The sequence below is a fragment of the Thermobia domestica genome, chromosome 11 (assembly GCF_964235325.1).
Source record: "Thermobia domestica chromosome 11, izTheDome1.hap1.1, whole genome shotgun sequence".
NCBI classification, from domain to species: domain Eukaryota; kingdom Metazoa; phylum Arthropoda; class Insecta; order Zygentoma; family Lepismatidae; genus Thermobia; species Thermobia domestica.
The window spans coordinates 157,720,201-157,792,289 of NC_137464.1; positions in this window are offsets into that span (position 1 = coordinate 157,720,201).

The following is a 72,089-nucleotide window of genomic DNA, read 5'->3' on the forward strand; positions in this document are numbered from 1 at the left end:
AAATGATTTATTATTATTATTATTTGCAATTTCACCGAAGTTAAACATATTTTATTCTGTAACAAAAGTTATTGTTTTCTTCTCTTATCGTACAAACATTGCCTTCTTATGTATAAAACAATGAGGAAACCGAAAAACAATAATTTTCGTCGATATCTCTTGTCTTCAAGCCACAACCTTAAAATGGCTCTTTATAGCTTTTGGAGGCAATTCTGTGGACGTAGTACGAGACACAAACATAACTGTAAGAAAGTGGGCGTGTATAAGTGTTGGTATGTTTCTATTTCTTGTGGTCAAATTGCATGTCAGAAATATTTGATTAATGTTTCAGGACGTCTCCATTAGCTTTGAATGCCTCAACTTGCTGCGGCATCGAATTTACCAAATTTTCAAATAGCTTGCAACCATTTTTGTATCCCGCCAATTCTTCTACCAGTAGCTGTTCCAGCTCTTTTGTTGTAGACGCAGAATATTTCCTCACTTTTCTGTCTAGAAGACTGTCCATCCTGTATCGAATTTATGTCAGGGGAATGAGAAGGCCATTTTTCAATAAAATCACTCCATGGTTTTCTTTGAAATGTGACAAGGGTGTTGTCTTGTTGATATAGCCACTCTTTACGAGTCATGGATGGAAGCATGGAGTTGTTCATGTAATGGAGGTATTTATCAGAGTTTATTGTTTCGTTAACGAAAGCAAACTCTCCTTGAACCTGTAGATGACATGTAGCCCCGAAACCATTACGAAGCCGACACCTATCTGGACACGGACGAGGTATTCGGGTGTAAAGATTTCTGCTGGTCGTCTCCGAACTCTCACAACTAACTGTTAGGACAACTCATCTGAAAATAAACACTACTTCATTTTTCTTTGGTCTAGAAACCATTGTCTATTTGTAGCGAGTCTATCTGTTCCGCTTTGTTAGTAAAGGTTTTGGCACTGTGATGCAAGATGACAGTCCAGCGTCCTTCAATCTTCTGGATAATATTTTTTGAGACAAAGTAGAATCAAATTTCGCACGTAAATTTTATTTGCTGTAGCTTATCGATTCTGTCTACACAACGCCATTATCCGTGGATCAATTCTTGCATCGGTTAAATGCCGTCCTCTTCCACATTAAATCGGGTTAACTTTGCTGGTAACAACAAATTGCTTGATCGTTAGAGGTACACAACTTTTGTTCCCTTTTATTTTACCGGTAATCTCCCTTTCAGTGAATGTACCCTTATGCAGCTCAATAATCTCCCATTTCACCACATCAGCCACTACAGGCCTTACTATCTTTGTGCCGGCATGTATTACTAGTGAGGACAGCTTCCAGGCAGCCAGTAGTTGACCAAGTCAATTAAAAATAGTTGGGAACAACTGGTTTAAGGAATAAAGATTGTTATATTTGGTGGCCTCGCTCAGCTTGGGTTGTATGTGTTACTAAATTTCTCGGTAATTACTACCTGCAAATTATTTGGATCTGAAGCAAATTTGGTTGGCAAATTATTCATCATCTAAGAAATAAAAGATTGGCATATTTGGAGGACGAGCTCGGACAGGGACAGGCTCGGCTCGACTCCACTTGTGAAAACAGGAAATTACAATGATACAAATCCAATTCTATCCCAGGCTTACATACTCTGGATAGGCCTGAGGCCCGTATTACCAGTCCCAAGATTTTTCGAGCCATGTCTCTCTTTCTTACACAGAATAGTTCACTCTAAGAAATCAACGAGTTTTACCATAACAGAATTCTTCCTCTCGAATTACAGCAGATGCAAGTGTGGTTCGAAGTCCACGTAAAAAAAAAAAAAAAAAAAAAGATTCTTCTTTAGAGCCTGGGTGTTGCACAAGAACTAATATAGCAAAATCAATAAATCAGCAGCCGTTTGGAGGAACAGTATCCTGCTAATGATTCTGTGCCTAGACTAATATCTATGAACGACGTTTTAAGAATAAAGAAAATATAAAATTACCTTCTATTGCTTTTAAATATAGGGAATTTTTATGACTCCCTAATGACAAAACTAAAAAATAGCATCCTTGCATGTTATTAAAATATTTCTTTTGAATTTAAATTTGGTTAGTAACATTTAGGTGTGTCATTTAAAGGGGAGAGAATTGACAACTTGAGTTTGAAATTTATACATTTTAATGAATAACGTGAAACTTTACTTGCCCCCTTCCCCTCAGGCAAAAACCTGCAATTACGTCAGTGGCTAAACCTGAAATAACCCTACGGTTTTTTTTTTTTTACTAAAATCAATTTAAAAACTGGTAATAAATAATGAAATTTCTAATGTATGTGTGATTTTCTTACATTTATAAAAATTACTGAACAAAACAAAATTGGGTTGTCTAGATGTTTCTCATTGTTGAACAATTTGCCGTCTAAATTCATGAAGATATAACTTATTTTAATACTATTTATCAACAATCGGAAATACCTGGTAAGCATTGATTATTTATCTGAAATAGTTGGATAAGATGGTGAATGGTAATTTTAAGTTTTATTTTAATTGTTATCTATGGTAGTACTTTCGGTATTTAAAAACACTATCAAATAGCATAACTCGTTTTTGCTACAAACTAGGCTGAATTCATTTTCGAAAGCTTTTAATCTACTCTAGCTTTCTCATAACACCGCCCTTGATTCGAATTTCAGTTTAATATTAGGTTATGTTTTGATGAAATTGCCACAAAACATAATCCTTTACAAATTTAATGGAAAAATGAAATACAATATACCGTATGCTAAAGGAGACGGTGAAATGAAACTGAAGTTAATGAAACTGAGTGATTATGAAATAAATTGATGGAATGAGAATGTGAAAGGGAACGGGAAAACCTGTGTTGTCCCCCATACGATGTTGTCCACCATAAAGACACGTAAGCAGATCAAACGAGGGACTTCTCGCACCAGTGCGCTCTCCCACTGACCACTGTATCCTTTACAAATTCATAACTGAAATGAAAACATACATTAGCAAAATACATCTAACAAGAATTTCTACCTAAAATATTGAATGATTTTTAATTTCATAAACGAGGCATTCAGTAGTGTCGTTTCAGGTTTTTCCAGGAGAGGCAAGATGCTCCACCGACAAAGAGTTCCATGCTTTTTATTACTAACATTATATGAATATACAATCGATTAAAAAGTATGAACTTATCAAACTCAGGAGGACAACTACCCCTCCTGCCCTCCAGAACTGACGGAACCATTGTCCAAGATAGCTCTTAAAGTATTAGTCACTAATTTCTCAGCAAAGCCTAGTGCTTTCTCACACATTCCGAGTTACGTAACAGTTGTAGGACTAAAATAAAGGAACTAAGTAAAGATTTTTTTTTTTAATACAAGAAATAAGGAAAATACCTTCTCTTCTTCTTATTTTCACGTTGGCTGGAAAATTGTCTTCATTCCTGTGATAAAGATTAAAATATACACATAATACCGTAGTAGGTTTGCATATACATTGATGATTCAAATACTAATATTTGCTTCTCTTCCCACAGAGAATGAAAGAATATTATTACAAAACACATGTAAGGAGGAAATGTTGGCAGAAACTTGATTTTGAGGAAACATAAATTATTACGGTTTTATTTTGATACATAGAACATTGGCTTCTTAAATATATATTTTATTGTTATTAAATTTTCCGGTGTTATCTTACATAATTATAAAACGCTTGTTAAATTTCTTAAATAATAGTGCATTGTTAGCAACAATAATGTGAGTTTCACACAGTGTAAATTCACTCAGTGTAGCTTTATAGTGCGTAATTTTAAGTCGAGCAACATGGATTGAGGCTAACAGTCGTACTAATTTAATTGCAATTGTCTTTCTTTTTTTTTCTTTTGAACCTACGTCCTAAATATTTTCACTGATTGTCCTGGATATTTTCTTACACTAATCACACACACATACGCACATCATCACACCCACAAAGTCATTAGATGAATATATTTTGGGTAAGGATATGAAGACCACAGGGAAGAAAATAACATTTTAAATTTTGAAATCACAGCAACTAGCAACAACAAAAACAACTATTGACTGTAGATACTCATAAGTAGGTATGCACTATATTAGAACAGGAGATTTTACTCCTCAAGGAGTAAACACTGATACCCGTAAATCAATTTCAACCAAAAATGCATTTCGTTTTTCTTCCTTGTGGTCTGTGGTATGTTATTAATTTAAGAAAACAAAAGATTATGAAAAGTAACTAACACCAAAATTAAAAATCACTTAAGTAAGAGTGTTACAAGTAGACTTGCCAGATTTTTGAAACTGGGACATTAGTAATGCCAATATTTTACCAAAAATTATCGTGATAAATTTTCAACTTAATACAATGAAAATATGCACATTTTTCAAAATTGTAATATAAGATTTATTTTTACACACCATTCAGAATTCAAACAAACCTATAGCACATAAATATTAGTAGCAGAAAGACAGTATTTTGATTTGCAGTATAATAATAATAATAATAATAATAATAATAATAATAATAATAATAATAATAATAATAATAATAATAATAATAATAATAATAATAATGCAGAAATCTGTCTGAGGTATTTTAGTCTCAAAATTTGCTGTTCAGTAGGTCAAATTAGGTGTTCTAATTTCGCAAGCAGTTCATTTTCTCTCAAGACTCGTTTCTGCTTTTATATATATTTTAGACAAAATTTAAGAACTAGCTAGTTTAACATCCAACTAGTTAAGGTTGCCAGATCGTAAATCTAAAATATCATCACTAGACCCCACAATGGAGAAAAGGGGTAGTTGTCAAATAACTTTGAATACAAACTAAATTTCTATATTGTCCTAGACAAAACCGGCCAGGACGTCGGGAAGAACCCTCAAAACCGGGACGTCTGGTAAGCCTAGTTATAAGGAACACTGTAAGATTAATTATTCTTAATATTTTGTTTCTCACACAGAAAGCAAATAAGATACAATTAACGTATACATATTACTAAGCAAAGATTAAAAAATGGGCAATCTTGGGCAATCTTCAATGGGCAATCTTCTAGATACAACTAACGCTTCCAATCTACATTGGCAGAACTAACAATTGAACAACAATAGAAAAGTAATATTCGTGGAAGGAAGTCGACCAAAATTTGTTAAAAAGATACCACTCCGGCATTCTTCTGGTGGAATTGAAGAAAAACCGTGGATGTCTCAGTCACAATGTCAGTCACCAGATTCAATTCCGCGAAAGACAAAATTTCTGAAGATACTACATCTTAAGAAGACATACAGCATTAAACTTCTTAGCTCAATTCACCTACAGTATTCTCCCATCCATTTTTCGTCTATTACAAGAGTAAGTCATAAATTTTGCAATATTCTGATACACAACATACTTGTGTTTATTACAGTATAATGAAAAGAGGTTAACATTTAAAGTAAAGCTACAGGTTTGGACTGTTTGCAGTCGCCCTTCCAAGGGCGGATCCAGGACGGACTTCTGGGGAGCGGTAGGTTGTAATACTGCTACTTAGAGCTACTTTTAAGAGCTCCAAACTCTGGGATGGGTTTTATTTATTTATATAAAATAAGAAAGCTTCCTCTTCTGAGGTGGACGATCGCCCCGATAGCCCCCCCCCCCATGGATCCGCTTCTGTCAGTTCCTTGACCCTATGTCGATACAATGTTTTGTCCTGACAAGGGTTATCACCAAAGTGTCCGGCATAGATTTCAATGAATTCTTTTTTTTTTCTGATAGAGAGCATGTATGCATTATTTCAGACAGAAATTTTTACCATGGTGCATGTTTTCTATTTTTTTAAAATAATTTTTAAGAATTGTGATGTGGTTATTAGAGATTACTGCAAAAGCCCCTTACTACCCTTTATAAACGGAGTGTTAATAAAAAAGTGAAGAACAACCATGTGGATACATATAAGGCCTAAGAGGAAGTCGTATGGCAGGTATGACCTTGACGGCAGCCATATTGAAACCCGCCATTTTGGATTAAAGTGAAGTTTGGAAAAATGAAAACCATAGTATGTGACACCTCATTTTAATAGCAAATCTTCCCAAAAGTCCAATGGTATGCTTACTTTTGTTTTATAGTTAACCAGAATGAATTTACGGCTTCTTCTAATGTGCATCAAATGTCTATTATTCGATCTTTCAAATTGGCAACACTCCTAATTTTCACCGCATGTTTTAAGATTCAAACTGGCACTTGGCAATTGTTGCCATGGCTCATGTTTTCTAAATCTATTACATTTTTTAAGAGTTGCGAGGAGAGTTTGCTATTAAAATAAGGTGTCGCGTGCTATGTTTTTCATTTTTCAAAACTTTCATTCAAAATGGCGAATTTCAAGATGGCTGCCGTCAAGGTCATTCCTACCATACGACTTCCCCCTAGCCTTATATATATATATATATATATATATATATATATATATATATATATATATATATATATATATATATATATATATATATATATATATATATATATATGGTTTAATATACTACATATATAAATTAAAAAGTCCATCCAAAATATAAGCAAGTTTACAGCCGGGTACAAATTAATAGTGACTCTGTTGGAAACATATATAAGAACATCTCATAAAAATTTACAAATCTGACCCAAAGTTTTTATATAGTAAAAAGTTATGGTGGTCAGGTACCTGGTCTTACAGATACTGATCCCACGTTCTCTGAAGATTTTGTAGATGGGTGGAAAGCTTGCCAGAATTGGCCAAAAGCCGTGTCACCACATCCCACACGTACTCGATAGAACTTAGATCCGGAGAACAAGATGAATATCGAGTGGAACATGAGTAGAGTTCCTGGCGTTATGCGGACGCGCGTTGTCCTGCTGCAAAATGGATACCACACAGTGTCGGACAATAGGATTAATAGCGTCACTAATGTACGACAGGTGAGATTGGGATGTATACCTTATTCTTTCCTATTCGAGGATGCCAGATGTGGGTTCTATACAGCGAATGGGAACATGCTGGATATTGCAGCTTAACTGTTCGTTTACAACACACTCTCAAATGTCACTGTGTAAGAGAGAGAAACGACTGAATACTACCATCGTGCATTTTCTCGCCACAGTAATCTCTCCTACATCTGAGAATCACAGTATCATAGTATTTTTTGACGAGCTTCGTCTTAGTTTTAGTGTCAGGTGGGAATACTTTGAATATATTATTTCAAATCTTTTACAATCTATTCGACAATTTTATTATATTTAACGGAAACATTTTTAAAAAATGAGACATATACCAATCGATAGATCTTACTAAGCTAAATCAAATGATATTCGAGAGATTAAAAGTTCATGCGCAGCTTTCAAGAAAATTTAGAAAACTAATTTCTTTGTTAACATAAAAAAAAAATGTCATACGAGAACTACGCCATTTATTGAGGTGAAACTGATGTTGAAATGCATCTTCTTCAAACTCTTCATTATGATACTACCAAGATACCAATACATAGTACCTATGGTTTAATGATATACATTACCAATAACTCTTAAATTTTAATTTGTTTGACTAAAATAATTTTGAAAAATAAGACATCTCAATCAATATATCACATCGAGCTGAACAGAATAACATTTGGATGAGTAAATTCTTATGAGTAGTTTTCGAGAGAATCGGAAAACGAACTTTTGCGGCGCTATGTAGTTCTTACCCAATAATAATTGAGAGCGAATTTAAAAGAATGTGTGAGACCCATTCTTCGAAATTTTCTACTTTCCACTAAATACTGATAGAATTGCATTGAATCCCTCTGTCTAACGAGATTCTTGCTTTAGACTAATAATCTTCGTGCTTTCTTCATAGTATGGCTTTTTGAGTTCCAGGTACTATTTTATAATGTGAAAACGATTTCTGAATATCAACAAGGATGAAGAGAGCATATTTCACCTTCACAGAGAACTCCATTATCTATTATCTAGTGTATCATTCAGATAAACTTTATATATATATATATATATATATATTTATATATAATGCTTCCTTTCGGAGTTATAGGCTTTCGAAAACATGAAAAAATGAACTGTAAAGGACTATAGCTCCAAAAGTATGAGACCTACCGTAGTCGGGTCAAGACTTCACGGAGGAACTAATATGTACCCTATCCAAAAATCCATGTTTCAAAATCCTAAGGTACTCACGCAACAATTTTTATAGAGGAAGTTGGACTAAGGGCATATAATTTGAAGTACTTACCAACTACCTCTGTAGAAACTGTTGCGGAAGTACCGCAGGATTCTGAAACATGGATATTTAGATAGGGCACCCCGACTACGGTAGGACCCATAGTATTGGAGCTATGGACCTTTAAGGTTCATTTTTTCATGTTTTCGGCAACATATAACTTCGAAAGGAAGCATTTGTGCACCCAGGTTGGTAAAATTCAAGTTTTTATTTATTAATAATTTAGTGTTGATTGCCTTGATTTAATTTTCAAGCTGTGTAATCCTCTTGTACTCATTTTTGAATATTAGCCTTGTTAAGTACAGTCATATTTTTCTGGTATTGTGTTAATTTGTGTAATAATATATTATTTTTTTCCCAAAGTAATTTGAGTGTGATTTGTAAATGATTTCTCCGAACTCAAGAAGAAAAGTTCTGTACGACATGGCAAATTATACGTAGTACTAAAAGTTGAAATTGCACGCAATTGAATTCTGTTGGGAAGAAAATATAACTGGAAATATTTTTTTTGTGTTCATAAATGATTTCTTGATGAACAATGTTAATTATATGCATGTATTTCATATGCATATTTATGCATTCAATATAATACATGGATACGTATGTACTATTTACATATGCAAATACATTTGTTTTCTTCTGTTTCAGTAATTTTCACTCAACTAAGATTTCCAAAATAAACAGTTGGTACAGCTTTGACTTGTGGTTACCACGCTACCAGAAGCATGACCTCTGGAACTAAATAGATAATTGTTTTCTCTTCGGAAATGCATTTTCAATTTGTCGCTGAACCAACACAAAATCTGAAACTTAAGGGCAAGGGAAAACAAATGCTAATAATACGTTCTTTTGTTTTTTCAATTATGTGGAACCGTCAAAAGGAAAAATATACTAAGGATATTAAAAATTATATAATTTGGACTTCCGTTTCATAAAAATTCTACCACCAATTTAAGCTAATGAGTTGATGGAAGTGTTTGTTACTTTTAACTGCATAAAGAAAATAATGAACTGACAGAAATACGACGGATTTTCACTTTCATGATATGTGAAAGTGTTTTCTTTCTTTTTTTTAAATAAAAGTTTAATAATTATAGCTTGTTAATGTAATTGACATCTACATATATTTGTGAATACTACGACAAAGGAACTATTATGTTCATCATCTGTTTAAACTCACTGCATCGTGGAGTGTGCATAACATATATATACTCATACGGATGGCCTTAAGTTCGGATCGTATTGTACATTAAGTCTTGGAACAAAAACATCATATATCAAATCATGTGTCAAATTTAAGTTGGTATTTTGAACACTCAAAACATACCTGAAGTTGTTTTGTCTAATTTGGACATCGACATTTTTTAAATGATAGTCTAAATGTCAATTTTTGATTCAAATTTGGAATGCACATAATAAAATAAGAAACCTTTAGTTTCAAACATTTTCTTCTAAAATTTTTCCATTGCTATACAATAACGTAAAATCAACATTAAAAAATTAATAAATAAAAATGACAAACTACTTGATATATAGGACATTGCTCATTTATTCCTAAAGTTGGGGGTTTATTTTATTTCGTTTCTTTTTGCTTTAAATATTAAGTTAAATTTCAGTTCTCTTTCAGCACTACATAAAACTTGGATCTCCAGTTGAAGGACGGATCCGAAGAACCACCGTAATGCATCCAATGCTCTCCCACCGGAAGTCGAATCTAGGACTACATGCACTGAAGTTGCACGCAGTAGCCACTAGACCAACATAGGGGCGAACGAAGAGATAAACATGTGAACGGTCATCCAGAAATAACTTTTTTTTTTTTTAACGGAATGTCGGAACAATTAACAGTGTGAAAACGTTAATTTGATCTTTTCTCACGATCACAAGATTTTCTTGGCTTTGCTCATCGCACGAAAGTAATAAAATGATAAAGCGTCAAATAGATAAGTGACTTGAAGAGGATGTGAATTCATTAGCTTGTACCTGTGGAGGGATCACTTTCAATTAAGTCATGCATACTGAGCGTATGGCATATTTTGGTATTCGTAAACGCATGCAAGTAACTCAAAATCAGTGGTTTCGTCTGGTATAGTTACTGAAGCACATGTATTATAATATATTAAAAAATTTCCGAATTATTCCGAAAAACTACGCTATGCGAAGGTATAGGAAATCTTATAGACGGATACTTCCGTCTGTCCATCTGCCTGTTAACAGGTATAAGAGTTTTCTGGAGTCGAACCCGGGTCCCGACATTAGATTCAGGACTTGTTTCTGCTAAACAAGAAGCAAATCACAAACTGATAATAAAGGAAAATTAATTCATAAAAATGTCACCTACTCTTCTCCAATAACTATCAATTCAAACCAGAAGTGCTAGAAATCAACCATTTCCGGTTTTAACGTTTATCAGCATAGACAAGAAACGTTAATAGATACCGATAAGCAGTTTGTAGGAATCGATTCAGCATCCTCTACTAAAACTAGAAGTGTAAGAAATTTAACTGCTTCTGGTTTCAACATTGGTCATCATAGAGTGAAAACTGTAATACATAGCAAGAAAATGGCATATTGATATAGATTCAGCATCCCAAGAATAAGTTTTGTCTTGGCCTTTATCTCTCAATTCAATCTGGAAGTGGTAAAAATTTAAGATTTTCATTTACAACACTGACCGTCATGAAAAAACGGTAATAGCAGACGAGATTTATTTTTCTACATGGATTCAGTACCGCAAGAACAATTTCCATCTTCGACTTTATTTTTCTATTGCAAACGAAAGTGGTAGAAAATTACTACCACTTCTGGTTTCAATATTCATCTCCTTTGAGCATTAACAATAAGAGACAGCGAAAAGCGATTTTTTTTTCTTTTTTAATACGGATTCATCGCCCATATCTGATCTTATCCCTTTGTTGGAACCGGAAGTTTTAAATCTATTACATCCAGCCTCAGTATTCAATTCGTAAAGTCATTAAGTATTATGCGAAACTCTCAGTTATTTATTATGTTAGAGATGTCATAATATTCGTAGTACCTATATTTTATTCTATCAAGTAATTGTCTAATCAGTTCCATTTACCGTAAATAATAATTTATCTATTAAATTGATCTGCTTCGGTTTTATTTTTTTCTTTTACAAATGTGTACTGTATGTGTAGGCTCAAGTCCAAGACGGAAAATTTCCAGGGACAGATTTTTTTTTCTTTAATTGAGATTGCAAAATGATATGCAGAAACAAGTGACAATCCACGAGATGGAATTTAAGGAGATCTATATTGTAAACCATGTTGGTACTACAGAACGATTGACTTTTTTCGCTACGACGTTTTCTGCAGACCAATACTTAGTTTCAGTGATTTTTGCGTTTATTTTGTATCCTATAAACACTATAATGTTTTTTCCTTTATCAATATGTTCTTATGCTTATACATAATACAAACAAATTTGGAGATGGGGATGTGACGCAAAATTTTTCTCCGGCCCAAGGGCGTAAATAATCTATTCATGGGCCTTTACGCTACATGATTTTCAACACGTGAACATAACGTATAGTATTCTGCCTGATTATTATTATTATTATTATTATTATTATTATTTTTTTTACCTATTGTGAGATTAGTGGATTGTAATACGCTGAGTTCACAACAGCACTTTGAACGTAAACGAGAACAAACACTTTGTTGTTTACTAACTTGTATGGTGATACACGTAAGAAAATATTAAATTTCTATTGTAAGCTGAAATTCCTATGCTACGTAAAACGTATTTATTTAACAAAATTTTATATATAACCTGCGATGCCATTTTACATACATATATACAGTATATAGATATATATAACATTCTCAATTAACAAAAATTAGAGCAATTGGATTAGACATGAAGGAATTGGTCAATGCACTACCCCATACTTGCTTTAGTGAACTGAAGGAACCCTGAAAGAAATACAGCAATAAGTCCCGATAATCAAATTCAAACTCAGGTTCTCTCGATCGTACAGCAAGAACACTAGCTACTTATCTACGCCCTACATAATATGTATTCGTCACCAACGGTGCCGACTTTCCAAAATTTATGTGAGTGCATATCAATGGCAGGACGTGTTATATGTTTTCAGAGGAGTCTCGATATTTTTCGATGAATTTCGTTTTAGTTAAAATATTTCATGAACACTGTCATAAAGGGCTATGCTCGATTCTATTCACAATATACTGTAGTACCATTTCTTATTATTATTGTGTGGACTCTTTGACTAGAAGAGAGGCAGGCAAGGAAGAGGAAGTGTGTTGCTTCGCTGCCTTTGCATACATTTGAAACAATTAAGTTTTAGAGATTAGAAATGTTAACTTCCATCTCAATGTTTTAATTGTTTATTACATTTGATAATGGCAAATGAGAAATATTTTATTTTGTTTCTATCAAAGTAAAAAATCTTTTGGGTGCGATGCACCCACAAGATTATTTCTGTGGGTGCTGGAACTCCGGAGCACCCACGTAGTCGGTGCGCATGTTTGTCACGTTATTTTATCTAATAGCCGGCTGGTATTAGATGATTTCGTTTACTCTTTCACAATTTCTCCCAACACGTAAATCTCTCAGCCAATTATCATTGGTCACCTGTATCTATCAAGTAATTGTGGCATATTCTGTAAGGCGTCTAATCTAGTAACTGGACGAATAGAGCAGAGGCTGATCCAGGATGGACTTCTGGGGGGGGGGGGTTGTAATACTGCTACTTAGAGCTACTTTTAAGAGCTCTAAACTCTGGGATAGGTTTTATTTATATATAAAATAAGAACATACACTTTTCTGAGGGGGGGGTGACGATCAGCCCGATTGTACGCCCCTGGATCCGCCCCTGGGATAGAGTTTGTTCTGTGGTGGGTATGGAAGTTATTTTATCGTTGCGATGCGACTCAGGAGTTTCACCAGACTGTAAAAGGTCTGGAGGTAAATGCAACTGGAGCGTGGTTCTGGCTACACCTTTTATAAGTGCCGGATTAAAGGAAGTGTGAAGCCTTGCCTTCACAAAATCCTTGGGCTTCCTACGGCATATGGGAGCACCATGTACCTACACTCGTATACCTGTTTATCACTCTGAAACATTGTTTCCTAAACTTGTCGAGATTATTCCATGCCTCTCCAAAGAAAGACGTTAATGGCTAATCTGTACTAAATTTCCAATAGTTAGTATGTCGGACAAGTAAGCAAGTCACAGTGCTCCAGTGTGTTCCGGCACAGAACATGAGAATAATTTAATTTAAAATTCAACAACATTACTTGCGTTCAACGGAGAAAAAAAAATGGAGAGATTATTGAGCTAAACAAAATGATGTGTGAATGTGTAGAAGCCTATGCCTAGTTTTAGAGAAAATAGAAAAAAATAATAATTTGTAAACCTAAAAATTGATGCTGAGCGGAAACCACGCCACCAATTAAGGTAAGACTGATATTAAAGGTGTATGTGATATTTATTGATCTGGAAAAGGAACACCACATGAACGGGAATTGCTTTTGGAAGTTCTAAACAAAGTTAGGTTGGAATGGAAAGATCGAAAACTCATATAAACTTATATATGAACCAACAAGTAAGTGCTAAAATAGGGGAGGAAATGACAGAGAAGAGGGGAGTTCGACAGGGATGCTGTCTCTCGGATACATTATTTAATATCTATCTAGAAGAGATAGTTAAAAAGAGCCTCCACAATAAAGACGACATTTCAGTATGAGGTACAATGTTTAGGTGTATACGATTTACAAGGTGAAATGGCGCTTGTTGCAGAATCTGAAGAGAAAATCAGTAAGGTATTAGAAAACTTGAGAAAGGGCTATGAAGAGTATTTGATAAAAATAAATTTTAGAAAGACAAAAGCCGTTATGATTGGAACAAAGGGGTCGGTGTCAAATATAGAAGTAGGAGGGGAAAAATAGAACAGGTGAATAGTTTTCAATATTTGGGTAGTCGTATTAGTAATGATATGAAGTGTGAACGTCAGTGGTCGAAGTGAGGCGGTATGCGGTGGTATGCCATACCGTCTCTGGTTTTTCAGTGATGAAGGCATACCGCCTCTGGTTTTTCAATGATCAAGACATACCGTTACTGGAATACCTTTAAGAAATCCATTTTTATACACAGTAATTGACGAATAGCTTAGCACTTGAAAAGATGTTATTTCTTATGTAGAAATAATTTCTAAGTTGACAACACGGACATTTTTATCTTTTTCCTACCTTTGTTTTTAAAATGAGATGTATTCAAAGGAATTCACCTACTTTATATTTTGATGTGTCATATCGAATTGTTTCCTTCTTGTATGTGTGTGTGTCTTCTTGCCTTAATGCATATAAATGTCGTGTTTTGAGCATGGGCGGATTTAGGGATTGTCTGTTGTGTGGGAAATGGATCTTATGGGGGTTTGGAATACTCCTCAATAGAGTGGGGATCCCTGAGTTTCCCTGCAGGAAATTGTTAATATAAAAACCCTGTTTTTGAGGGTTTTCGTGTATAATTCTCTATAACACAATGCCCCTATCTTTTATTTTTTTTTTCAAAAAGTTGTTGGCAGAGAATCAAACCGCCCCCGTAACTACAAAGAAGCTCTGGAATGATTTTAGTCATTATGTAAATAGAAACGCTATCTTTTAAGCAACATACTCTCACTGTATTTCAATATTTAGATAGCCGGTATGTCGAGTCAAAATCGTAATGAAACATACCGCCTCTGCTTTTTTTCCACTTCGAACACTGGTGAACGTGAAATTAAAGCCAGGATAGGAATGGCGAAAAGAGCCTTTAGGAGAAAGAAAATACTATTTTGTGGAATCTTGTATAAAGCGTTGAGAAAAAGATTCATAAAATGCTTCGTGTGAAGTATTATACTGTATGGGTCAGAAACATGGACATTACACAAAAATGATTAAAAACGACTGGCAGCTTCTGAAATGTGGATGTAGAAAAGAATGGAAAGAATTAGCTGGGTCGAGCTGAAAACGAATGAGACGGTATTAGAAATAGTGGGGGGAAATAACAATTAGTGATGAGCGCAAGAGTCTTGGTCTTGCAGTTTTTGCAAGAGTTTTGCATGCAAGACCAAGAACAAGACCAGGAATCTCGATGCAAGACCAAGATCAAGACCAAGGAGTGCAAGGCCCAGACGAAGACCAAGACCAAGACCATACCTGCAAGACCAAGACCAAGACCAAGACTCTTGCGCAAGATTCTTGCATAAGTACCGGTACTACTTGAATTTTCTTATACCTAGGAAGAATGTAAAAAAGAAGGGGGAAAATCATTACATCTTTCACTTGAATTTCTTGGCTTCAGTAAAAAAGCCGCTGCAATGAATGTGTTCTCAGAAGTTTATGCAATTCGTGTGACTCGATCTGCCCTTGTAGCATATAGATATAGCATGTCGTTTTCTGAATTGGTTGTTCACGTTTTCTGTAGACATTACTCGTTTTCAAGCCACACATGTGTCATCTTACGCCATGTGAGCTTTTCGGTGAGCAAACACCGTGTGCATGAGTTTTATCGGGATTTTTCCGTTTCCTCCTACTTTCTTCATTCCACCATTTTAGTCATCTCTCATCATCACCGTCTCCCTTAGCCTTGGTGCATAATCGTGGGACGTCATTTCATTTCAAAGCATAGACTATTAGTGGTGTTCTTCTCAAACTAAAGAGACATGTACTATCGAAATCCGTAATTCCGTACACCATAGGTGCCGACTACATCGGTATGGCCTTGGCTCCGAGACTCAAGCATCCGTTTCATTTCTTTTCGAAATAACATTTTTATGACATTGACAAAAACTTAGTGCATGTGACCGCAAGTTTAATTTCATGGGCGGATTCTTATACGTTGAATAATTGTTTATCAATATAACTTTTAGCCTCCTTAGGTATACGACACATCGAGGATTGAGCAATATAACGTTATACTACAATAAATCCATATTACAAAATTGAAAGTGACTATGTTTGTGACTCCTAATCTCTTGAGCCACCTGACTGATCTCTATCAAATTTTAAACATAGATGAGGTTTGGGCCTTGGAGTGTTTTCATCATTTCACTTTGACAGTAAAACTTAGTGGGGAGGAGGGGAGTTATAAAATAACAAATAAAACTTAATAACTCTTCAACCAAATGACCAATCTCGATCACATTTTTAACATAGATGAGGTTTAAGCCTGGAATGTTATTTGCCAGTTCACTTTGACGGAGCAACGTATGGGAGGAGAAGGGGAGATATACAAAATCAATATATATATAAAAAATAAATATGAGAGTTTGTGATTTAATAACTCTTGAATCACCAACCGATCTCAATCAAATTTTTTAACATGTATGAGGTTCGGAACTGGATTTTTTTTTATAGTTTCACTTTGATGGTAAAACCTAGGAGAGGAGGAGGGGAGGGGGTGATATGTATATGAAAACAAATAAAACTTAATAACTCTTGAAACACCCGACCGACCTCGATCAAATTTTCAACTTAGATGAAGCTCAGGCCTCTAACAATTTTTATCATTTTACTTTGACGGTGCAACATAGGGGAGGGGGAGAAGGGAGATATATATGTAAAAAATAAAGATCTAAGTGACTGTTTTTGTGGCTACATCACTCTTGAACCAGCCAATTGATCTTAATCAAATTTTCAACATAGATGAGGTTTGGACTTGGGGTGGCTTTTATCACATCACTTTGACGGTATAACTTAGGGGAGGGGAAAATGTACAAAAATAAATAAAACTTAATAACTCTTGAACCACCCAACCGATCTCGATAACATTTTTAACATATATGAGGTTCGGATCTGAGATGGTTTCTGTCATATCACTTTGACGGTGCAGCTTAGGGGAGGGGGAGAGGAGAGATATTTAAAAATGATCGAAGATGGTCGATATTAGAGTGGAATCTATAGCTTTGGGGGTCGCTAAGATAAACAGTGATAGTTCCGATGCTGTTTAAATCCAAATTCAGCCCCGTAGCTTGGAGGAGGGACGAATATTACTGTCGAATCCATAGTTTTAGAGGTCGCTGAGTTGAATACTGGCACTTCCGATACCGTTTACAACCAAATTCAGCCATATAATTTGGGGGAGAAGGCGATACATAAAAATGATCAAAAATATCCAATAGTGTTGAATCCATAGTTATCGGGGTTGCTAAGGTGAGCAGTGATGCTTCCGATCCCGTTTAAATGCAAATTCAGCACCGTAACTTGGAGGAGGAGGAAGAAGGAAATATATAAAATTATCGAAAATGACCATTAGCAATGTCGAATTCAATATTTTCGAAGTCATTGAGATGAACAGTGACACTTTCGATGACGTGCCTCGGATCATGGGGGAGGAGGAGATATATATAAATTTATTGAAAACGACCGATATTAGTGCCGAATCCGTAGTCTTCCGGATCTGAGATGAACAGTGACACTTCTGATGCTATTTACATCCAAATTCAGCCCTGCAACTTGGGGAGGAAGAGAGGAGAGAGATAAAAATAATGGAAAATGATCGATATCAGCGTTTTAGTAACAGTAAAAAATGACTGGCTAACGAAACATATTATTATTATTATTATTATTATTATTATTATTATTATTATTATTATTATTATTATTATTATTATTATTATTTTAATTTAAACCAACGAAGTGGGAATTGATGCTAGTAATCCATATTCACAAGTGAGACTGACTTTGTAAAGTTATTTCAAGTAACTTGGAGTTTGATGCTGTTATTTTGTATTTCTAATATAGGTCAAAAGTATTTATATAAATTAAGTTTACACAAAAGACGTAGACAGTTGAGTCTTTTTCAGTTTTCACTCAAATTATTCTAAAATATTAAGAGGTTTGATTATAGCAATTATTATTTTAATTATTTTCTCTCTCTGTTTTGGTCAATATATCTAAATATATCATCATCATCATCATCCTCATAGCTATTCTGTCATTATTGGCAGGTTACTTACTGCAACTGAGAAGCTTCGACGTACGGTGGTCCTCAGCTAGTCTCTTCGTCTTGGCGCAGCAATTTTCTGCATTAATACCTTCCTTCAAGTCTCCTTCGTTCCCTTCCTCTTTATCCTTCCACCATACCCTCTAGCACGTCCCTCATAATACAGTTCCTCCTCAGCCAATATCCAAACCAGTTTCTCTTCCTCCTCTTAACAATATCTAAAATTCTTCTTTTCCCCCACAATTTCTAACATCCTTTCATTCGTTTTCCGTTCAACACAGTTAATTCTCTCTTTTTTTTCCTCCATGCCCACGTTTTGAAAGCCTGCAATTTTTTCATCGCTTTTGCGTAATGTCCATGTTCCTGCACCATAGAGTACATATTGGAATCACTAAAACAAAATCTCAATATTTAATTGGAAGTTTGTTTAATATAAGAATTAGCTAATCGTGGTTGAAGAGAAAAATCTGACGCCTTTAGAGTGTAAAAATAATTTTGCAATTTATGACATTTCAATAATCTGTGCTGTCTTGATTTCCTTCCATGCGTCTCAGGGGTAGTCTCCCCAGTTTGTGAACCAATGGAGTGTGGATCTGTTAAAAAATATATATATATATATATATATATAAAAATATTTCGAAACGTTGTGATTTACCTTATAAGTAGTGAAGCGTGGGTACCTATTTAAAAAAAAAAAAAAAAAAGATCACCACCTATGTTGTATATTATCATCATACTTACATGAAGATAAACTATATTGTATTTAGAAACATACACTGCATTTTCGTTACTATTGGCGCATTGTAGAATGTATTATCCCTTATATCCAGAGTAAAATTTTCTTATGAAAAGCATAAGATTTCTTAATAGCAAGACTTGCTAGACTCTTGCAAGCAAGACCAAGACCAAGACCAAGGATTCCAGTGCAAGACCATGACCAAGACTGGATGTGCAAGACCAAGACCACCCCGGTCTTCTTGGTCTTGGTCTTGCATTTGCTCATCACTAATAACAATTTTAATATTATTAAAAAGAGGAAAAAAACTGGTTGGGAAATTGGCTAGAGTACGTTTGTTTTTACTTGACACGCTTCCCGCCTAAAAGATGTATCTGTCTGCAGCACGTCGTTGCCACGCCACGGTTAAGTTGAGAGTTACAATACGCTAGGAAACAGCAAAACGCCACACCAGTCACAAATCATTGTAACACACTTGTTGACGTGTGGTAACTAAGCACTTTAAATACCCGCTAAACAGCAATTACCTCATTTGATGGCTGACTGACAACTAACGTCACCTACACGACAAAGCCAATAAGACGTCTATTGGACTAAAACGTTCGCGTGAGTGCTAGCAGAAAATACTTTAAAGGCCAACCAAGTGCACTCTAAGAAGGAACTGCATCATGAGGGACGTGCTAGAGGGTATGGTGGCAGGAAAGAGACGGAGGGAGCGAAGAATATAATTAATGGACGATATCGAAACAGAAAAATCGTACGTAAAGACGAAGAGGTTCAGCAGTTGCAGCAAGTGACCTACCAATAATGGCATCCCATGATGATGATGATGATGATATTGAACTGTACCCTCATTAAAGTCTTCGTTATGACATCTTAACACAATTGTTAGCAAGAGTAGCAATTGTGTTTTGTAATAATGTTAATGGTTATTTCAGGAGTTTGGCCAGAAAACAATTCAGCAGAATGGAGATCGTCCATTGATTTGTATAAGATAAATCAGAATGAGTGCTGTTTTATATTGCTAATGCTTATCCATCTGTCCCAGTGGCGTATGTTGTTTACACAAAAGAAACATACGAGGTAATGCATGACTTAATACAATACATTCAATATAATACATTTAAGTAGAGAATATGTGGGGGTCTTAAAGTTTTTGGAATTCTTACAGCATGCAACAAAAGTATTCCAAGTTTTATTGCTTTCTGTGTAAATGGGACAGCCGGGACAATATGTGTGGTAAACTTGACCATCACAACAGGAATATGTTCCAGGAATCAAGAACACATCATTTCAACAGCTCGTGATCCCTGGAGATTTTTTCTTTCCCCATTACACATCAAACTAGGTTTGATGAAAATCTTCGTCAAACTATTAAATTCTAATGGAGCAGCTTTCAATCACCCTGAAGACAAAATTCCTAAGCCTAAGTGACGCAAAGATAAACGAAGGCGTGTTCACTGGGCCACAAATAACAATTGTCATGCAGAATAGTAAGTTTGAATGTACACTATCGGACATAGAAAGGGCACTATGGCAAATATTCAAATTAACTATTCTAATTTTCTTGATAGTACTAAAGCAGTAAATTATTAAACTATTGTTAGTGATATGGTACATTACTTTTAAACCATGGGATGACACATGTTTCTGAAATTACATTTTTTAAACTCACATTTGGACTTCTCTCTACGAAATTTAGGGACTGTTAGTGATGAACATGGAAAACAGTTTCATCAGAACATTGCAACATTTGAAAGGTGGTTTAGTGGACGATAAAACAGCAATATGTTTGCTGAATATTGCTGGTCAGTAAGTAAGAACAATAAAACAAAAATTAAACTTTCTTGTCCATTTAGCAAAATTTTATTTTACTAATTCTAATTTTCGTATTTATAATTCTTTTCCTATGAAATTTACCACAAATATACATTTCCCGATTATACATATAATATCAGTATTAAAAGTACCTGCAAAATCATTATCAAATTATATTCTTAAAAGAAGACAGTTATAAATATGCGACAATCATTTTGAACATGAGTGTACAAGAGAAAAAGATCGCACTTGTCATTTCAGTAGAAATTTATGTAGACTTTTGTTTGTATACGTAAACTGCCTGTCCTATGGCTGTATAACAAAATGCCATGTGACTGTTCAATAAAAATAGTACATATTAGAAGAAAACGAACTTGACATATCGATTTAGTACCTCTAATTTAGTTACAATCAGCTGTTTTTAACAAACGGACAGACCATAACCTCAAATTTGTTGTTCAGTGTAATTAGACACGTGCTTTACCGTTTTTTTTAAATATTTTCCCTAGAAGGGAAAAAAAGAAGAAAGAATAAAGTATGGGGCTACCTATGTTAAACTATGCTGCTCTTATCTAAAAATCTCTTAACGTTAGAGACATGAAATTTAGCATTTAGACTTTCGATTTAAAATCACTAAATACGTATTTCAGCATTCTTCGATATTTCCTCTTCTAGGAAAATAAAAATAGTCGGGGTTGAAACTATTAAAATAAGATGGCTGTATCTCGAAATCTCTTAAGACCTCTTAATATCTCAACCAAAAACTGGGAAAGATTTAACTAAGGTAACTAATTGGCGTCCTTTAACCATCTCCTCTTTATTGTGTAAAGCTTTCACAAGTATAATCGATACTAGTCTTAGCAGTGTTGTTAAACTTCATAATGCTCAAAAAGATTTTAAACCTGGTAACTCAACTCTTGTAAATTGTTTCATGCTGGACACTATATTGAAGTTGGGTAAAACTATCAAACCTGTTTACGGTTGTTTGACATCTCTAAAGCATTCGATACAGTTCCACATGAAGCTATAATTGAGGCCTTGAGATGTAGAGATATTCCAGTAAATTATGTAAATACAGTTACCAACTTGTATAAAAATAATCAAACGAAATTTAGTACTGCTAATATTAACATTCAGATTAAACGTGGCATCAGACAGGGCGACCCGCTTAGTCCGTTGTTATTTAATTTGGTACTTGATAATGTGATAAGGCAGCTGGATGTAAAACAGATGGGTTTTAGCTTTGAGAATGTTCGGATCACCCTACTTGTTTACGCCGACGATGTATTATTGGTTGCTAATTCGCTGCCGGAACAACTGGAGCAAATGTTAGAATTAGTATATGAACTGGTAAAAGAATTAGATGTGAAAATAGCTCTGGACAAATGTTTATCGTTTGGTGTTAAGCCACACAGAAAATCATGGGTTATTGATGATTGTAATCTCAAGTTAGGTGATAGTAGTATAAGAAATTTAGAAGTAGACGAAGCCTTCGAATATCTTGGCTGCAAATATACTTTATTCATGGGTATTGAAAACAAGTAGCATTTAGATGAGCTAGCTAAAATATCGAGCGCAGTTGATAAACTTTTCTTAAAGCCGCTGCAAAAAATTAACTTGATGCAAACATATCTTCTCCCCAAGTTTTTCTAGATTTGGATCGCGAATTTTAGTGAACAGCCATTTTTAAACTCCATTGATGAACTATTAAGAAGGTTTTTGAAAAAAAAAAATGGTTGCATTTGGTGAATTATACTGTGGACTTTTTTTCTATTATTCAAAGAAAAGATATGGTGGATTAGGATTTCCTAATGTTATATTGCTTACCCAGGTGAAATTTATCTATACATTGGGGTCTTGGAAAATGATAAGTTTTTAAAAGAAATAGTGATGGTATCCAAGCTCAATAAAATAGAAGACAAGATAGTAAATAAACTAAATATTGAAAGACCTTATAATTTAGTGGTGCTTAACCAAATGAAGTCTCAGTTAAAGGATAAGTGTTTTGATATGTGGAAGGGTAAAATAAGTCAGGGCAAAGGTATTCTGTACTTTCATAATAATCCCATTTCTAATTGTTTTCTTTTTGATGACAGTGATCTCCCAGATATCAGGTTTACTGACGCTCTAAAGATGCGTACGAATACTTATGGTGTGAGGGTAGCTCCTACTAGAGCCCAGCCAAACTTATATGTTGAATGTAAAATCTATAAGAAACCATGCGAAAAAATTGCCCACGTAGTTGGCAACAGAGTTGGCGTGGGTCAATGAAAACTAGATCCACGACCCACTGACTCACCACCCATCGTGACGCACCACCCACTGACCGACGACCCACCATAACCCACTACTCACCACGACCCACTCTGACCCACCACCCACTGTGACTCACTCTGATCCACCATGACTCACCACCCACCGTGACCCACTGTGAACCACCATGAACCACTTTCATCCACTGTGACCTACTCTGACTCACCAAAATCCATCGTCATCAACTCTGACATATGATCCATGGCCTTTTCTCTACTGACTAAAGAGTTTACACTTGTAATAAAACAAGACTGTGAAATTGTCAGTAATCGGAGTTTGAATTTCTATGGTCAATCGCTCAAGCACCACTCTGTTAACGGTGGATCTGACCTTTACGATGTAAAATGGTAAAGTGTTTGTCAGTGAGGAAATTGAAGCACTTCGAAGTGGGGGGACATAAGTGTGTGCCTAAAATATATTTGTACTAAGAAAGTATTCTTGCAAGTGTTAATTTCTTAACGCATTCCAAAATAAACTTCTATTCGCAGGAAGATACCCTTGTATATACAATATGGAAAACGTTATGGTTTCTCAGTTCACAGTATTTTTCTACAAAAGATTCGAAAAATCAGTTTTTCATAGCGTATCAAGGAGCTCGGGTACCCTCTGTGAGAGCAAAAAAAGAAGTGAAATCTTTAAGTTTTACGTCCCACGCTTATGCCGGTTAAGCTAAAGGAGAAGGTGATGATGAGAGATAAGTGAAATAGTGGAATGAAGAAAGTGGGAGGAAATGGGAGAATCCCTAGAAAACCCACGAGTTGAATTGAGTTGATTTAGTTTAGCGCCCCTTTCAGCAGCGAGGCTATATTAGACGTGGACCTACTGATTAACGTGGAATCCGAACCACATAAGCTCCCACCGGAAATCGAACCCGGGTCTCCTATACGAGAAAACACGAGCACGGTGTTTGTCCACCAGAAAGTCCACACGGCGCAAGCTGGGATCGAACCAGGGACTCCAAACACCGGACGTGAACGTTCTACCACTGAGCCACCGCTCCCCCCTCTCTGTGAGAGCATCTTCATAAAGTATGCTCATAATTGTAATTTGTGTAATCACTAAAACACCACGTTAATAAAAAGCAAAGAAAAGACTTATTAAAAATTAGATACAAAGTTGAAGAACACAAATAAGCCATCAGAAAAACAAGTATACATTTTCCATAAGTCGTAATTTGCCATCTTAAAACAAATCTGAAATCGGGTTTCTTTACTGTTGGCCTCCAGAACTTTTTCGTGGTATATCATCCACAGCGGAATGATGTCCATCCTTCATCCAAGAAATAACTAGCTCGACTACTTTGAGCTTGTCTAGCGGTGGACCATTAACATTGATGAACAACAAGTTAGACAATGTTTGAGCACTTAGTCTATTTCTAATAGTCTTAGTCTTATTAGGGACTAGTCTATTAGGGAATAGACTAGTTTTAAATAGTCTTAGTCTTAGCACTATTTTTAATATCAGTCATCTGTAAATTCATAAAGGGAAATCCCCGTTTGCACTCTGTCGTGGAAATTGCTAATACTTCTACCCAATTTCTGCAACTCCTCATCGACAATCTGCTTGTTAGACTTAAGTCTGATAACGATTTTTCTTCGTCAGTTTTGAAATACTCAGCAAGAAGTATCACCTCTCTTTCACCATACGTCTTTTCCATATCGACAATGTCAGTTGGCAATGTCAGCTCATGGAGAACAGAAACTTATCTACCACACCTTCGATAGGGGATCCTTTGCATAAATTATCAATTAAAGCCTGATAAACTGATGATTTCTTATTTGTTTATAAATTTAATTTTTGTAATTACACTTGAAGGTTTGATGTCATTACCAAGTTCCCTCCACCCCTAGAAAGCTAAATCGAACGAAGTTCCGGGGAAGTGCTCACAAGTCAGAGGTAGATGGGAATTTCCCTCCTTCTTCCCCTTCAATCATCTTAGATGCTACAATTAGATTTGAAGACAGCAATATGTAGGAAATTGCATCAGAAGAATAAAATAACAAGTATGAAGTTTTAAAAGATAAATTTAACGATAATAAAAAATGGGAAATATTACAAATTGTTATTGTTTCTAGGGGAGCGATTACCAAAAGCGCCAAAAAAATCCTTAAGAAACTTAATGTGCCTAATTTTATTGTAAAACGTATTGCTGTAATAGCGCTAAGATCAAGTATAGAAATTTTAAATGCACATTTAGATTATACTAACTAGTTTTATGTATTTATGAAAGTGAACATTTAAAGTAATTTTATCATACTAGCTGGTATTATGAGAATGTTAATAAGAGTGAATTATTTTAATTTGTTTTGGCACTTTTAATTAATTTATTATTGTACTTTAATGTATGTCGTTCATTTTGATATGTGTTATCCCAAGTATCGGAATTCCAATTAGGTTTTATTATTATTATTATTATTATTATTATTATTATTTTGTAGCTTAGTTGTTCTTCAAGTAAAATGTGTTTTATCTTCTTAATTATCCTGTTATTGTAATTTAATACCTATTTATTCTTGTTGTTGGAAATTTTTTAGATTCACTTTGATGTTCTTGTCAGATCTTTTGTAGTAGTCTATGTCTTGGGTTATTTTGTGGATGCAAGGATGATTGTTCAGTTGATTATTCATACTATAAAAGAATTAAGAACATTAAATATCTAAAACGTAATATGCGCGGAGGCCTTTAGAATGTTAAATTTATAGTGAGTTATGTTTATTTAAATTTTAACTTTTAAAATATTAACTTTGTCAGAGACAATGTAATTGAGTTAAAAATCTGGTTTAGTTAGTAATTTTTAAATATTTTTTATTTTATTTTTGTATACAATGTTAGTTCTGGGATCCACAAAATATCCTTTTGAACATACATATATCACAGAACACGATTGTATTTTTATTCTTGTAATGATATATCGTGTATTATTGTACTTATTATGTGAATTAGTGTTAGTGTATGCATTGGTTTTCAAAAATTCATAAATGTAAGAGCCAGTTAGAGGGTCAAGGTAGCTCCTCAGATTATTAAACTTGTACCAGGATTGGTAAAGCCCATTTGGGCTTTAATAAATTAGAGACAGAGAAATTGGTATTTACGTTTTTAATTTAAAATAATTAAAGACGCATTTCAGCTTACTTATGTTTTTTCCTTACAAGGGGGTGAAGTGAAGGTTATAATACGATGACCGTATCTCGAACTTCTTTAAGATTAGAGACACGTTAAAGATATAAGAGGTCCAAGGCCTAGGCCGATCAAATGCGAGATCTGGGGGCAAAATCCTTACGTAGCCGAAGGCTAGTATGCTATAAAATAAATTCAGGAATGGTTTACTTACTGATTAGGTGAGTTTCCTTCGAACGAATAGTTTCGAAAACGTCTAACAATTTTGTTGATCTATATATATAAAAGAGAACGTACAAAATCCTTTGTCCGCTCATCACGCTAATACGGCTGAACCAATTTCTTTCATTTTTGGGGGGTTATTAGGATTTGGACCCTAGATGGTTTTTATCATATCACTTTAATTTTTAATTACCAGTGTCTTGAGATAATTGACCATTCAGGTGTCCACAAATCCTTTGTTAGTTCATCATAGGTAAAAATAAACGTATTTATATGCAACCCGCATGACCGTGTCACTCGGCGGGTTAACATAAATGACAGGCGATATACAGCGGAAAATAGCTTGAATCTTCTGTTTAAAATTTTTTAATTGATTTGCTTATTTTTACAGACACTTTTACAATATGCCAGCACCGGGATGACCGCAGCGAAGCGGGGCGGGTTAACATAAATGACAGGCGATATAATGTTAAGATTTACTGCAATCTTCTATGGTTTTTATCATATCACTTGAAAGCGAAAAAGTAAAAATTATCTAAGTAACAAAGTTTATTGCGTTCCGGGGTGACCGCAGCGAAGCGGGGTGAACGCTGCTAGTATTTCATAAACAAATTTTCCAGTAGTAATTCTACAATAGTTGATTTATGATTCAGTTAACAGAGTGAAAGTGTAATGCGATTCGTTATTTCTGTTAATACGTATAGGTTTTACTTCATATTATTTTTATGAGATGACTCGCCCATGAGATTTTTTTGTAACTCGCCCACGTTTTTGAAAAGAGAAAGCATTTTTACGAAACGAGACAAGAAAACACAGTCTCATCTCATCTATTCTTGTGGGCAACAATAACGTTTTCAACCTATTTCCTGGTAAAGATATAGGAATTGATGTCTGGAGGCTAGTAAACAAAATAAACTAGTTTTGAAATATCAGCGGAGAGCTAATCAACATAATCTTATGAGTACAGCTAAATGTATCATAGATTTAGCTACCAACGAAGGTAAATTAGTGATAACAGTACTAGTATTTACAAACGACATTTTACTATTGTTCTACTAGGTCTACCCTGTTTCATAATATTTTTCTGCTATTGAAAAAAAAAAAAAAACACTGGTTTGAGAACCCCATTGCATATCGATTTGCGTCAAAGCAAAGGAAAATTTGTGTTTTAGTTTACAACTGTTTGCTACATCTTTTGCGTTGTTTTGTTATCTGCAAATATTTTACTAAGGTTTTACATGATCAGGACCTCGATCACTTCGGAGAAATATGGCGGGAAATTATATTTTTTTTAAGTAATAAGATGCATAGCAAAATGAATTACCGGCAAGAGAATGAGGGTTCTTTTCCTCTCAATCTCATTTTGATCCCCCTCAAAGAAAAAATTGAAGCATCCCTATCGGGAATCACGGGCATCGTTTGGGGAGGGCAGGAGTAATTGCCCTCTACCTGAATTTAGGACATATGAAACTCTCTCTCTATATATATATCGAGGAGTCTTGTCCCCCCAAGCAAAATCTAAAATAACGTTACTGCTGGGGATGTTGGTTCCCTCCAACAACACTATTTGCTTTTAATTATACTCACAGCTACCACAATATACCTATTCTACTCCCCTTTTTCATCTAGAATAGTTTAAATATTTTATTGTGCCTATAGTTATTACTTACAATAATATTCTTGTACTCTTTAAGTTCATTGTCGGAGGTGAATTTGAACTACAACATTATACTGACCACTTATAACAGAATTATGCATAGATCTACCAACAACTTACACATCAAATCCTACATTTAAGCAAACTCGGAAAGTTTATGTGTAGGTAACTAACGTAATACATAGTTATGTTAACTATATTTGTTATGGGGCCGCGGTGGTTCAGTGGTACAACCGGTGGGTGTAGCCGAGCGGTCTGAGGCGTTAGACTGATGATTGTGAGGTGAAGCCCATTCGGGGTTTGAGTCCTTCTGTAGTAGCAAGGGTGGAATTTTAAATTTCCTCGATGTTTCTGTGTTCGTGTCCCTGTCGTGTCTAGTAGTCCTGGAAAGTGGTTGAAGTAGGAAATAAGTCAGGAAGTTTAAAAAAAGTGGTAGAGCGTTTATCTCTGGTGCATGGGGTCCTTGGTTCGATCTCAGCTTGTGCCAAGTGAGCTTTGTGGTAGACAAACACCGTGTGCGTGGGTTTTCTCGTGGTTCTCCCGTTTTTGTCCCTCTTTCTTCATTACACCATTTCATTCATTTCTCATCATAACCGTCTCCTTTAGCCTAGCCGGCATAGCCGTAAAACTTAAATATTTCATTTCATTTTTATACTTGTTATGTTTATTGATTTAAAATTTCTTGCTTATTACTATTGTCAGATAATACTATTGTCATATTTATGTGGAGAGGGGAGGAGATGGCGTCATTGCCTCATTTTAAATTATTGCATCTTCAGACTTCTGTATCTTGTTGGAGTTGGACCTCATTTTATCCCTCCTTTCCCTTTATCACTAACCTAATTCGGCACACTTATGCATAGCAAATATTAATATAGTTTCTTTCTTTTCTTTATCCACCAAACCAAAGTATGTCTTATATCCTTGTAATTTTTCGAATATTTCTCCTCATAGAATTCTGAAATTTACGAACTTCTCCGTTTTCACTCTCTGTATCTTTGTTGTTACTCTAATGAGCACAGTGAACATTTTTCTTTCGCTTGTGCCTACACCAAACATTGCTGCCATCTATTATTGAAGAGAGAAACCTGCAAGCAACAAAAGACTCAACGAAAATAACATACATGCTACTTGCTGCCATCTTGTGACGAATGTCGTTATTATTAGAAATATTATACTGTAGATTACAGGCTACTCAGGAAAGAAGTAGCCGTAATGATTTTTTTCGACTTCTAAGCCAGGAGCCCACTCACGAAGAGTGGGGAGTCCACTGGGTCCGAAACCCCCAAAACTTCCTAACTTTACATACATTTGTTCACTTTCTTAATAAAACTATACTTGTTTAACAGGGAAATGATTGATGTAGCATAAACATTTGATTTTATACATTTGTACTCTTTCCCTTATATACAATCTCAATCTAGTTTTCATTTTTTCCCTGAAAATATAGATGGAAGTATTTTACAATTACTTATCGGATACAGAATAATACCCGTTCAAGACTACATAGACGTAATGGCTTATAGTATTGAACCCCCAACAAAAATTTCTGGGTGCACTTGTAGTTTGTAAATCACGATTTGTTTCCTCTTTTCCTTGTTACTGAAAGCATGCCACCTGTCGCCCATAATAACATCCCAATAGTCAGTGGCGGATCTAGCAGGGAAAAACTGAAGGGAAAGAACCCAGATTATGATAGGTATATAATGAATTTACAATTTCTCATGGGTCCTGCAAAAGTTGCCAAATTAACTCTCTCCTGATGGATATTATAGCTAGGTTGGTCGTTGTCATTGTGGACCTTAAGTATAGTTTTATATATTACATAACAGAAAAACTGCAACTCAAACTATATCTAATGTTTCAAAAATTTCCCAATAAAGAATAAAAGGCAACTTTCAAAAATATATAAATAATAGTTTCAATTATTTTGTCACTCAGAAAACTGGCGGCCTAGGTCCCCCGGCCCCGGACTACCGCTCGCCACTGCCAATAGTACACATAAACTCCACGCGTTTCACGACGTAACCATAGTTTAATCTTGCATTCACTGCACTGATGGCAGAACTTATTTGCTTTATTGTTACTTGTATATTCTCATTTCCCTTGCTTCATTTTAAGTTTTATCTCTGTTTCCTTTTACTTTTATCTGAATCGAAGCAATCACGTTATTCTTATCCCTGAATTGGCGTCGCTATGTGCAACAAAATGCAGCATTTTCTTTCTATCGCAATTGTCGCTTATGAAGTTGTCCCAATAATACTCATAGCTGCAGCAGCTGAATTTAATATGTCAATATTTGTCTGTGTTGGAAAATATCTTTCTTTAAAAAAAAAAAAAAAAAAAAGTATGTTGATGTAAGAATTGACTTTGCAAACAACTCATGCTAAGAAAACAAGTTTTCATTGAGGGTTAATGTATTATTAAAACTACCAGCTTAAAGAATGACCGACTTCCATCTAAAGTGTAGTTTTTAAAAATACATATTATGATCGTTTAGCCTTTGAAAACATTGAGAGGTAAAATATGAGAAATTATTCTTTTAAAAATACTGTAATAATTTTAAATTCAAAGGTTTGTGGAGGGTAAGGGTTATTGTACGAATTTTTCTGCGTGTGTCGACGCCGAGGTCTTTCGCAATCACACACAATGAGGACTTAAAATGGAAACCAATTTAACCAGGGATAAAAGTGGATCTGAAAAGGTAGGGGTACGCATGGCATCACGCCGTACCTCTTGTTTATCCTTGCCCATTGGAACTTCTGGAAAGCGGGGGGACACCACAAATATTTTGTGGAAGTGGGGACGGCATCCTCCCACGTTTCCCCTCACTTTTACTCCTGAATTCAACACAAAATTAACAATAATGAAACTAGAAATAAGTTAATTAAAATACAAGAAAAAACATAACACGCACGAGTTAATAGTGAAACAATGGAATGTAGCTATTCTAGAAAGGAAAATGGGGCTACAGGGTGGAAGAAACTCAAGTTAGAAGCAGATGCTGAAACATCTATTTCTTTTAAAAACCCGAAACGAAAAGCTCGAGATAACCGGTATTCGATGTAACTCAACCTGTCACATTGAATTACGAAAGTGGATCAACTTCAAATTTTACAGAACTTAAGTCAAGGGGTAAAAGTGTATCTGAAAAGGTAGGGGGACGGTACGTAGTGGCACGACATCACGCCGTCCCCCCTGCCTATCTTTGCCCATTGTAAGTTTTCAGGAACTAGGGACACGCAGTATATATTTTCTGGAGGTGAGGGAACGACATTCCCCCGCGTTCCCCTGCACTTTTACCCCTGAGATGAACCACACACAAGTAGTGACATCGAGTATAGTGACAAGCAGGAAGCTACCGATTTGGAGCTTAGAGCTGTGATTACCAAATGATTGGTCAGTGTAGCACTGAATTCTTAGAAGCTCGCCAAGAAGGCAAGAAGAAAACTGCTGCCTGACTCAGTAAGTACATAAATTAGACTCACGGATGCAAAGTATTTCCAAAACAGTGAGAAATCTTTCGCACCTAGAAACAATCCCGCAATGAACAAAAGTTAGTTTAAAAGAAAAGCTAGACAATGCGACGGTTCCAACGTCAGTAGTGCCCTAGCCTTACTGAAATTTCTTTCTGTTTTTGATCCCATTTTGAAAGAACATCTATTTCAAGCAGAAAACGCCTAGTTCAGAATGAATTCATGCACCTAATGGCATTAAATATTCGGCTAAGCTAACCGGAAATAAGCTAACTACTATGGGTAATGAGTAACTCTACTTCTGATCAGGCACACCCAGAGCAGATGTCAAAATTGGAAAGAAAGTTGATTTTGAAGAAAGAACAGTACGTGTTAGTGAGTCCTTCCTTGGCTTTACAGAAATGAATAAGGATGTGTAAAGCTTGACTGAAGTCATTGTGAAACAATTAGAGGCTGACGAAACTAAGGAAAGAGATTGTCGGTCCAAATGTTATGACAAAACTGTTGTTGCACTAATCACAGAATTAAAGAGAAAGATTGTTTGACAATGTTTGTAATCTGTGACATTCATATACTGTATATATATATATATATATATATATATATATATATATATATAATTATAGAGCGAAATTTTGGTCGGCAGGTCACCATTGGCGACCTAACATTTTAGTTTGGCGATAGACATTTGAATAAATTAAATCTGTGCAAAAAGAAATGGCAACGAGACCTGAAATGTCGAACATTCCATTCATATATAAGCTAAGCAGTAGCAGCTCACTAATATTTTTAGAAACCTCTTCTTATCTCCTGGTATAAGCATGTGGGAGCTTATAGTTTCACTTCACGTGTATAGGGCATATATGTATTTGTTATGTGGTACTTTATTTCTCGGTAACTACTGGTGGAATCTAAAGCAAATTTGGTCGGCAAGTAGCCCATCGCCTAGGGAATAAAGATTGCTATGCCTGCTAGTCGAGCTTGGCCAGAGACAGATCCGGCTTGCCTTGTATATGGAATGTACTTCATATCTCTTAACTACTAGTGGAACTGAATGAAATATGATGGTCATGTAGCTCATCGTCTAAGGCAGCGATTCCCAACCGGTGTGCCTTGAATGGGCCGCTGGTATGCCGCGAGGAAATCGAAACAAATTATTAATTCTATAGCAATCAAACTGCAAGACAAAGGAAAATTGTATATTTGTATTTCACATTACTATGAACCTCCACTATGAATCTACAACTTTAATTTCATACCCTGTTACTTTTCTGTACATTTTGAATGTTGAAAAAAGTATTTGTTATCATTGTTATGACTATTATTGATTCTTTATTGCTGCAGACTATTTCGTAACTTGAAATTTTAAAATATTATTCAATCCTTTCGACAAAGCAAACATGCATACAAATTACCTACATTTGTGTTTTAAAACTAAAAGAGATTTGTTTGTTCGTTCGTTATTTAGTGATCTTTCTTCTTAGTGAAAGGTTGGATACAGTTTTCGAAAAAGAAAGCTTAGTTTTAAAAACCTGAGTCCAATATTTCATCGCAATTGTTTTCTATTTTTAAATTAGAATGAAAAATAAGCATAATGTTTACCACGGGGAAAAAACAGTGATCGAGCTTTCTTCTCTGTGAGAAGGAGATCAGTAATCATAGAAAAAAATACCACGGTATTATATATATTTACAAATAATAATATCTATGAGTGTGCCCCGAGAATTCAAGTTACGCCCGTAGTGTGCCGCAAGTTGAAAAAGGTTGGGAAACGCTGGTCTAAGGAATAAAAATCACCATATTTGGTTGCTGTGGTCATCCAGTGACAGGATTGGGATTGGTTTATATGTGGAATTTTATTTTTCGGTGACTACTCGCTTGATCTGAACGAAGTTTAGTAGACAAATAGCCCGTTATCTAAGGCATATAGATAGCTATATTTTGTGGCTCTGCTCGGCCTAAGGAGAAGTTCGGCTCGGTAACAGAGTCTGTGTTTCTCAGCTTCGCGCTGTAAGCTTCTGAGTTTGGTTCAACGAATATGTTCCACTTGTTAAATGCTTTCTATTTGCACGCCCAGATGGTAAATTTTGATCCATATATTACAGAAAAATAATTCAAAAAGATTAAGAATACATAACGTTAATTTTCTTTTAATTTCTATTAACATGACTGTACAATACTTACTTTTTGGTGATTATAAAAATATTGTAACATCGGGATAACAAATGGAACATACTGCATGTAAGCAGAATCCATCTTCAATATCACTGCACACTAAAGGGAGAGGCTTGACCAGATGAGGTCCCTAACTACGCCACTGGCTTTCAATTCTCCAGGTCATAATATGTCGCATACCAGGTAGAAGATTGTTACAACTCAAAAAAAATGGCAATTTGCAGTTATCGTCGCTTAAAAGAGAATATATATAGAGAAACGAGCTCTATCTGTTGGTATTTTTGTATAAACAAAACAAAACAAAACAAATAAACCCCCTAGAGGGTAAAAATACCAGTATTCCAGGGAGCGATTATGATCGAATAACAAACTTTAAAAGTCATGTTCGTACAAATGTGCATTTTTGGCTTGTAACAGTCTTCCACCGGTGAGTGATATGATGAAAGAGAGGAAGCTGTGAATCAAGAAGTTATGCAGTATAGTAGTATTGTCCACGAGACGAGACGAAAGGGAATTTCGTGAGAAGATGCGAAGGAGCTCTTCCAATAGAAACAGACATATTACTTACGAGACGAGGAAGCGCTTTCAAGACATCTTTTCGAGACGAGACAGCCTAAAATCTAGTCTCATGGGCAACACTACAGTACAGTTACACGAACGCTTGTTCATTTATGGTTTCTAACTTTATTGGGGATTTTGGAAAAGGTCTCACTTCTATCAACCGAGTTCAAAAGTAGCTCAGGAATCTTAAGATAAACTTCCGTGATACTCCCCAGATTTAAAAGGTCTCAAAGTTTAATTTTACGCTGAAATAGAAACTTTAGTTCATGAGACCCAGGGTCAAATTGAATGTTGAAGTTCGGAGGCACCAAAGAAACTGTCCAGTGAAATCTCGAGAGATAGAGAAGTAACCGGTAAGCTAGAAATGAGATAGTAATGAAAGATTATCTCGATCGTGTTCTTATAAAAATTATTGGTGATGTTGGTGCTGATTTTATGTTGAGGTTCCTTCTTGGTGTCAATGCAGTGTGTTACAGTCCTGTAGTAAAGATTTAGAAAATAATTGCAAAAACCTGGGTATAACTGATGCATAGCAGTTACACGAAGACATTTTGGACTTCAGAATGTACTCTTAACTCACACTGGAAACATTTCAATGTCTGAAGAGCTTCTCGAGTGAATCGTGCAGCATGGAAATGAAGGTGTGTTCCCCAATTTGCAAAACGCTACCAAAAATAATGCTAACTATTGCTGTTTTCATTATCAAGTAGATCATTAGTAAATTAAAAATAATTCTTTCGTACTTTAAAAGCATCCATTTGAATGGTATCTTGCGCTACTAACAATTATGTTATGAGGAAAGAAGTGGGAAAGACAAGCTTTTGAAGATTGGAAAGACAAGCATGATAAAAATTTGCAACAGTTGAGATACCGTAAGAAAAATAACAGTATAATTTATATATACAAAAATAAGACAAGCGTAAGATCTATATATTAAAGTGCTATGTTTATATCCTTTCGACAGTAACATCTCAAAAACTACAAGTGCTAGAAACGTGCCGTTTTCGCTGGTCGATTTCAAATTTCATGTACATTGTCAAGTTCTAATTGTATATTTGAAAAACGCAGCCGTTATTTTTTATTACATTTTTTGGGGGTACACTGGAAAGATTCAGATTTTAAAAAAGTAAAGCATGTTATCCTACGAGTTATTCATTCCAACACAAAAGGGTTGTATATAGGGGTTGCATATCCTCCAAGGGTTTGTTTCATTGTCAAATAATAAGAAACGAGACACGGTACATTAGTTTACTTATTTTTTAAAATATTTTTTCAAGAAGCATTCTTAACACGTTGGCTGCTGAGGACGCCCATCGGCGTCCAGTACTGAATTTGACATATGCGCTGGACGCCTCTCGGCGCTTGTCCCTGCAATTGATTCACTTTCCCGCCAGCGCTAGTGCAGGTATTGGCGGGAAAGTGAATCAACTGCAGGGACAAGCGCCGAGAGGCGTCCAGCGCATACGTCAAATTCAGTACTGGACTCCGATTGGCGTCCTCAGCAGCGAACGTGTTAAAGAAAGTAAACACTTGGTATTCATATATGCCATTCTTAAATCGTAAGTGATTTCTGTAATGAATGTGGAATATTTTAGTCATATATAGGCTATGTTATAATGAAATAAAATGTGTTTTTTGGAGAGGTTAGTGACTATACCAAGTGGTGAAATATAGTCATCAGTCATTTGCCCAGTACAGACGATGAAAACGTAATTATGAAGAAAGTTAATTCAACAAGATAAGCCGAAGATTACAACGCAGTTTTTGCCTTAAAATAATATTTCAAGACGTTCAAAAGAGTCTTTGTAAGGTAAATTTGTTGAGTTTCACCTCTGACGAAAAAATGAAGCTGACGCATTAAAGCATATTGAGAACTATATCTTTGTGTACTCAACTTCAATTAACACACTTCAATCGAAAAACATTCAAAAGAGGAGGCAAACAGATTAGCAAATAGCTGGTGATGGTCCATTCAGCCTCAATTTCTTCATAAGTGATAGGAAAGTGCAACACAACTACAAAGAAATTTCTCAAGATGAGCGATTACGGGTAAGTTTCTTTCGCGTTAACGTGTTTTTTCGAGTGGTAGCACTGGTAATAAAAGTCAAATATAATGTCATTTTAATAGTTTGAATCACGTGACATAATGTGGCCAATTATACAACAATTTACCGTAATATATTATCATTCAAGCCTTAACGCTATAAAGGTAACTAAGAAAGTTCTGTCGCTTTCTCACCCACTACGTTCGAATATCGATATGTGACCTAAGATGTAGCTAGAAGATCAAAAATAGTTCCCAGCATCGACGACCTTCTGCCAACGTTCTGGAAGGCTATAAATTCCATCGCGTTAGAACTTGGTAGGCTGTGAAACGAAGAAGATATCAAGTGCATTTTGCACCTTTACTAGGGATTTGAACCGGCATCCTCTAAGTTGATTGTCCACCGAATGGAACAGGTGATAATCGTACGGTGCAATGTCCGCTGAGTATGGTGGATGCAATTGTGTTTCCCATCCAAGGCGTAGAATGGTCCGGGTCATCCTAGCCACTTGGGGCTTAGCGTTGTCCTGTAACAGCAGGACACCTTTACTATTCAGAAGTGCTGACTCCAGAGTTTTGAGTTTTTCTTGAACACGTCTCAACTTCTGACAATACACAGCTGCATTGATGCTCTGACCAGCTGGTAGCAATTCTCGATGCACGATGCTGCGAGGAGTTCACCAAATACACAGGAGGACCTTCTTTTAGTGCAGTGCAGTTTTGGCTGTTTTCGAATTGGTTTATAGGATCTTAACTAATGACGGCGCCGTGAAGTTTCGTACAGGACCCACTTCTAACCACGTGTCTTTTAACTTTTTGTGAAGGTTACTGAGCAGAGGAACCTTACATTACAGTATTTAAGTATACTTATGTTTTTTTTTAACAGTGATTCTGAACAAAGGTGATACTTCCCCATCAAGATCCTGCTGCCTACAGTCGGACAATTTGTGCATGCCGACCAGATGCCGCGGTTGGATTGCCGGCGTCGAACACCGGCGCCTTTCCGCACGATTTTCGACCGCGATGAGCAAAAACAGAGTCGTTCACCAAAAGAAAACAAAGAGAGTTAGAAGGTAATTTGTTGCTTTAAAATACGAATTAGGGCTTATATTTTCTTCGTATGAAGCTTTCTCGAAACAGTCGGCAGACACTGCCGGCAATTTCTTGAAAAACGACGTCGGCGAAAGTTTCAATATCGCGTACCAACGGCAACGAGTCGAATTTTGGAAAATGGATAGAGCCTGTATCTTCTTCAATGATGAAGTAAAAATTGAAACTGTCCGAAGGTTTTTGTTGTGGGTGGATACTAATTCCATTAAATATGTCTTGTGAAAACGGAGTCGCCAGAAAGTGGGCATACAGCGGACGGAACGCCGGCGCCAATGATGGTTATAAAGACGTCGAAATGCTGACGGCATGCTGACCTTAAAAAAGGTAAATGTATGGAATGAAATGTGGTAAAGGGACTGCGTGTAAAGTTTATATGAGAAGTAAATTTTTAAAATTAAATTACAAGTACGAGAGGATCATTGACAAACATTTTGGAAGAAGACGGTAAACAGCGGACGGACCGACTTCGGCCAATGTTGTCGGAAAGACACCGAAACGCTAACGGCATATGTTTGGTTCGCGTTCTTCATTTGTCATATGGTGATGCAGTGTGGGTGGACTGCTTCAAACAAAGAGTGTTGTTGATTCTAGGCCCAAACAAGACATGCAATAAGAATAAGTGGGAAAGACTACGACTCAATGCACTAAATTTGTGTTAATTGCTGTATCGCCGGACCAATTATAGGAAATTTACCGCGTCAATTTGAGAATTTGTTTAAGTTTGTGAGGAAGAATAAGTGAAAGTCAGGTAATGGGAATAGGAAAAGTTAAGAAACTGGTTGTATTTGTCGATTTTTTTGATGTTGTTAGCGACACTGTATGTGGAGGTTAATGGACTATTTCGTGGAGAGTACACTTGTTTTACTATACGGATCCATAAATTGTAAATGTACAGAAAGAAATTGGTAAGTCTTTAATTTGCCTATTTCATGTCGAGAACAGAACCCAACCAACCCCTGCCGGGCTTCTAACCCGTGGCGATTAGTATTATTAATACTCTTACTCCTGCTCCTACTACTACTAATACTTATACTATGTAATACTGAAAGTAATACTTCACGCCTAATGTAACGTTAGCTAACGTAACTTAATGTAATCCAACAAAATATAACCGAATGCAATACATTTTGGTGCCTTTTTCAGTTTTGAAAGTGGCCCGGCGATACGACACAAATACCTGCTCGTGGGTTTTCTCGAGGTTCTCCCATTTCCTTCCACTTTCTTCATTACACCATTTCAATCATTTCTCATCATCACTGTCTCCTTTAGCCTAACCGGCATAACTGTGGGACGTAAAACTTAAATATTTCATTTCATTTTTTATTAAAAAATAACGAGCGACAGTTAAGAAACTGTAGTACACTATTTTTTTCTTGAAATTGCAAAAGTTTACAAACCTTAGTTTTGAACGTAAATGGTTTCTAACTCAACAGTAATGTATTTCTGCACAGTGTACGAAAGCTATATTTTATGTTTACAACTGAAGCGTTACTAATATGAAACCATAGCAAGTGATATTGAAATACGTATGATTACCAAAGCCCACATGTTTTCACTATCCTCGCTTACGTGCATACCAACCGTCACTGACGCACCTGGTCCCTTTGGACACCCCCCGCGCTACCGCGCGGGCGGCCTGCCGTGACTCAGTTATATAGCATTCATGCTTTTTAGTTACCAACTAGCACAGGTTGGTTTGTGTTTTTGCACTGTAGTTTTATGCCTCTAACCTAATGTAACGTAATCGAACGCAACTTATTCTAATCCAACCAAATATAACCGATTGGAGTACGTTTTAGTACATTTTTTTACGATTTTCAAATTGGTCCTGCGATACAGTAGTAATTCCCTAAATTGAGGTTAGGTTAGTTTGGATAATTTTTAGATTAAGAACTCTGGCTTACTGCTAGAGATGATAACTTGATTTTACCTTTTTGTGAATAGTTGTTGCATAATAGAGTGAAAGAGTGACCCGCAACATTTTACTAGGGTAAAAATACTTAATAAAGCGAGGCGGTATACACCCTGCACCCCCATAATACAATCAAAAGAACGCTATTTCCAAGCAGAAATCCGTACTCCAGGGGGAAAACGTCAGCGTGGTGAGTAGTAGGCCCGGTTTGAATCTCTCAGCCACCACATACCTTTTATTACAATATTTTCATTTACTTTAAGAAAAATTAGAAAATCACTTTTCGCCACATTTTTCTTCCTTCAATTCACATGCTAGAGCGCGCGAACAGTGGTGCGTGTTCTCTGGCGAAATTATAAAGTTAACAATTACGAAAATGTCTTTAAAAAATAATGCTTTTCCCAACTTTTTAGTACAATTTTGCAGAAACTCGTTGCATCAAATAATGACAAATGCACAAGTTTGGTTATGTAAAGAATCAAGCCGTTCTGTATTTTATTATTTGGGCTGTCGGACCGCCAGCGGATTGTCAATGGGGAACGCTGGTGGCGTGCTGACTACAAAGATTTTTTTGACAGGCAATTAGTGGAACAGTAAATCTGATAAATTAAACCATGACTATTCTTTTGTTTATAGTCGCCGATCTTTGGCCTTGCTTGCCAATAACAACTGAAATTGACGTTTAAAATCCTTTTTCAAATAGTTGGTGGGAAAACGGCAGCCTGAAAAGTCCGTATTCCGACGGATTGCTGCGGCTTTTTTTTTCCTCCGAAGAAAGCGTTTGCAAGAGCAAATTTTGAATGCATAGAACAGTGTTGTTCCTAGTGGTGCTGATAGTGAAAAATGTGCTTTCAGGGGGAAAATGTACTGACTGTTATCGAGTACCGAGGTTTAGAGACTCTACTGTATTGTAATTAGTATGACGTATTCCATAGCAAAATTGGTTTTCTAACTCTCGAAATGGAATTTTCTAACTTTTCAATTTGACATCACTGCTAAGAACCCGTTAAGACGTATAAATAAACACAACGGATTATTACTCAAGTAATTCGTTAGTCTGAGTAAAATAAAGATCACTTATGAATCGGAAACACATGAGAATGTGTTAAAGTATGACAAATCATGTGAGATTTTCCTGAATATTCTGATCGTTTCTTTCTACTAAATGATAATAATGAACTATTGATTATATTAATTTAACTGGTATTAACAATTTAACAGTAATAATAGGTTAAATGTTTACATCATTAGACTTTTGGATATCATGTGCTGAAAAAGGTTAAAAATCGCTGCCACATTGCCCCTAATCATAATCTTATATTAGTAGGATATTACTTATAAAAAATAAATACCGTACTTCCAAATTCAGGCTCGTTTACAGAATGGGGCAAGTTACATTTGAGGATAATTCATATATTATAGACAGCAATAAATACAGCTGAACCCTGTTTAGCAAGGTAATGTCGGGAACATGTTTGCTCAATGGTAGAGTGCTTATGGTAACACAGTGGTAGAGATACGTAGGGTCCCTAGTTCGATAACAGCCAAATACATTTATGGTTGACAACATCGTGTTCGTGAGTTTTCTCGGTGTACCCCAATTTCCTCTCACTTTCTCATTCCACCAATTCTTCCATCATTATTCACTTGCTTTAATCATCTCTTAGCCATCTTAGCCATCAGGACATATTCGTGGGTTGTCAAACTCGAAGTTTTCGTTTCAAAGAATTTGCAAGCCAATGTTGTAGGTTTTAAAAAAACAAGCAGAGTCCAGGTTCTGAATACAGTGTCTTGAAGATGTCCTTCATAACAGTCTAGGCATTGCTTATGACTCTCAGGGGCAGTTGCCACGTCGCGACACAGAATGTTGAGCGTGAAATTCGTAATCTGGTGACTAATTACATTTTCTAAGTGTTGGTGAAAATTTGAGCTTCAAAATATAGCTATATAAAAGCCTGTTGAGAAAGGTCGGAGAATTGGAGGAAACTCGCCTCTTTGGCTACTGTATGCTATACGGATCACATCGTTCTATCGGCTCCGATCCTGGGGGAACCTTGGGGACCCAGGCCTCCTGAAGTTTGCTTGGGCTTATGTTTTGTACTCGTTGATATCTTATTAGATGATATCAGACAAATCTCAATGAGTCACCACAGAAGTTATAAAGAAATCGACGCCACTGCCTCTTTCCGATCACCATTGCCTTTTGTCTTAGAAACGTTTGTGTTTATGCTGTGCGATATAGCCTAGATGTATATTAACAACATTTAAAAATCATTACATTATTGTGAAAATTAAAAATAATAAACTAAAACTAAGCAAAGTTATTTGTTTCTAACCTGTGGTAAGTATAAAACAACTTACATTTGGTATAGCGTCAGGTATGTCGTAATTTGAGCTTTCATGAGTGCTTATAATCAAGTTTCTGTAGTTTTAACGCTGAATCTATAACAATAAACGATATAAATAATTTTAATGAAACATATATTGTTTTCCGTTTGTCGGGAAAGAAATGTTCAAAGATCAAACATTTACCAATGGATAGTTCTAATTGAGCTCAAAAAATGATAATAGTGAGTGTAAAACGTAGTGGATAATTTTCGACAAAATGGAGGAAAGCGAATTTCTTTGTAAACCTAGACATGAATGTTGTAGGTACGAATACCTTGCCATTTATTGAGGAGAAAGTGATATCGAAGAATGCCTATATCGCATGACACTACACTGAAAAAAAAGTAAATAAAAATAAATAAATAAATACATTAAATAAATAAATAACTTTGAACATGCTTTGGACATTTTTTAAGAAAAAAAGTTACTTTTGAAAGATTTTTTGTGTCAAAACGTACACTGCAGTCTATCGAAATGTGCATTTATTCTAACATTTCTGTAGTCACTTAAGATCCTAATCTACTGCACCTTCTACGTTTCAACTTAACCCCTTTCCGCATGATTTTTTTCTTTTAGCGAAAAAAATAATCAGTATTGAAAATCCTCATATGGGAACTTGAAAAATGAATTAAAACTTGAATTTTAGATTTTTCACTTAATTCCGACGAGAAATAGTATGTGCCATACATAGCACAATATGCCGTAAGATAAACTTTCCTGGAAGTGTGCAGGGAATGGATCGTGCCATATACTATATCATTTCATGCAGTAATATCTACACTATATTATTGGGCTGCTATATCTATACTATACTCTCAGTTCTTTACAATTCTAATACTATGTATCAAGTATCTTACATATACATATATACTTCCTCATTGCAAATGTTTAGGAAATAAATTGTCATATTTGTTGCTTTCAGTATAAAACTTATTTTTTACTGTACTTTTTACAACTTTGATTATTTTTTTTCATACGAACAACAGCAGTTTTTCCTTTTTTTCTGCTTCTTATTCAACTACTTTTGTACTTCATTGCTTGGTCTTCCACGTTTTCTTGAACCTGACTATTTAGCTTTCTGTAAACCATGCGCTACTGATAATGTGAAGTCCACTAAAGGTATTGTTTCTTTCGTTATTTCTCCTCTAAAGAAGCCAGGAGTTGACGCACATTAAATCAAATAAATGAACATTATTTTATGGTCCCCCTTCTTTGATCTATGATCCTATAGTACAATAGCATTGTGTCTAAGAGATCATCACCACCCATATGACTAGTGTAAACGGAAATTGTGTATGGGCATGGAATCATCTTATAGGTTTTCTCTTTTCTGAACTATCTTTTTCTCACTTGTAGGCTTGCTCCCTGCGTATGTCGACAATGTATTTACACCTTTGTCATCGTACAATGTCACGAGTGGACTTTTAACATCTTCCGCTACAGTCACTCTTTCCTTCATTGAACCCCGTTTTTCTCTCTTAATTTCAGATTCAGGAAGAACATCGCAATTTGGGATACGATTCGTACGCACTGTGCCTAGGGATAGAATGCCTTCCTTCTTGATATACAATTCTAAGGATACACTTGTAAACCAATTTCGAAGAATATTTTGTGGTTTATATTTCGAGGTACAGACTGAGTCAACCAAACATCAATGTTACTACTATCGCTTAAGTCCGGAGCCTCAGTACTAACAACTATACTTTGAGCCCAAGTAAATATTTCGAAATCATAACTGAAACCTGAAATTCCACTCAGAACAAATGCTTTATAACCCCATTTGTGAGATTTCTTTGCATTATATTATTTTGTCCATGATCTACACATTATAGGAGTGATTTGCTCATCCACTTTCAAGAATTCTTCTTTGGGGATATCTCTCAGACGTTCTCGTATCTGTTCAAGAAAAGGCCTAATCTTATGAAGTATGCCATGAGCAAGTTGTCCTGCAGGAATAAAAGTTGAATTGGCATTGAAGTGAATAAATTGTTTGATCTCTTCAAACCGATCACAACCCATCACCTGATTTACCGCATTTTGATCAAGCCTTCCGTTCCAGTAATCTAATACGTGCGACTTGAATAATTGACATGTAGGAAACCACACAATAAGCTGTTTAAGTTTATTTGTAGTCATTTGTTGGCCGAACTTGGGTTGAATATAACTTTGATTACGTAATATAATATAATTGCGTACTGAAAAATCTCATTAATGAAAAAGTATGGTTAGTTGAAATATTCAATAGGTATTTATAACTGTTTTATTTCTTCAGATAAGTCCTGAGGTCCTTGAAATTTTACATCTTCTTAGGACTTTTCCATGCTTATAGGTCCCTTCTTGACGTTTTCCAAATCGCTCGATGACGTAGATCGCCTTTCCAGAGAATTATTTATGAGGCAGAGAGGGACATCATCAGCATCTGAATTCATTGCATTATCAGAATTGGGTATAACGATCCTTTCAGGAGCAGAAGCAACAGAATCTTCATCCGAGTCCGATAACAAAATATTGGTATTTCTTGGATCTAGTGCTGATTCATCCTTGGATAAATCTCATAATTCACTGTCTTCACTATTTGCAAGTTCTCTAACAGCCATTAATGAATGTCCATCATAAAAAAAAATAGCCCTGGATCTATTGCTGTAACAGAATTGCAGAACGACTATCGTAGTTGTCACTTCCGCACTTCAAGGACATAAAAGTACCTGTAAACGAATGGTGTGACAAATAAGCACATACGTTTTTCTTGACGGGGGCGAGGTGGCTCAGTGGTACAGCGTTCACCTCCGGTACTTGGGGTCCCTGGTTCGATCCCAGCTTGCGCCATGTGGACTTTGTGGTGGACAAACACCGTGCTCGTGGGTTTTTCTCGGGGTTCTCCCGTTTTTTCGGGGTTCTGGCGAAATGTACCCTTTGAAATTGGTGCGTTTAGGAATAAGAACTACGTTAAGATTGCTGAATTAAAAAGTCATGAGAAGAACTCAACTCATCAAATGTTTTGTGTTGAGTGTTTTACTGTACGGTGTAAAAACATATGTGACAAAGATACGGAAGTAAAGTGAGAAAGGACTAGAGATATCAAGTAGTATAAATAGTGTTAAGCCTTTTGCACATGAGATGGCATTAGCGTTCCAAATCTCATGGTTTATGAGCAGCAGTAGATTAGGCCTAATGCCATTTGATAGCTGACATTTAAAGCTAGTAGATGTTCAGCGTGGTCCGTAAGTGAGCGTACCCCTAATTGTTTTTTTTTGACGGTTTTAGGTTTTACCCACATTTGTTTTGTAACATTGCTTGGCATTGTCTAGTAACTGGAAGAAAATGGTATCAAAGACACTGTTGTGATATAGCAGGATGGAGCACCAACGCTCTTCGCGATTCACGTGCGCAATTACCTGAATCAGACGTTTCCTGGCCGCTGGATTGGAAGAGGTTGTGCATCTTCACCAGCTCCCTTAGCCTGGCCTCCAAGAAGTACCGATCTGCCGACACCAGACAATGCTCTCTTTGGTTTCATAAAGCAACAAGTAAGAAACACTCGATATCACACAACGCAGGAATTACGAGCAGCTGTGGAACACGCCTTCACCCTCGTGACTCCGGAGTGTCTCCAAAAAACATTTGCGAGAACTTGGCGCAGAATTCGAGCTGCTGCCGCTAGGCAGAACGATATACTCGCCCCCTGTACTGTTGACAACTAGCGCGGGTGCACCTAGCAATTCAGAAAGAAACATATTGAACTAGTCAACAAAATGGTGTCGTATACCACGGTGACAACGACAGACTGCATACATTTTTGACGACAAGTCATATTGAGAGAACTTTGCTGGGAGGTTTCAATGCATCCACCGTATAGACCAGACTTGGCATCGCCAGAATATCATTTATTAGGTCTCTACAAAACTTCTTGAATGGTGTTAAGTAGAAAAGTGGCCTGTAAAATAACACGTTTCATAATTTTTTGACCAGAAACCACGGAAATTCTATACCGATGTGATATGGTGTTGCAGGAAAAATGGCAGAATTTCCGATGAATAATGGAATGAAATTAAATCTTTAAGTTTTACGTACCATGGTTACACCGGCTAAGCTAAAGGAGGCGGTAATAAGAAATGAATGAAATGGTGAAGAAAATGGAAGGAAACGGGAGAAGCGCGAGAAAACCCACGCATACGGTGTGTGTCCACCACAAAGTTCACTTAGCGCGAGCTGAAATCGATCCAAGGACCCTATGCACCAGAGATAAACACTCTACCACGGAAGGAGACTTACGGAAATGTCAGTCACCGATTTGAATGAAACTTTCCATACTTGTTGAACATCGAAACATAATAGACACGTATTTTCTTATTTCGGCAATGGTGCGGGTTTAAGGGTAGAAACCACCCTTTGAACGTTAGGGGTAGTCCAAGCAGAAAACAATCATTTAATGTAGCAGAAAACATATTGTGACTGCCGGGGGGGGTAGAACAGAGTAGTAGTCCCCCCCGTTGGCCCGAATGACTCATCCTCACTCTCTTTCATGACCGGGGTGAAAGGTCAATGACCTGGCCCGGGGGCAATGACCTAGGGGTACCTAGGACCACCCCCTCTAAATTTTGGCAGGGGTACCATGGCCCACCCCCTAAATTTTGGCAGGGGTACATAGGACCACCCCCCTTAAATTTTGGAAATTGCCAAATCTAAAAATTTGGTGTGGTAGCCTAGGACCATAGTATGTACCTCTATCAGTATTGGGTGTCTATGTCGTTCCCTTTCATGGGTAAAAAATTGCCAAAAAATCAATTTTCGGAGGTTTTTGACCTAATTTATCCCCTTGGATGAGGTGTTATTACCCTATATAGTTATATGGGCGTATACAGGGGTCCATTCCCTTTCATAAGACATGGGTACATTAATGCACCCCTTTAAAAATTTGGGAGGGGTACCTTGGCCCACCCCTTAAATTTTGGAAATTGTCCAATTTAAACATTTGGTATTATAGTATAGGACCCTAATATGTATCAGGTTAAATTTGGATGGTCCACCTCGTTTCCTTTTAGGGGTACAAAATTGCCAAAATATAAACGTAAGCAATACGTTGTACCACGTGTTTGGTTTTCGACCTAATTTATCTCCTTGGATGAGGTGTTATTACCTTATATAGTTATATGGGCGTATACAGGGGTCCATTACCTATCATAAGACATAGGTATATTAATGCACCCCTTGAAAAATTTGGGAGGGGTACCTTGGCCCACCACTTAAATTTTGGAAATTGACCAATTTAAACATTGGGTATTATAGTACAGGACCCTAATATGTATCGTGATAAATTTGGGTGGTCCACCTCATTCCCTTCTAGGGGTACAAAATTGCCAAAAATTCAAATTTCGGGGGGGTTTTGACCTAATTTATCCCCTTGGATGAGGTGTTATTACCCTATATAGTTATATGGGCGTATACAGGGGTCCATTACCTTTTATAAGACATGGGTATATTAATGCACCCCTTGAAAAATTTGGGAGGGGTACCTTGGCCCACCCCTTAAATTTTGGAAATTGACCAATTTAAACATTTGGTATTATAGCACAGGACCCTAATATGTATCGTGATAAATTTGGGCGGTCCACCTCGTTTCCTTCTAGGGGTACAAAATTGCCAAAATATAAACGTAAGCAATACGTTATACCACATTTTTGGTTTTTGATCGATTTTATCCCCTTTGATGAGGTGTTATTATCCTATATAGTTATATGGTCATGTATAGGGGTCCATTACCTTTCATAAGATATGGGTATATTTGTGCACTCCTTTAAAAATTTGGGAGGGGTACTTTGGCCCACCCCTTAAATTTTGGAAATTGCCCAATTTAAACATTTGGTATTATAGTACCGGATCCTAACATGTATTATGATAAATTTGGATGGTCCACCTCGTTTCCTTCTAGGGGTACAAAATTGTCAAAATATAAACGTAAGCAATACGTTGTACCACGTGTTTGGTCTTTTGGCCCAATTTAACCTCTTGGATGAGGTTCTATTACCTTATATGGTTATATGGTTATGTATAGGGGTCTATTCCCTATCATAAGACATAGGTACATTTGTGCACTCCTTTAAAAATTTGGGAGGGGTACTTTGGCCCACCCCTTAAATTTTAGAAATTGCTCATTTTATATATTTGGTATTATAGTACTGGACTCTAACATGTATTATGATAAATTTGGATGGTCCACCTCGTTCCCTTTTAGGGGTACAAATTGCCAAAATATAAACGTAAGCAATATGTTGTACCACGTGTTTGGTATTTTGGCCCAATTTATTTCCTTGGATGAAGTCCTATTACCTTATATGGTTATGTATAGGGGTCTATTCCCTATCATAAGACAAAGGCACATTTGTGCACCCCTTTAAAAATTTGGGAGGGGTACTTTGGCCCACCCCTTTAATTTTGGAAATTGCCCCTTTTACATGTTTGGTATTATAGTATAGAACCCTAATATATATTACTATAAATTTGGGTGGTTCACCACGTTTCCTTTGATGGGTACGAAATTGCCAAATTTTAGTACAACCACGTGTTTGGTTTTGGCTCAATTTATCCCTTGGATGAGGTCCTATTACCTTATATGGTTATATGATCATGTATAGGGGTCCATTCCATATCCCCTTAAATTTTGGAAATTTTCCAATTTAAGCATTCGGTATCATAGTACATGACCTCAACATGTATCATGATAAATTTGGGTGATCCATCTTGTTCCCTTTCATGGGTAAAAATTACTAAAATATAAACATAAGCAATATGTTGTACCATGCGTTTGGTTTTTGGCCCAATGTCTTCCCTTTGATGGGGTTCTATTACCTTATATGTTTATATGGTCATGTATATGGGTTCATTTCCTATCATAAGACATGGGTACATTGACACACCCCTTGAAAAATTTGGGAGGGGTATTTTGGCTCATCCAGTCGGTTTTAGAAATTGTTTTAATATAAGCATTTGGTATCATAGTACAGGACTTCAATATGTACCACTATAAATTTGGATGGTCCACATCGTTCCCTTTCATGGGTAAAGAACTACCAAAAATCGAATTTCGGAGGTTATTGACACATATTTAGCACGTTATATGGTTTATTACCTTTATATGTTTATGTTCCCTTTTAAATTTGGGAATTATCAAATAACAAAATTCGGTAAACGTTTTCTAGGACCCATTGGTGTTCCTCTTATGGCCAAATATTCAAAATTTAAATGTTATTGACCGGTTTTATTATTGAATAAGTACAGGATTTATTACTTTTTTTCATAAGACACAGGTGTATTTGTGTACCAATCTTAAATTTTGGGATGGGGTACATTTCTTATTGTCGTATCAATAATTGGTAATTGGATAGTATATCATTCATTGGGTAAATCATTGTGATCACGTGATCAGTTATTAACCTATGATGGGATTAGGAGTCTAGGACATTGGTATATTAAAACTTTGTAGTATAATTTGAGAATGCGTCATTGGTTTTGATTATTCACGCCAAATATAAACGTAAGCAAGACGTTGTACCACGTAATTGTCCTTGATGAGGTAGTGTACAGGGATTCATTTCCTTTGTTGTGGTACTTCTTAAGTTTGAGTACACACACTTCTAGAAAACAGTTGGTTCTACTCAGGTAAACAATTGACGGACATTATTGACCTTATTGAACATATAATAATATGATTAACTCTAAGACTTAGGTATATCAGGAGAAGTATTCTTTAAATTTGGGAATGGTGATAAACAGAATTTTAACATAAGGCGCGAAATTAGAAACAATACATTGAACTTTAGTCACAGCTCATAGTCTAAGATCATTGGTGGTGATTGATTTGAAATCTGATAGCTATCCTTATTGAATCTTATGACTCATAGACGAAAGGCAATACATGCTACAACACTGGCAAAGTTATTGTTAATGCAATTTGATTGGTTGATCACTATCTTTCCTGCAATCTGATTGGTTGATCACTATCTTTCATGCAATCTGATTGGCTGATGATTTTCAAATCTTTGCTGTATTCAGTTTTAAGTTTTGTTTAACATTTAAAAATCTTGGTTTCGTTCAACATTTTGCACTCACTGATAAATATGATCAAAACCGTTTATTTGTTAATCGAATAGTTAAAAACCGGATAAAGTTTGACGGTTAACCGTGAAACGTAAATTTTTTTAGTTTGAAATTTTTTTGCTTGAAATTTTTTTGTTTGAAAATTTTTTCGTTTCCAAATTTTTTTTGTTTCAAAATTTTGTTTGAGATTTTTTCGTTTGAAATTTTTTGTTTGAAAATTTTTTCGTTTGAAATTTTTTGTTTGAAAATTTTTGTTCGAAAATTTTGTTTAAAATTTTTTGTTTAAAATTTTTCGTTTCCAAATTTTTTGTTTGAAATTTTTTGTTTCAAAATTTTGTTTGAAATTTTTTTCGCTTCAAAATTTTGTTTGAATTTTTTTTTGGTTTGAAATTTTTGTTTGAATTTTTTTTTTCGTTTCAAAATTTTGTTTCAAAGATTTTTGTTTGAAATTTTTGTTTCAAAGTTTGAGTTGACATTTTTAAAAGTTTGTGCACCTATTAGTAAAGAACCGGAACTGTTTAGAACAAAAACCTTTGACAACATTGTGGTGCAATAGTACACGTCAGAACATGATAATGCAACGTCATCAGTTTTGCATCATCGTTCGCGTTAGTATTCATGATAACGTCATCATGGCTACTTGTCTGCAGTTTCTAAACACACGTGATGTGATGAAATCATTTACCAAGATTACTAATTTACAACAGAATGTACCTTATAGAATCTTAGCTAGCCAAATGATCCCTACAAAGTTTGGATTAAGAATCGTAGTGAAGCTTGAAAATGATAAGAATATAATTTTACCATCAAGATATTTACCCATGGAGGCATCAAAACAAGAAGAACTGCTGCGTTTCTTAAATACTGGATCTGTATCTTTATGTTACAAAGGATTCTTGGGTCGAAGTCATCAGTACACAGCCAGATTCGTCAGCAAAATCATGAATTCAGCACATTTCGCATGTCTCATCATCAGTGAAAATAATGCCCCTAACCACAAATCAGTCATTGCAATGGCAACAATTCACGATTGCGGCTACGGATTGGTCCCCCACTCCCACCTTGTTCGCTTGATTTGACACCTTCTGACTTTTATCTCTTTTCAAAGCTGAAACAGAAGTTGGAAAGTATTTATTTTCACTGATGATGAAAGTGCAATCATAGTTGGCAGAAGTTACTGCGAGAAGGTTACAGACCGATTTGAAAACCCATTTCTATACGTGCTTTAATGGGATGCTTGATTAAAGTGCGTCTTTTCACTTCTCACTATTAGGGGTGCTTATATTTATAGTGAGCCCTCATCTCTCACTATTCGGGGTGGTTATTGAAAGTGAGTCCCTTCGCCTCTCACTAGTCGGTGTGTTTATTTAAAGTGAGTCCCCTCGCCTCTCACTACGTCAGAACTTCATATATCCTCAATTGTTATAATTATGAATTTAGCGAGGAAACGTTTTATACTAATGATAATCCGCAAAAACAAACAAAAAAAAATGTATGATGTAGAAACATCGTTTTTACCACGTACACTTATTACGGAAATAACTGTAAGCAAATCACAAAATGCTGCAGAATCATTGAACAAAATGTTACAGGATTTTCAAACGCAGGTGTTTTTTCTTTCAAATAAGCCGCTTTTGTACCATGCATATCTAATCAAATTTGCAAACCTGGGAGAAGAAAACTAATTATAAATCAGTGATTACGGAGATGTAAATTTATGTTATAGTTGTAGAGAAGGACAATGTCAGAAAATGCCAGAAAATCAGCTGTTCTAAGCCCCCCCCCCACCGTGGCAATATGTTTTGTTCTACATTAAATGATTGGTTTCTGCTTGGAGACTACCCCTAACGTTCAAAGGGTGGTTTCTACCCTCAAAGCTGCATCATTTCCGAAATTAAAAAAAAAAAAACGTGTCGATTATTTTTCGATGTTCTACAAGTATGCAAAGTTTCATTCAAATCGGTGAGTGACATTTCTGTAAGTCTCCTTGTGAGCCACAGTGGCCCACTGTCGAACAAGATGGTACAGTCTGTGGTTTCATAATATTTTCAAACGACAATATATGTTTTCTTAATTTTGACCTCCAATGCTTAATAGATCTTAGAGAAACTATAGACCTATATTGTTTGACACGATGAAAATAAATAAAAATTCAGTAAATTACTTTCATCAAACAAAAAGTGAAAAAGTGTTGGGAACAATAAAGAAGGAAAATCAATATTAAGTTTTAATTAATTAAAAACAGGAAGATAATCGGTTAGGAATTTCTTTAGGGAGAAATTATTCGTAAATGGTATAATGCAAAGAAAGTCCAGCGTAGCGAGAGAACGACTACAATTGATTGACTCTTACATTAAGAGGAGGGAGAGAGGGTAGAACTTCAGTGATTGGAAGCTTTTCAAGTTGCTAAATTCTTATGATCATTATTAGACATTAAAAACTAGGATGATGTGATCCATTGCGTAACGAAGAGAAGTAATATAACGTACTTACATAGCACAAATCATAATTTAATGAAAACACGTACAAGGCAGACTCTCAGCACCTGCTTATCTAACAATAACAAAAGATATTTGAAGAATGGATTACTCTAGGGGCAATATCAAATAGACCCTATTAAATGACTGGTTTATTACCCTTAATGCATGGGAAATTTTTAATGAAACGTCTTTAACTATTTTATAGCCTCCTTTTTTGTTATTGCTATGATCATTAAATCACTCACGGTTACTCAGTTGGAACGTCCTTGGCATAAACATTTAGAAAACATGGCGAAAGATTCGGTTGCGTGTTGAAAGATCAACACACAAATTATAACTAAAGAGATAGAGAAACAAAAAAGGACTCTGCCACAAAGATAAACCACGTTTTGGTTTTCCTTATATGTGCTGAAAGTAAAATTATAAACTTTAGTTGATTATTTGAATATATATAAAGAGTCACGTGGTCGCTTTCTCTTTCTTACTTTCATTCTTTGCTCCTTATCCTCTGATTTCTCGTATGGTGTTACTCCAACAAGATTTAGGTAGATAAATTCAGGTTTATTTTCTTGTAACATGTTCATAAGAATGTAAATGATAAGAGAAATGTGAGAAAATAATTAAAAAATATTATTTTCATTGTAATTATTTTGTATCTCCTATCATTATCCAAAATTTCATATTTTTAGGTGTATATTTCATTTACGGCTCAAAAAGTATTTTTACGGTCAATAATTGAAATGATCATTGTTGTATATATTGATAAAGGTGATATTAATATCATACAATCATATTTAGCTTTAATAACGAGAAAGAATTCATAGAAGAATAAAAGAAACAAACCAGTGTCTGACCAGCCACACTAAAGATGTTCCACAAATTCACTACACTTACGAAGGGTTAATGGGAATATCAGCAGCCGGTTGCCTAATTGTTTCATATGTAAAAAGGAGTCGACTGAGCATAGTATCAAAATGAAGTCAGAGTAAACCCCACGACCTTCCCTAATAAGTGGAATTAATTACTATTTTCCACTAACGGGTTCAGAAACTAACGGGGATGTATGAAAGCTCGAAAACATATATAAATTATTTTCAAGAAGATATAATATTTTACCTAACCAAAATGAGTTTCAGAAAAAATAAAGAAAGAAAGAAAAGAAAAAAAAGAAAGAACACATATTACATATTTAACGTTCAAAATGATCGTAAAAATAAACTATCTTCGTATTACACGTGTGTACAATATTTACGTGGAAACAAACAGTTAAAAATTGAAAAGCGCTTAGCTGTTTTTTCGAATTATTCTCCCTTTCTCTTCGCTTCCCTTGGCTCTTCGATCTTTGAGTTGGATTCTTCTTTTTTGTGTATGATTCCTTCCGTTTCCCCATTTTCCACTTTTATTATTTGTAATAGTTTTGTCACAGTTCACAGGTTCCGCCTCTGGACTTCAAATGCTAACAAGGAATTGCCCTTCTACTGTGACTGCAACAGTACACATGTAAGTTTGGCAACGAAGCATTATGCCGTCCTGCGTAAGCATGAGATTCAGTCGCTAAATCTATTTCCCTAAACACAAAATAATATTTGGATAAAATGTAAAACATAACACGAAAAACTGTAATATAATATTCATGTTCCGTAATGAGACAACTACTTGTAGAATAATTTATGCTTGTAAGTAAAAATTTCGTAAAACTAAGCACAGGAGTAGCAAAATCTAACAGCAACCGCCATCTTGCGTACTCATCTTAAAACTGATCAAGTTTTCCTCTTATATTTTACTTTTTTAGCTAACAGAATACATAAGCACAGAAAATAGTATCTCATTTTGTAGCTGACGCATAACTCTATTTTATAGTGTAATACTTATAATATGTGCCATTTCCTTACACGTTGGTTAAGGCAATAAACTAATGCTAATACTGACTTCCGGGTAGTGATCCACCTTCTTTAAGCTGGATCGCTAGTCACCTTTAGGGTAAAACTTTCTCACTAGATGGCAGAGCTCATTGCGATACATGCGATGTTGCCACATGAGTTACGGATAGAAAAGTTTTTTAGACACGGCAGCATTTTATACATGATTTACATTTCCATTTTACTCAATACTGCCTGCTTTAAAATTTGAATTAATTATATTCTTTGATCAACAGTGATTTTTAACTTATGAAACGTTATGTGTAGGATTCAGTGGTAGTCTAAATGTGGTTTATCACCAGTGCTCAATACAGAAGTTTTATACTACTTCTGTATTTTTACCGCGTTATGAGATGAGATATCATCTTTAGAAATCTCATTTAAAATCACTGCTGTCATATTGTTTCCCGCGAAGTGATTCCTTCATTAGACGAAGAAGTCGTTGCGATATCCGTTAAAACATTAGTATATACAGCGCCAAGTGCCATTTAAATCTTGATCTTCGCACGTTGTTTGTCTTTCTGAAGGATATTGTTAAGGCACTTCCATTTAACTCTCCTACTTTACAGCACTGCTGGTTTTGACTCAATAACACACAGTCGTTACTGCTTACCACACTTCATCATTTCACATTCCCTTACCAGCCGTGAAGCCCTTACTAGCCGTGAAATGCTGAGATACACCCCTTTGAAGTAATATCAGTACTTTCGATACTTCTTATCTAACCTATGTACTTAAAAAGATCTTTGTTGCCTTTTAATTGTATTTTATGATTACTTTTCATTTCTTAACAGTCCCACAACCTTTTTCAAATGGACGGAAAAATAATTGCAGAACATATAGAAATTCACATTCATTTGGATGTCTTATTTTATTGCCTTACAGTAGCTTCTGCTCATGGCACCAGTATATCACGATAAATCGTAACTGCAATATAATCGAGATCGTGTTTACAGACGAAGGCTAAGATGCTAAAACCTCATTTTTAAACATAAGGTTGGAATGCAAGTTTGGTGAGAGATAAGAACGGAAGCTGTTTTATTTTCTCTCTGAATTCTGTTATATCGTTGGGTTGTGTCGTTGACAGTGTGTGGAAAATCAGTTCCTCACATTTTATGAAATTAAAAAGTATCCAGGAATAATAATTCTGTTATTTAATAATAAATTTAAAAAAATGTTTTGGTAAATCTTTATAGTCACAAACTTGCTAAAAAAAAATCTGTCTTATTAAGAATTATATTCAATCTGGAAACTATTTCTATGATTAGTACGTCTACATTCTCACATCTACAAAACGAAAATGAGATGAAATATTTCAGTTTAACGTCCTACGATTATGCCTTTATGTTAAGTGAGACATATGATTAATGCAAGTGAATGATGATGGAATAATTAGTGGAATGAGAATGCGGGAGAAAAGGGAGTATCTCAGGAAACCTCATGGACACGACGATGTCCCACATCTACAGTTTACCATAGCACAAACTATCTTATACATTTTTATTATGTAACTCTTTTACACAATTTGTGACACAACCTTGAAACTCACTATTGTAGCCTCTGTAGGCACTTAAAATTTCACAATTAATAGTTAGAATACTCTAACATGATACCAACTCCTGTATTCATCCATAAAACTTAACTACAATAACCAGACATTCAAATGTTTTATATCTAAACTTTTTAACGTCATTACCTGCTGTTTTGGCCACTTCGCCAGATGACACCTATTATTATTATTATTATTATTATTATTATTATTATTATTATTATTATTATTATTATTATTATTATTATTATTATTATTATTGCGAACAAGTTTTACGCAGAAAAAGAAAAATATAACGTGCAAGAGAAAAAATGCAATACTTGGGGGAGTAAATTCCTATAAAGCCACATGAATACTTGGCTAGACAAGATATATATATCCATACTAAGTAATATCAAGTTGAGTTTTACAGATTGTATAGGATATAAAAAGTCTTAATCTTCCGTTATATTTCATTTTTCATAAATATGAACTTATGGATATATGCTGGAGGCCGAGAAAATGCATGCTAATACTTAAAAAAAAAAAAAAAAAAAAACTATGGTATAATGGAGACTAAATAGAGGAACTTAAAAGTAAAATATAGCTTGTATCTTGTACTGTAGGAATGTAACAGGGCTGCTGGATAAGTTTCTGCAAACTACCACTAACATTCGTGCTAATCAGAGATAATTTAACCACAGAAAGGTCTATTCTTCCGAATTTTATAACAACAGAACATTAGCACCATTGTATTCGTCGTTCGTAGAAACTTTTTCAGATGCATTCGTACGTGTAAATAATAATGGACAATAGGAGCTGACGATCTTAAAACAAAAATTTTAGAACACATTCCAAACAAGAAAAGAAAAAAATCACAATATAAACAATAAAACCTTCAAACAGACCACCGATATATATATATATATATATATATATATATATATATATATATATATATATATATATATATATATTTGACTGTTAACTCTCCCTACATTGCTGCAATGATTTTTAATACATTAGTAGACCCAGCTTTAATTTAGGCTTTCGTCACTTTACTTTTCCGAAAGGGCTTATCTAGAGGTTCAAAAATTTATTTAGAAAATACATTGTCTCAGGAGCTATTCAAGTTAGAATGATGAAACTCGACATATAAACTCCTCATTAAAGATAAGGACTAACTGTCCTAACATTTATGAGATTATTAATAGGTGATAATATGCTTTATAAGGGTTGGCATAATTCTGTGCACTGTGCTGCTTACTAGCGCAAATAAGTAATATTTTTATGCAATCTGTATTGAGAAGTAACTTAGTTACAAAATTATTATGATGATTACAAGAATAAGTATTGTGCGGTCGTATTCAGAGCCGTTCTGACGCGTGACTAGCGCTATATTAAAGAGTTCGGCTAACATATGTTTCATGCAGTAGCCAAACCCTTAGTATGATGCTAATCACACGCGAAAATGACTGAATACGGCCCATAGAGTTTAAATATTAATCAGTGGCTAAGTTTCTTGAACATTGACGCAGTCAGTAACGACAAAACAATACAGATAAATGAATATTAAACCTAATTCGGAGTGATAGTGCGCTTACCTCTGTGGCGTGGGTCCCTGGTTCGATCCCCGGTCAAGTAAGTTTGTGGTGGACAACATGGTGTCCGTGGATCTTCTCGGGGTACTCCCATTTTGTTCCACTTTTTTATTTCACCAACTCTTCCATCATCATTCATCTCCCCTATTATCGTCTCCCTTAGCCTAATCGTTGGACGTTAAACTGAATATATTTCATTTCATTTTCAAAAACTTAATTCGGGATTAATTAAGGCGACATGGTTCATATTCTCACGTCTGCTACATTTCTTAGTCTAAAGTATGAACCCAGAAGAAGTATTATTATCTATGTTAACTTACGACCGAAGATTTGAAATCAGCAGTGCTGATGTACTCGTACGAGTTCTCGTTACAACCGTTCATCAGAGAAGGTGGAAGTTGATCCTGCTCTTAATATAGACCAAAACATAATGCAAAATCACTTAGTGGTAATTAGACTCAGTCAGTGGTTTGAAGAAAATGTTCATCATTTCTCAGTTAAAGTCACAGTTCGCATGCTTCCAGATTTCCGAAATTGATTTTAAGGGTTTGGGCCTTTATTACCATGGATTTTGGAGTTGTTGGTGCATAACTCGATAATGAATAACCCGAGTAGACAAGCATTTTCTGTTAATCAAACGGATTGTAGATGTTTTTTACTGTTGGCGGGTGGTCTTTTTTTTTTACTAGGGTAAGCAGGTATTACAGATCTATGTGAAGGAGACAATATTCGAGTACCCACTGCAATGACTTTAGGGCATCTAGATTTGATTTGCCCGACAATTCGGAGATTATTGCGAGTGTTAGCACATTGGGGTTAAGATTGGAGAGGATATCAAAGTGCAGAACAGTTCTTTATAAAATATTTACGCCAACCCCTATAAAGCATACTCTCATCTATTAATAGAAACTTTCCATTTTTATGGGCACAGGGGGCATTTTCTATGTAAATAAAAATGAATTTAATCAAATTTTTGCAGTCAACTCTTTCTACACTGTTGCACCGAACTGATGATTTTTGGTACATGAGTGGACATGAAATAACTTAGGCTTTTATCGCATTTTTATTATGAAGGTGACAAGAGATTTGGGTGGATGTTGGAAGGAGATATAAAAATAATCGAAAACGATCGACATGGTTGCCTAATCTACAGTTTTCGGGGTCACTGAGATGAATAATGGCATCCGATGCCGTTCACGTTAAAGTTCATCTCCCGTGGGCAGATGGTGATGATATGTAAAGCTCGAGAACGATCGATGGTAGCACCTAATCAATACCTTTCGGGGTCACTGAGGTGAAGAGTATCACTTTGATGCAATTTAAATCTAAATTAATTTCCATGAAGTGAAAAATGGAGGTGGAAACATCCAATATTAGTGTCCAATCGATTGTTTCTGTGAACGCTGAGATAAATTGTGACACTCCTCATGCCGTTTAAATGTGAGTTCAGCTTGCAGCAGCATGGGGTGAGAAGGAGTGATGAGTGTCATTGGGAAAGGGTGACACTACGGATTGTTACCATTTACACTTTCAGTGAAATGAGTTTCTTAAGGGTAGAGGGTGTTCAAATACATTCTATCGGCGTGCACGGCACCAAGCCCAACTAGGTTCCGGCAGCGCTGCAAGCTAGCTAATGATCAACTTCAAGACATCACTGCTAAGTAACTAATAATATCAGCAACGCCAAATTACATACAGTTACTAGTAATTACAGGCTGTACCTTATTTAATATCAATAATCTCTTCGAACTTCACTACTTTGGATTTGAAAGAGAACAAAGCAAAGAAGTATGTATTCAAAGTATTATTATCTTGCTTTCCAGAATTAAGGGTTTGTGAGTTAATTTCCAAACATTGCAAAGTAGACTATATGATAAAAATAACACTGTGTGCACTAGTTCAGTAAAGATTCTTTGATTTCTTAGTAATTTTGTTAGGGGTTTAATAGAAACTATATGATACATAAACTTAAACTTAATGCAGAATCACTTGTGTCTTACTGAAAATCAAACCCAGGCTTACAACATCAAAAGCTAGAACACTTACTATTTACCTAAACAATAGAGCTATAATTACAAGTAGAGGTCTGTGCAGATGAGGATATCTGCAGTAATACAGATTCTTTACGATTTATTTATTTATATTTTATTTTATTTTGTACATATAATTTACTTTGTTCATGATGAAACAAGAATTTTCGTGATCATCCTTCGAAAACACTACAAATTATTCATTTTTTATGTTAATATGTGATTACTAAATAATCTTCAAAACAAAGGATCTAAGGATCTTTTACCTCTATTTCACCTTTCAGTTCTGAACAAAGAAATTTATTCTTAGGAGTAATGAGACAAAGCATTTAGTGACATTCCCTGAAATTATTTGAGTCAAGGTAGTATCAAATGGACAATTTTTCGTGTCAGAAATTTGCATTTGAGAAGACTTTAAATAAGTATGCATTTTTCTTTTAAAAAAAATAATTACATAATTTATTAAGCTTAGCTTGTAGAATGAATTGCATTTTGTTTAGTGCAATTGATTTACCATCGAATCTAATTGCATTTCAGGTTTTAATTTAAACTTGATTTATATCAAATCATACAATTAATAACATTCGAAAGGAGGAGTTTACTGTTGTAGAAACTATTTCACGACATCGAATCAAGTAAGTACTCCTGCATGCAGGGGCAGATCCAGGAAGGGGGAACGATCGGGGCGATCGCTCCCCCAGAAGAGGAAACTTTCTTATTTTATATATATAAATAAAACCCATCCCGAAGTTTGGAGCCCTTGAAAGTAGCAATATGACAACCCACCGCCCCCCCCCAGAAGTCGGTCCTGGATCCGCCCCTGCCTGCATGAAGATTTTACAGAGATAGATTGTGAAATATTTTATTTGTGGAAACCATCCCTGCTAGCCTTAACATAACCTTTATTTAACCAATCCTATTCTAAACCATAACCGCATCCGCTGCAGTACTCGTAGGTGGTTGGTGAGTGTCGTCAACGGTAGTCTTCTTCTGTTTGAGGTGGATATGCACAATTCCGTCCTCACTTTGAATAAGTCCAGTGTTCTCTTAATTTTTTTTTCGTACAAGAGCTATAAAATAAAAATATATAAAAATAAAAAGCCTTTCGTTCTGTTCTTTTCTTTTTATTCTGGAATCATGTGTTTTGTTGACAGGCATGATAGTTTGGTGTACCTGTCATGTTCTCCTTGACCACGTTGAACCCACATTGATCCTTCGGTGAGGGCGAGCCAATCGAATTGCTAAGGGAATAGCGTTAGTTCTCCTCATGAACGCTCCGGTTGATGTTACGGTGACTTCACACTGCTTTCATTTATAAATTTTAAAAGCAAACAAATTTTATCAGAAACTATCTTTAATTTTAATTTTCGGTCCGAGCTCATCCTCTCGGAAAAACCTTAAATCTTATGTGAACGAAGAAGCTTCATCTACTGAGGAGAATATGGAAGAGACAAATGTCGCGATTTTCAAAGTCCAATACCTTGTAGTTAAAGAAAAAGTAGTTGTACTGCTAGTACTGACTTTAATCGCTCGAGTGCTATTCAGAGTTTGAGTCATTTTGTTATTAATGAAGTCATAAACTACGCAGAGGGACAAGTAAAAACTATCAAGAAGATAAGAAATGGATCTGTGTTCGTGGTAAGGGACACCGAAAAGCAAACAAAGAAGTTACTTAAGTTGTCGAGCATTGGAGCACGTCGTGTGTCAGTAGAACCTCGTCGTCTACTAAACGCCAGTCGAGGATTTGTTTCATATTAAGGTCTCCTAAACGCCAGCTTGAATTAAAAGCAAGAAGACAGGTGACTGCTTCCAACTTAGTTGCTAATCCTTGCCTTCGATCTACTAACGCTACTGAAATTGAAACTGGATACTATCGTCTGAGAGTCCGTTCCTGTCTCCCCAGTCCTTTTCGCTGCTTTAAGTGCTAGCACTAGCACGTTGTGAAACGCAACGTACGCTCTTTGTGTGAATTGTGGCAAAATAAATCATGGCGTGGACCCTTGCATGGCGTCCAAATTTGAAGTGCAAACTACATTAGTGAACATTAAGCCCCGTTAAGGACCTAGTCAGTCTTTCATAGAGAAAAGTGTCTAAAATTTGTCGTTGTGGAGAAGATATCATCTGCCGAGGAGAAAGTTCGAATTAAAAAGACAAATCCACACTTCTCTTCTTGTTCTGTTTGCTTCAGTTGCAGCTACTTCTAACAAATCTATGAATATCTGACATTTCCACACAAACTGAGTTTGCTGCATCGAAAAGTAAATTCTAGTTGTTGCTTCAACTAACAAATCTCCTGGCGCTCTTCAGGTTGTTCATAGCGGTTGTCTCAACCTAACGCCACCTTATCGTCACTCGCTATATATTGCTGGCATTAAGTTTATCCAGCATACACATCATCGTCTTAGTAACCCTATTCTGTCTCAGAGGAAACCGAAATCTCCACCAGTTTGCAAGCCACTCACGATTTCACTGAAATCAGACGTAGTGAAAGAACTGATGGATAACGAGTGGACTGTAAATGACTTTCAAGTAAGATTCGACTTAAACGTTTATGTTTCCAAAATGAAGCTTTTTCAGTGGAACGTTAACGGAACCACAAGTCACCTTGAGAGTTTTGAGCAACTGATCTCTGTATTCGTCAGCTATCATCTGTTTACAGGAAATCACTTTCATCCAACGCAGTTTTCTACCTTAGCTCACTTTAGATTCTACGGGTATAATAAACACATTGATGGACGTGCTATTGATATCTGAATCGTCGACATTCTACTGACGTATATTGACGACTATACTGACGTTACTCTCGTACTGAGAGGAACCCTTTAAATTGCTGTAGCGCCAATTCGGATGATTATATCGTTTTGTTTACAATGTTCAACTATTCCTTACGTGATTCGTCCAACAATGCTTCAGGGATTGATCTTTTTCTTACAATATAGGTCGCGCAACGTTCTGAGCGATTCATAGCTTGTATTATTATAGATGTTTCATAGTATTTTGTCGGAAGAGGCATTCCTACCTGAATGACAATAGGCTCTGGTTCTTTCTATCTCAAAATCAGAAAATAACGCAACACCAGTCACAAACTCACACGAATTATGTTTACAAACTGTTTAAGTGCATGGTGAACATGCATTTTGACTGGCATTTAGAATAAAATTTTCTGTTTAGCGAATTTCGGTGTGGCTTCCTTTTTATTTCGGTCCACTACACTCTAAAAAATCATTGTGTTATTTCAACGACATGCCTATGTGTTAACGCAATTGTGTTAAAATATAACACAAACAGGTGGTTAGAACAACTCATTCTCTATTTGGAGTAGTGTGTCAAATGCCGGTAGTTGAAATGAGCAGAGCCTGTGTGTTAAATTAACACAAGTGAAGAATCTTCGTTGTTGTTTTCTGCGTGATTGCCAAATATGTCGATCAGCTAATTATAGTCTTATAGACTGAATCTACAGACAAACACAGAAGAAAAAAAAATACTTGAACAAATCCAGGTACTCGCAAAATTTCAACGTGCAAATCATGCGATGAGTTCTCAATTGTTTCACATAATATTTCTGAAGAAATATGTCAACAGCGAGAAACAACACCGCATTAATGTGGCACTTCTACAATGTATTAGAGCTCATCAGTCAACACCGGAAACTGTTACAAAAATGGCGGAAAACAAGTAGAAACGCGATTAAGAGGCAAACACCCTATCATTCTTGAATAAGATGTTGGTGAAGGTTGTGTTTTGCACCATCAATAAATACTTCACAATAAATGTTGCGAAGGACGGCAAAAAAGTTTGTGAAGATTTTCTAAATGAAGTGTTCTATAGTTTAGGCCTACTATTCTTATTTTAAAAATAGAATCTTTTGTAATTGTAAGCATTCACACCACAAGCTTTTCCAACACAGAAAAATGGATACATCAACATCGCACACGGAGTTATTTCAACACCTAAATAGTTGTTGTAGTATCTCAGAAGTGGAATCAAACTAAGACCAAAAACGGTGTTAATATGGTAGTCTGGCCTTGAATTTTAACACAGCGGAGTGTTGATTAACACCAAAATGGTGTTACTTCAACAGTTTTGATTTTGAATTATGACACAGATTGTGTGTTGAAATAAGGAAATGATGTTGAAATAACACAGGGACTGTGTTATATTGATACTTGACATGGTGTAATATTAACACAAAATAATTACCACACTATACACTGTGTTACTTTCTTCGTGTTGGTGCAACACCTCCACAAGTAACACTCAACACTTTTTCCCACATTACCGACTCTGATATGGTGTCGAATCAACACCGAAAATACTAACACAGATCTGAATTTAACACCGCTCAACACCGGTTACGTGTTAAAAACGCAACACACCCCCTGTGTTAAACGTCAACACCGCGGAGTTCGTGTTGAATTAATATCGCATAGTTGTAGTCACGCTGGAAACACTGCCCTGTGCAGTAGCGTAGCGTGGTATTCCGAAATGGGGATGCCAAAGTTAGTCACTTGTCTGATATAATACAATACAATGCAATGCATGTTCAATGTGTATTTTCCTTAACAAGTGAAAAGATTCACTATGTAGCAAATGTTTCGATGACATGTTTTAGAGCTTTCTTCATGAAATTACCCAAATCAGAAATACCGTTTGAACACCACTCCGACTCCTTTGGCCCAAACATAATGCAGACGAAACATAACATTTTATGCCCTACAGAACACCCAGAAAGCCAAGAAAACCTATCATCATACCACGAAGACTGAAATATTTGCGACTGATTGCTAGTTGTCGTTTTTATGGAAAGCTTTGGGGTAGGTCGTATCCCTTTCAGAGAGCAGCGCTGCTCGTAAGTCAACCGAGATATGGTAGTTCTTAACACACACACACAAAATAAATAAATAAAAAAAATAAAATAAAATAAAATAAAATAAAATAAAATAAAATAAATAAAATAAAATAAAATAAATTTTTTGTCTGGTACTGTTATCGTAGTCATCATTTGCTAAAAGTTAGTAAGGCGCTATACCTTGTAGCAGCCGAAGACTTTCCACAGCTTTGTCTCTTAGTTATAAATGTAATTTTCTTCATACTACAGTAAAAAAATAAAACAAATATTCACTTCAAATTACAACGCAAAAAAAAAAAAAATATATACCGACAGTTTTTCTTGACCACCAACGATCAATGTTGCTAATCAAAAGCATAAATCTAGTACAGAACGCAAGGGCATAGCCAGGGAGAGGTGAGCCAATAATTTATCAGAAGAAAGGAGTGTAAAGCCATGTTCATTAAACAACTTGCAGAAGCTTTATATTTAACATGGTATAATTTGCAACCATCCCATACGATTACACAACACAAATAGAAGATTAACAGGATGAGTCTGCTCATTAAGGCCCGCAACCAGCCATTAAAGTTCAGGAGAGAGGCACAAATATGCTAGGGGGTCCAATCGTCACAATTCTGGATCTCTTTTATCAATAACTACGCTTAATAATTAGGAGGCCAAAACATTTAGGGGCCCAGGCTCCCGTAATTGCACGCCTGGTGGGGCATACAGTAGCAAATGCGTAGATTGCGTTAGACGCCAATAAGCGATTGTCTCAGCTCCTTTTCTGCCACTAGCATTGTGACGAGAAAAACCGGCTCCACTTTTGTATAAATATTGTTTTCAGTATAATTCCCTTTATTTCTTTCTCGTGGGCAGCTTCTTTCTCCGCATACCATACTTCAATTTTTTTTTTATGTCACCCCTAGAAATTTGTTATCTTGGGTCCGGACCTCAGGTGCCCGTTCGTGAATATGGGCCTGCGTGTTTATATTATTTGAAGATACAAATAGAAAGCACTTAAAGCAACTCTGGGGGCCTATTTCTGTGTACCTACTTCATTGTCAGATATCCAGATACAGAAGAGCACAAGTAAATATTGTGAAGGGCAGAGGGTGGCCTACCGGATCGGTGACCGTGTTTCTACAGAATGCATTATAGTTATGCTTGTGTATGCGAGTCCTCTCAAAGAATATCTGGCTACATTCTGGGACATATGTATTTATGATGTAGATTATTAGTTTGCCTTTAATTACTATTACAATTAAAATGCATTTAATTACGATTAAAGCATAACTATTTTTATACTATCACTTACATAAGCGACATGCTTCATAATGGCGTTGAACTAACTTTTTATGTTTTGTTCTATTTCCTTGACAGCGGTCGTACGTTCTATACAGAAACCATAGCTTAGTTCAAAATATATAGAGTTGGCAGTACTTGAGCATATGCCAGCTTATATCTAAAGCAAATGTTGGGTTGCAAAGGGATGGCGGGGAGTAGTTGGGCATGCGCATTCGACAGAAAGCAGACGAAAACCCCGATGCTTGCAGTAGGCCTGGATGCCCGAGAAACATAGCATACAACAAGAGGAAAGACAGAAAATGTGCATCTGAGTGATGCGCATGCGTAGGTTCCGTCTGCCAAAGTAAAGCGAGAGAGCGCATCCACAAGATTGCAGTTGAAATAATTGTGATAATTATAAGCAATTTATAAATATAATGAAATACGTCCTTTTTTCTTATTAACAGGGGATGCCGGGCATACAGGCGTTCCCTTACGCTACGCCGCTGGCCCTGTGTTAAAATTGAGTTGAATTAATACAACCATTTTTTACTGTGTACAGACAATCTTATTTATCTCATAAACCAGATTTAAGAAAACTTTTTCAATGATCAGTACCTTGTTGCATTATTTCTTGATTTGAAAAAGGCATATGCAACAACTTGCGTTACGTAATTTTAAAACTGCGGTCTTCATGGTCGCATGGTGAAACATATAAGAATTTCTAGATGAATGTTATTTAAAACTGTGTGTGTGTGTTCAATCTTTGGGAGCGATTTCTGCAGAAAACCATTGTCCCACGGCGGAGATGAGGCTCGGCTATCCTCCGAAATGGCAACTACGTTGTGCCCTTGGGTACGCGAGATAAGACTACATGGTACCCGTATGGAATAGGGGTGGTTGGTGTTCCGAGGAGTTGGATCCAACACTAGCGAGAGAAGGATGCAGGTACGAGTTGGCATGCACTTGGGTCTGGGAGTTGATATTAATATATACTATGCACATTCGTACCTCAAGAGTAAGAGAGGTAGTGTACCCTTATCCTAGGTTCTTACACCAGCCACGCGAAGGGAACACGACCATACCAGAGAAGCCGCTGCTCCTAAATGGCCGTTGTTTTTATAGGGAGACAGTTTACAAATGCCCATTGGAAATGTAAAGTGCAACTCTACCTTTTTAAGAGGAAGTTCCGTATTGCTTGAACGTCCCTACCGAGGGAAATTGTGGTTGTCCCTCCCAATGGTGGGATACACGTGCCATTGGGATCGGAATGTATCTTATCTACGACATGTATGTGGTACACACCTGTTCACAAAAAGCTGGAAACTCGTTCAGAAACTAAGTCCGAAAAAGTGAGCCTAGATTCGTCACAATTCCCGCAGATCTATACACAGGGAATTGCATATTTTCCCTCCGTTCCTTATATAGACATTAGCTGCAAACCGTACTGTCATCCGAGCGATGTGAAAATGTAAAACCAAAATCAAACTACTTATTTCTGAGATTAATATTGATTGCACACTTCAGGTACAGTTCAAATATGCAAAAACAAGCAACATCTTAAGTAGAAATTACTGAAAGAGACCGAAAATGACTATTTAAAACTTCAAGTGTCAACCTGCGCTTGGAGCGATACAATTATCAATATTATAACGCATTTCCTTCTAAGTGCTTCCGTAGCCAAGCGGGTTTAGTAATGCTGATTGAAATTTCCGAAGCGAAGGGCGCCGGTTCGAGCCTTCGTGCGGAAAGTTCGTTTTTATTTCTTCCTTTCTTTAAAAAATATATGGAAATATTGTTATAAATATAAATTTCTACTTTGAAGTGCTTGGGAAAACACTCAGACGAACTGTCACTTTTCAAATCTCAGTTACATTTACTAGCCCGCCATTTCCATAATTTATGTATGAAAACGTTAACACAGACGTCAAAAATGTAAATTATTCATGATACCTCCCAACTTGGAGTTATCATGTTGAAAAATTTTCGAACGCCCTGTATGATAGTGTAAAATAATATATAATGTAGGATATGTAAGGATGTAATGTTGTCATTTAATTTCTCTCGTAATATTAGAAGGTAGAATTAAGTTAGAAAGTGCATTAAAATAGGTTTAGGATTTTATTTCGTATTTAATGTCTATGTTTTGTTCTTTTCTATCCTAATTTCCTATATTTCTTAAAAATTCTGCTTATTTCTTTTATTTTTCATCTGTAGAACGCTTTCCCTATCTCGAAACATTCTGAAAACTCTGCCAGAAATTTATTTAAAATTTTATTCTAAAATTATCCTTCATAAAATTCTTTAGATATTCAGCTATTTTGATAGAAAATCGTCAAAATTCTCTCGGTTTTGGTGCATCATCTTCAATCTGGTCTTGTGTGACGTCAGTAGCACAGATTTACAGAATTATCTATAATTGGTCGCTTTCCTTTGAAGTCTCTGATAATTAGCTCATCTTCAATCCTCGTACAATTACGTCACATTGTTGTTGTACTTTAATGGCGTCAGCCTGAAGAGAGCAGTCCCCAGTTACTGCCCGTCAGATATTATCAGAATAAAGTGGTAAACAAAGCCGCTCCAGAACGGATTTTTCTACCAAAAGATCTAAAAGAGTTCAATTGCAAAATTTGCGATATTTTTGTTATTTGTTTGGACGGAACGGAGCGAGCAGCGAGGAGAATTGGTGAAGCAGCCCAATGTTGTGAATTGTCGTCTGTATGAACTATGGACGAAAGCTGATTGCTGCCTGAGGAGGGCTCTGAATTTTTGAAGAACCGTGATGGTTAATGGTTATTAACCGGTTCAAGTTAGACTACATATTATAAAAAGGTGTGTGATAGTTATTTTCTCCTGGAACCATGAAATTCACCACGAAAATTAATAAAAATGGTCAATAGGAATTGGTACTCGTAAGGACAACCATTGGATTGTTTGTTCGCATAAAACTCACCAAACTGTAAGTAATGTTTTACTTTATTTCTGAAGTGGTTTCAATCGAAATAACTTGGTAACCTGGATTTGGACATACTTTTTTTGACCTCGAAATTCACCAAGTTATATAGTTGCAAATATGGTATTCAGTGAATTATGATAATATAAACATGTCTTCGTAAATTCCTTTCCCGTAGGATCTATACAATTACTGAGACAATATGTGACGGCTTAAGCTTATCTAGAAAGGGGGGGGGGAAATAAAAGGTAGAACAAACTACTGACGGAATATATACATGCGAGTGTAAAATTTTCGTTTAGAGTGACCATCTAAATTCCTGTAATTCAAAGAAAGCCTAAACCTTGTGCTAGGTTATATGCAGTATTCTTTATTATTGTGATTTTTTTTATTTGCCTATGCATCGTTTGGCTGTCTATTGTAACCAAGCTAGACAAATAAGATAGGAATGACGTTCTCCGGTATAGAATATATATACAATATATATTTTAAAGTTTTTTAAAAACCTATAACGTATCCGTAAAGTATTAGAAAATAAACCGAAGCTGTAGTTTGATAAAAGAAGCACGATAGGTCGTTTTGTCACAAGTTTTTCGATAGGGGCAATTGGTTTTCTACACCGTGCGAATATTCATTTTAAAAGTAACAAATTCGATTCCCATTAAAAGAAATTTGGCCTGGACTGCCAACCAAAACGTTTTTGCGGTATATAAACAAATTTGTTGGTGTGAGTGTGTAGTGTGAATGTGTTTTATTTTAGAGTAGGTTAAGGATTTAGTAATTTCATGTGTATTTTTGTAATAGTATGTGTAGGCAAGAAATAAATAAATATGTGAAAAGGGTGCCTGGTAATAGTAGCTGCTGTGAACAGCCAAACGTATGATTTATGATGTTTTTTTTAATGAAAGATATGAATGCCAGAATAAGAGGCACATTCCTTGATATAGTTGAGAATAAGTGAATATTAATAAAAAATATTGAACATTGGAAATATGTAATAAATTGAATGTTATGAGAGTTTGTGTGCGTGTAATATTTTAATATGTCTGGTCACGAATTGTGACATGCACGGTAAAATAGTTCTTTAAAGCATAATGCGATGTATCTTGTGCCCCTAAATTGAATGTAAACAGTTTGTATAACAAAGAGCTTCGGTGAAACAAATAAAAGCTTCTGGTTGACAATTATGTTTTATTTCATATAGAAAGGATACAGTAGAGTAGATTTTTTTATAGTAAAACATGATTTCGGTCAAGATCAAAATAGTGCGTCTTCCTATCAATCTGATAAATGAATCATCAAAGGGAAAATGATATGGGAGAAACGTTACGGGGAACCCATCAGTGAATGTCACGAATCCTGATTTTTTTATTTTACTTCTTCAAAATTTTCGAGTTTCTTTATTTATATTTTTTCCGTTGCGCAAAACTTCATTTAGATAATACATTTGTAGGGCAGGTCTTCTGAGTTCCGGTTCTTTCTCCCATGGCTATGGAGTGATTGAGTATATCTCTGGTTGCGAGCTATTCTTCTGTGCAGGCCACATAGATCGATAGCTGGTTAAACTGGCGATGTACTCAAGCGCACCTGGGTCCCGAGAAAGCATACATCCGAGGAAACACGAAGATACATTTACACACACACACACACACACATACACACATATATATATATATATATATATATATATATATATATATATATATATATATATATATATATATATATATATATATATATATATATATAAAACATTTTCTTACAAATTTGGCTACGCCAGCCAGGATGATATTCGGTGATGGAACTTGTAATGTTTCGATTATATCATTCTCAAGTAAGGATGGTCAAAAAAAAGCGAGTTGAAGAAAGTGGTAAATCTTTCTAGATGAGCGGGAATAGTTACATATTGTCTGAGTAATTGGTAGATCCGGGGAATTTTATGAAAGTTTGTAAAAAGGGAAGAGAAAATATGTCGTGTAAAAAGTTGAGTGAGACCAATCAGTCTGTGGACAAGTATAGTTGTTGTGACTAACTAATAGAAGGAGTAAGCGTGTTTTGTGACGATTGTCACATTGTGGATTCATTCCAAATGCCAGGGATTATCGGAAATGGAAGTCACCGAACTGCAACAAAGTACGGAACCGTGGTATTGTAAATACTGCACTGTAAAACGCGCGGCACATGTAGACTTGCCGGCGTCCAGTGGAGAAAATGACACGGAGAGAGGTTCACTTGTAGTTCTTCCGCAGGTGATCGAGGCAGGAAATGATACTGTATTGCAGGAATTGGTAGAGTCACAGTCCACGTCTAACCTAGCTGAACTTTTACAGCAATTTACACAAACATTAAGTCTAAAATTTGATCAAAAGTTTGCCAATGTCACCAATCAGTTAGAACAAGTTAATGCTAATATGAATAATCAGTTAGAACAAATTAATGCTAATATGAATAATAATCAGTTAGAGCAGGTTAATGCTAATGTGAATACTAGATTTGAAAATGTAAACTTTGCGTTAGAGCAGATAAATGACAGATTTTCTAAAGTGACTGATAGTATTCAGGATCTCAATAATCGGTTTGAACAGTTCAAGCTATAGACAAATACCATTATCACAGAGAAGTTTGAACGTGTAAGTAAAGACGTGGAGGATGTACGTCAAGACGTCCAGGACCTTCAGTCCACTTTCACAAGTTACCGCGAAACAATGGATGAGCGCGTAACGGGTGTGGAAAAGGAGTTGCGTCTGTCAGAGGGCACCGTGAATCGTAGATGTGACTCTCTAGCTAAAGAAATTTCACGTCTCGAATCACAACAAAAAGACGACTATCGGCAACTTGAGATCAAAGTACAGACACTCAAGAACCGCGTCATGAATTGAGTACCTAAGGGAAATAGGAAACGTTTGTATACTGGATCCGTTGATTCAGACGGCTAGGATTCTGATGCTTTAGTGGAGGATCCAGGATCTTCGGTTGGGGAAACTGGAACCACCACTACAGTGACGGTGTCAGGGTACCTGTCAACGGCCAGGGATGCAATTTGTGGAAATGTCACCCAACCTTCCAGTCACATGCATATGCCAAATGATGTGGTGAGACGGATGGATGAAAGAATTGATGGAAAGAGAAATGAAGGGGTAATTAGCCGCGTTCCTTTGACAAGTGTGACCTGTCTGCCCCATCAGTGTTGCCAACTCACGCATGTTCCACTAATGTCAGCTCAGGTTATTCCGAGTGGGGTGCGTACGAGCGTTGGAGTTCTGGAGGAGGGGCACAATCGTACGGGGACTACCATATCCGAGAAACCTTCATTAGGTCAAAATTTAAATAATATTGTAACTTTTGGGCAAAATTCACCAACGGAAAGGGGCCCCGTATTAGAGTGTGGCACTCCTCAGAACACCAATGGGCGTGCGGACACAGCAAACTGAAAACGAACATATGAGTATCCGATTGTCAGAAATTCGGAACTTACCCATGTTTACAGGGGAATTCGGACAAGCTAGTTTATTCCTCGAAAACTTGGAACAGAGTTTCCAATTACTAGAGGCTTCTGGCCGAAAAAAATTGTTATTATTGCCACGTTTGGCAGAGGGGGCTAGAGCTTGGTATAAAACGGTCGAAGAACAGATACGAACCTACGATGATTTTGTTCGATTATTCA